The sequence below is a fragment of the Trachypithecus francoisi genome, unplaced genomic scaffold (genome assembly GCF_009764315.1).
Source record: "Trachypithecus francoisi isolate TF-2019V2 unplaced genomic scaffold, Tfra_2.0 Lachesis_group6, whole genome shotgun sequence".
In the NCBI taxonomy this organism is placed as follows: Eukaryota; Metazoa; Chordata; class Mammalia; order Primates; family Cercopithecidae; genus Trachypithecus; species Trachypithecus francoisi.
Genome location: NW_022681471.1, coordinates 98,131,157 through 98,203,245, shown reverse-complemented (window position 1 = coordinate 98,203,245; position 72,089 = coordinate 98,131,157).

The following is a 72,089-nucleotide window of genomic DNA, read 5'->3' as shown; positions in this document are numbered from 1 at the left end:
GATGAAGGCCTTGAACCTTTTTGCCAAAATGACCCTCTTTATGATAGTGTGTGAAAGTCAAGGGTGAACTGGAGGCTGTTCTGTCTCTAGATGATTTGGTCGGGAAAAGAAAAGCTTTGAACTCCCAACAAAACTTGTTAGCACTTTGTTACTGCTAAGAGTGGTGCACAGTTGCACTTAGAAACTCCATTTTCTTAAATATGAAATGACTTATTTTTTCCCCAGCTTCTGTGAAGTATGGTTCAACACAAAAATTGTATATATTTGAGCTATACAATGTTTGATGTATGTATACATTGTGAAATAATTAGGACAATCAAGCTAATTGACACATCCATCACCTCACATAGTTACCATTTTGTGTGTGGTGAGAACACTTGATATTTATTCTCTTAGCAAATTTATACAATACAGTATTATTAACTATAGTCATCATTCTGTATATTAGATCTCCAGAACTTATTCATCCTTCATAACTGAAACTGTACCCTTTGACCAACATCCCATTTACCCCATGCCCCAGTCCTTGGCAGCCACCATTCTACTCTGTTTATTTTTGAGATGAAGTCTTGCTCTGTCGCCGAGGTTGGAGTGCAGTGGTGCAATCTTGGCTCACTGCAACCTCTGCCTCCTGGGTTCAAGAGATTCTCTTGCCTCAGCCTCCTGAGTAGCTAGGATTACAGGTGCCCACCACTGGGCCCAGCTAATTTTTTTTTTTTTTTAGTAGACGTGGGAGAGATGGGGTTTCACCATGTTGGCCAGGCGGGTCTCAAACTTTTGACCTCAGGTGATCTGCCAGTCCTGGTCACTCAGAGTACTGGGATTATAGGCGTGAGCCACAGTGTCCAGCCCATTCTGTTTCTATGAGTTCGACTTTTTTAGATTCCACATATAAATGAGATCAAAAATAACTTATTTTTATGATTCAAGTGTCATTTTTGAGATCAAGTCCCAGTTCAATTTTTTCCCCCTGTATTACTTGGAAACTTTGGTCTCTATTTCAGTTGGTTCACTGTAAGTGGGCTTTCCCCATGTGGATTGACCTCAGGTGACAAGGGTCTCCAGTATTTCCAGGAGCTGGCAAGCTTGGTGGATTTGTTTCTCTTTGGTGGAGGGAGAGGATAAAGGCTCCAGAGGATGGAGTGGCATGGAATGGTAGTTGCCCTACGCAGGATAGGGGGGTACCATTTAGGGTTGGAGGCTCAGAAACAGTACATGTAAAACTGCCCAACTACCTGTTCAGCTTCCTTCACATCTCCCATACCAAGTGCTGGAGAGGTTCCTCAAACGTCTCCACTGTCTCCCTCCCTGTTGCACCTCTCCAATCCATAACCCCCTCTCCATCTCAGTATGCAGCTACTTCTTCCTGATTTGAAGGCGCAAACCCTTGCCCTCAAAATCCCCCATCACTCTCCTCCCTCCCTCCCTCCCTCCCTTCCTTCTTCCTTCCTCTTTTTTTCTTTCTCTCTCTCCTTCCTTCCTTCCTTCCTTCCTTCCTTCCTTCCTTCCTTCCTTCCTTCCTTCCTTCTTTTCTTTCTTTCTTTCTTTCTTTCTTTCTTTCTTTCTTTCTTTCTTCTCTCTTTCATTTTGAGACAGGGTCTTGCTCTGTCACCCAGGCTGGAGTGCAATGGCACATTCATAGGTCACTGCAGCCTTGACCTTCTGGGCTCAAGTGATCCTCCCTCCTCGGCCCCTCAAGTAGCTGGGACTACAGGTGTGCGCCACCACGCCCAGCTAATTTTTGTATTTTTTGGTAGAGACAGGGGGTATTAGTCTGTTCTCACATTGCTCTGAAGAAATACTCGAGACTGGGTAATTGATAAAGGAAAGAAGTTTAATTGACTCACAGTTCCGCGTGTCTGGGGAGGCCTCAGGAAACTTACAATCATGGCAGAAGGCACCTCTTCACAGAGTGGCAGGGGAGAGAATGAGTGCCCAGCAAAGGGGGAAGCCCTTTGCAAAACCGTCAGATCTCGTGAGAACTAACTCTCTATCAGGAGAACAGCATGGAGGTAACTGCCCCCATGATTCAGTGATCTCTACCTGGTCCCACCCACAACATATGGGGATTATAGGAACTACAGCTCAAGATGAGATTTAGGTGGGGACACAGCCAAACCATATCCTGGGGTTTCACCATGTTGCCCAGGCTGGTGTTGAACTCCTGAGATCAAGTGATCTGCCCACCTCGGCCTCCCAAAATGCTGGGATTAGAGGCATGAACCAATGCTCCCGGCCTCTCCCCTCTTTTATAATCGACATCTGGTTGTTAGTAATGCCTGTTGGTCTTACCATCAAAACACTCCTAGGCTGGGGTTGTTGGCTCTCGCCTGTAATCCCAGCACTTTGGGAGGCTGAGACAAGAGGATCCCTTGAGCCCAGGAGTTTCAGACCAGCCTCGGCAACATAGTGAGACCCTGTCGCTATTTTTGTACAAAACCAAACCAAACCAAACCAAAAATCCCACTCCCAGACTGTTTTCATGGTTACCTGTCACCAGTCTGGGTGAGCCTGGCTCTCTCTGTTGATGACATCTCTCTGGCCTCTCTGCTTCACTCCTGCCCCCTGAAGTTGAGTTTCAGTGAAGAAGCCAGTGTGCCCCTGTCATGTCATATCATTCCTCAGCTCAAAACCCTTGCAATTTCCCAGCTTATTCAGAGTAAAAGCAGCACTGACTGAAACACAGTGTCCTGTAAGGCCTACGTGACCTAGTTCCCATCGCCTGTCTGACCTCAACCTCTATTCCCTCCTCCTTGCTCCCTCCCCTCCAGTCACACTACCTGGAACATGGCAAGCCTGCCTCTGCCTACTTCTGCCTCAGGGCCTTTGCACTTGTTCCTCCCCTGCCTGGAATGCTCCTCCCTCTGCCTAGAAAGCTCCTCCCCCCAGGTAATGCCTTCAGCCCTTCCCTTCAGGTCTTTGTGCAGATGTCAGCTTCTGGGGAGGATTTCCTTGGCTCTGCCTTTCCCCAACCATATACTCCCTATCCTCCCCTCCTGTTTACTTGTACACCTTGGCACTCATTACCATCTGACATGCTATATAGTTTACTTGGTTGTCTTGCTTCTGGCTTTTCTTCTCCCACCAGAATGGCAGCTGCCACGAGGGCAGGGATTTTTGAATCTGTTTTGTTTGTTTCTTTCTTCTTCTTCTTTTTTTTTTTTGGACTCGTGCTGTCACGCAGGCTGGAGTGCAGTGGCACGATCTGGGCTCACTGTAACCTCTCATCTCCCCAGTTAAAGCGATTCTCCTGCCTCAGCCTCCTGACTAGCTGGGACTACAGGTGCATGACACCACGCCCGGCTAATTTTTGTATTTTTAGTCCAGATGGGGTTTCACTATGTTGGCTAGGCTGGTCTAGAACTCCTGACCTCAAGTGATGCGGCTGCCTTAGCCTCCCAAAGTGCTGGGATTACAGGCGTGAGCCACTGTGCCCTGCCAAAAGTCATTTTCTTTCTCGCCATGCTTTTAGTTCAGTGCCCATCTCTCAGTGGGACCTCAATATTTGTTGAAAACATGAATATGTGGGGCTTGGGGCGAATGCTGGAATCGTACCTTGATAATAAAGTAGAGACAAAGCAGGAAAAGCAATGATTCTCCCCACACACCCCGTCCTGAAACTCACGCGTCTCTGACCAAGGCCTTGCCACCCTGAAGGCTCTGGGTACCCCATAAACAGAGGTCTCAGGAGGCCTCCCCCAATCACCAGTGCATGGTTGGAGGGCTCAAGGTTGGGCACCTGGGGGGCCTCTCTGGGATTTCAGGTGTGGGAACCTTTGACCAGCGGCGCAACCAAGAGGTGGAATAATGCCTTTGTGGCATTTTGCTCCTGCATACTGGCAGGTGAGGCTAGACTATGCAGATCCTTTTATATCTGCCACAGCCCTTGGACCAGATGCTCTGGCCTTCGCAGATGTTTTATATATGTTTTTGTTGAGTGAAAGGGAAAAAGACGCAGCAGCAGGTGTCTACACTGGCCAACGCCAGCAAGGGCGGGGAAGGGCAGTCTTACTTCAGAGAGTCCACAGATCCAGCTTCTCATCTCCCATAGCCCTCCCCCTTTTGACCCCAGGGCTCCCCTGCAGGTTTCTGCCTTTGAGAGCCACCTTGCCCAGGGAGTGCCCTGCCCACGGCCTGCAGGATGGAAGAAAAACGTTGTTTTCCCGGCTGGCTGCTTTGGGGACTTTACCACCTGCAGTGGTCTGTAGTCCTAGCTCAGCTTTAGAATCCTCTGGGAGCTTTTAAAAAATCCTTCATACCTGGGCTCCCACTCACTTAAATTGAATCCAAATCTCTGAGGATGGAACCCAGGCATTGCTAGCTTCAAAAACCACAACAACAGGCCGGGCACAGTGGCTCACGACTGTAATCCCAGCACTTTGGGAGGCTGAGGCAGGTGGATGACTTGAGGTCAGGAGTTCAAGAGCAGACTGGCCAATATGGTGAAACCCGTCTCTACTAAAAATACAAAAATTAGCCAGGTGCGGTGGCGGGCGCCTGTAATCCCAGCTACTCAGGAGGCTGAGGTGAGAGATTCGCTTGAACCTGGGAGGTGGAGGTTGCAGTGAGCCCAGATCGTGCCATTGCACTCCAGCCTGGGCAACAGAGCAAAACTCCATTTGAAAACAGCAACAACAACAACAACAACAAAATAACAACAACAACAACTTGGTGATTCTGTTGTGCAGCCAGGTCTGAGGCCTGCGGTGGTGCTGGTTGAGAGACGTGCCCTGGAACCTGACTTACTGACCTTTGCCATCTGGCACCCTCCCCTTGGCCAGTTCATGCCTTGCCAGCTTTCAGGGCTCGTCACTAGCCCTTTTGTTTGCAAAAAGCCTTCTGGACATGGGGTCTGACTCCTCAGATCTCTCCCTCTTGCCGCAGCCTGCTTGTTTTTGGAACCGGGTGTTTGGTAATTAATCACTCCTTCCAGGGCCCATTCTCTGCCCCTCGCATTGTTATTTATCTTCTCCAGTGTTTACTGCCTTGACTCAACCTGGATTATATACTCCCTCCTCTTACTTAACCCGGGTTCCATTGGGTACAGAATCAATGAGAAAGAATTTCAAGTTGCAAATGCCCTGGCTCCAGAATGCAGGGAGTTGAGGGAGAGGAAGATATTCCTAGTAGTTTCTCTTGGGGTTTTTGCTGGCCTTCACATTCAGGAGGGGAGGCCCCTCTGCATTTGGAAGCATGGGGATTCCCGTCAGGGGTTCCAGGTTTCCCGCACAGGGTGAGCCACATGAAACATTTGTTGATTGGCTGAAGACAGCCCTGGAGCCAGTGGAGAAACTTCTGGGGACAAGTGCACAACCGGGTACTGTGAAGAGTGCTTAAGTCGGACCTCCTTTTACAGAGGAAGAGACCAGAGCCAGAGAGAGGAAGTGAGCTCTGGAAGGCCACCCAGTGAGCTCCTGCTAGAGCCAGCCCCAAACGCAGCCGAACTCAGCCCAGCTGCCCCCTCTCCTTCCATGACCTTTGGCTGCTTCCTGGAAGGCAGGATTACTAAACTGATAGACGGCAGGAGGTCCGTGAACTTGGATGGGAAGGAAAATTACATCTTCATTTTCACTAAACCTCTCACTGAAATCCTTTAATAGACGTAGGAAACAAACCACAGTGCTATTGGCAGGAGCTGTGACTTTGTCGCCAACAGAAATCACAGATATTTCCATATTATGTTACAGTTACTGCAGGTATCTCAAATACCAATTACACTCATCATTGTTTTGAAATTACAGCAGTTATTTTACCTAGTTATTTAATACATTAAATAAGCACGTATATGACTACATCACCAAATATTTTCATGCTTATTTCAATATAATTGGTTTGCTTTGCAATTCCATGGTATTTTATTGTATGCACTTAAAGTATGATTCTGAGAAGGCTCCAAGGGGCCACAGTGCAAAAACAATTACAACCCTATTGGGCTCGGAACGCAATACCCCAAAGTATGACACTTTGGCATGCTGAGTGCTTTAAACCGAAGGAGATTGGAGGGCCTCAGAAGCAAAGTTTCACTGAACTTCTCCTACTCTCCTGTCTCTGACTTCCCACCCCCGGCTCCCACCGCCAAAGGAAGTCATAAAAACCCAAATTCCTCTTCCAAAGGTGAGTCATGGAAACTAGAACCCTTCTCTCCCAAAGCAAGCCATACAATCTAGAAAGGTCACTCTCTCTCTTTTCCCTTCTCTCCTGAAGACCCTCATTTCAGAGGGGTCCTGCCTCATACCTGAAAGGAAGGAATGCTATACAGACGAGCCAAGAATCTGGGCAGGGCTGCTGGGATTCCTCCTCAGTCTATTACCATGAGATCATACCCTTTTGTCCAGTCACATTTCTACAAGGCTGCCCATTCTTCATGGAATGTAAGCATAAAAATAGACAGTTTTGGCTGGGTGGGGTGTCTCATGCCTGTAATCCCAGCACTTTGGGTGGCTGAGGCGGGAGGATCATCTGAGGTCAGGAGTTTGAGACCAGCTTGGCTAACATGGTGAAAACCCATCTTTGCTGAAAATACAAAAATTAGCCAAGCGTGCAAATCTGTAATTCCAGCTCCTTGGGAGGCTGAGGCAGGAGAATTACTTGTACCTGGAAGGCGGATGTTGCAGTGAGCCGAGATCACGCCACTGCATTCCAGCCTGGATGACAGAGCGAGACGCCATCTCAAACAAACAAATAAACAAACAAACTTAAATTAAGTAGATTTGTTATGCTTTTCTCTTGCTAACCTGTCTTTTGTCATAGGATTGTTGGCTGTGACACTTATGATGACTGAGAAAAGGTATCACACGTTCTGCCCCTACAACTCCTTCATAAGGACTGGTTTCCTTAAAACGTGCAGGACATCTTCTGCTGTAGCCTCAGTATGATGGATGGTTAGAGCTCAGCCTGGGTAACACCAGGGCTGAGTTCCCTTCTCAGTGTTACTCAATCTCTCCAATTCTGCTTCCTTGTTCATAAAATAGGGATAATAATAGTCCTTACATTTCAGAGTTGTGAGGATGAGAATGCACATACAAGGTTTGTTCCAGGGCTTGGCCAAGGGGTAAAGGGTACAAGTTCAATCCATACCAGTGGTAGTGGTCACGTGCCAATTTCTTGGGGCACTGGTTGGCAAGAACCATTTATTTGTCCAATTCAAAAAGAAGAAAAAAAAATCTTTGCTAACTGTCAAACGTTTTCAAACCTCAGTTCACAGGTATCAAAAACGATTATCTGAGACCAGATGGCCTAAAATGATGTTTTCAATTATATTAAAACATTTCTTAAAAATTGAAGTGTAACTTATATATCATAAAGTACACTAGTCTTAAGTGTACAACTCAATAAAATTTACATACTTCTAGATTCATGCAATCAGCCCCAGATCAAAACATAGAACATTCCAGCCATCTAGAAGGTTCCCTCTTGCCCCTTCTCAGTCAATACTACCCTCTGCCTCCTTAACCACGATCCTGAGTTTCTATCGTCATTGATTGGTTCTGTCTCCTCTAGAACTCATGTAAATTCAATCAGAACATACATACTCATATGTGCCTGGCCTTTTTTTCAGTCAGTGTATCTGTGAAGTCCATCTACATTGTTGTGTGTATCAGTAGTTCTTTTTTTTTTTTTTCTTATTGCTAGGTGGTATTCCATTGTATGAATACACAACAATTTACTTATCCATTCTACCTTTGATGGAAATTTGTGTTGTTTCCTTTTTTTTTTTCCTCTCTCTTATGAATAAAGTTGCTGCAAATTTATGTACATGACTCCGTGTGGCCATATGAACTCATTTCTCTTGGGTATTCCTGGGAGAGGAATTCCTGTGTTAGAACATCTGTACATGTTTGATTTTAGTTTCAATTACATTTAAAAAGATTTACCCAGGGCTGGCCCAGTGGCTTACACCTGTAATCCCAGCAGTTTGGGAGGCCAAGGCGGGCAGATCACTTGAGGTCAGGAGTTTGAGACCAGCCTGGCCAAAGTGGTGAAACCCCATCTCTTCTAAAAACATAAAAATAGCCGGGTTAGGTGATGCTTGCCTGTAATCCCAGCTACTTGGGAGGCTGAGGCATAAGAATCTTTTGAACCTGGGATGCGGAGGCTGCATGAGCCAAGGTCATGCCACTATACTCCAGCCTGGGTGGCAGAGAAAGACTCTGTAAAAAAAAAAAAAAAAAAAAAAAGATTATTCTGTAAAGAATGAGGCCTTAGATAGAGCAGTATGTGAAACAGTTGCTCAATGAACAAGAGTTCCCCCAAACTTGCCTTCCAAGGCAGCAGGAATCCCAACACTGCAGAACTTTTTTTGAGATGGGTGTCTCGCTATATTGCCCAGGCTGGCCTCAAACTCCTGGGCTCAAGAGATTCTCCTGCCTTAACCTCCCAAGTAGCTGGTATTACAGGTGCATGCCACTTCACCCAACTAAACACCAAGGTGGTTGGGTTTTTTAAAAAAAAATTGTTATTATTAACTAGATTTTGTTTGCCAATCATGGCTTCTATTTTGGTCAGAGAAAGAGGCTTCAATGCAGAAGTGTATGAGGGTAAATCAGAAGAAAAATGAGCACAGGAAAGACCCTCCTAAGAGGGTTCAGAGGCCAGGCATGGGCTGCTGATATGCTTTAGGACAGGATTAGACCAAGCCCAAGCGGCTGGCAGTTCCTGGAGAGGGAGACAGACTGGCTCCCGTTTCTCTGCCCCCTTCTTAGACTGCCCTACCCAGCAGCAAGTCCTTGAAGGTGACCACCTAGGGCTGACCAACCTGGCCTTCCTCTCCCTGTATGCATTTTTAATTAAGCAGGTGGCATTCACAGCTCACTTGCCTTTTAATGTAAACCCCAACCCTAGGGCCTCCAATTAAGTAAAAGCTTTATACCTGGCACCTTCTTAATCAGGACAGTTGGTGCCAGGCAGGTTTTTCTGGAGTTGTGGTTCTCCAAGTGCGGTGCCTGGAAGAGTAACATCAGCATCACCTGGGAACTGGTCAGAAATGCCCATTCCTGGGCCCTACTCCAGGCCTCAGAATCAGAAGTTGTGGGGTGGGGCCTAGCAATGGGTGTTTTAACAAGCCTACCCAACCCCGGGAGGATTCTGATGCACATCAAAGTTAGACAACCACCGAGCTACCCTGGTTTACAAACTGTCCTCGCATCGGAATCATTTGGGGATTACAAAAAGGAAAAAACAAGTTCTGCCTGGTCTACCCTAGAGATGCTGATGTAATTGGTCTGGGTATGTAGATTTTAATTTTATCTATCTATCTATCTATCTATCTATCTATCTATCTATCTATCTTGAGATAGAATCTCACTCTGTTATCCAGCTGGAGTGCAGTGGTATGATCATATAGCTCACTGCAGCCTTGACCTCCCGGGCTCAAGTGATCCTCCCACCTCAGCCTCCCAAGTAGCTGGGACTACAGGCATGCACCACCATGCCTAGCTAATTTGTGAATTTTTTTCAGAGACGGGGGTTTCACCATATTGGCCAGGCTGGTCTTGAACTTGTGAGTTCAAGCAATCCTCCTGCCTCGGCTTCCCAAAGTGCTAGAATTATAGGCATGAGCCACTGCACCTGGCTGGTATGTGGGTTTTTAAAGCTCCCAAGGTGATACCAGTATGGAATCAAAGTTTGCCAAGATGGAAAGCCTTCCATCTAGGAGAAGACGTTTTTGCTCTATTATCTTTCTGCCAAAGTCTCCTAACCTCTGAGGTTCCCCCTCTGTTCCTATGGTCCTGGTTTAATGCCTCAAAGATTTGGAGCCCATGTTTTGTGTTGGAACCAGCTCCTACCTGCACACCAGAGCAGAAGGTGTGCATCTCAGCAATGTCATATTAGTGGCTTGAAGTCAGCTGTGGCGGGAATCTTTACACCACAGAAACAGGCAAATGCTACCAGTCAGAGCTATTAGACCCTGGAGAACGTTTTGTCACTTGTTCACCAGCTCACCACAGGGCAGGTAACTGCTTGGGTTGCTCAGCCTAAGTCAGGTCTTACGCTGGGCTACACTTACTCCCCAGGCCAGGAGACTAATACAAATGAGAGATGTGTAAATGATGCAAATGGTGAGTTCAGGTTAGTCCTCAGGAGCAAAATATGAGTAAAATATGGTGACGGGGCTAGTTATATAATTTGGGGGACCCAGTACAAAATGAAAGTTCAGGGATCCCTGCTCAAAATGCAGGGGGAAAAACGTGCCATTAAAGGTACTAAAATATAAAACATTTTCCTTTCTTCTGCGGTCTCTCTCTCAACCAGTACTTACTACCTAATGTCATATTCCTTTGGGTATGGGATACTCCTGGTGCAAGTGAGGACCCTCAAAAGTGCTTGGGGGTCCTGCCTTATGATTCTGCACTTACCCTGCCACCTGCCGGGTCCCTCCTTTCTCCAGCCAGACCTGCAGGCCTTGATGTCGGGGCAGGAAAGTCAATTTCCCCTTCTCAGAGGAATGCTGCCTCCACCCATAGGGGATGGGTTAACCCTTAGAGATGGCAACCTCATGGCTAGGATAGGAGCAGGTGAAGGGCTTGCTCCAGGTCAAGTGGCCTGCTGGATGCCAATTCTGGGGCTGCCACCCTGACCCTCTCCCAGGGGGAGAGAGCCCCAGTGGTTGCTGGGTGGGTACACAGGGAGGGAGAGGCTGGGCAGGGTCAGGGCACCAGGGGGTGGGGAGCAGGCTGCCAAAAACCTATCCTAAGGAGGCTGGGAAGTGCGAGAGGTGGGATCTTGTATGAGCCGAGGCTCCAAGCTTCCACATAATGTTCCATTGCCCCATCAGACTTCACTTACAAAAGAGAGAATGATTCACCACAGGACATTAAACCCCAAGTACCAGGCCTTTCTGAGCATGGGAGTGCTGTGTGACTGCACTGTTGGCCTGCCCACAGAGCTGGTCCTGCATGGTCTTATGGCTAATGCTCAAAAGGTTTAGTTTTGCAAGACTTACTCCTGGCTGGGAGCAAGTCTCTCTTCTATGCCTATTTCTCCTCAGTATTTGTCCTCCAGCTTGGAGTGCCAACCCTCCTAGCTGAACACCCATCATGGGCAGCGGGGATCCAAGGGAATAGATTCAACTCACGCCTGCACAAAGTAGGACACGATGTAGCCATTATTGATTTTCCTATAAAGAGTGAACTTTCTATTAAAACAATCACATAAATTATTTAACTAAACCCCACATAGCAGTCTATGGTTGTATATAACTAAGAGAGACAAGCTCAAGTAAGCCTTTGAAAAGGGACTAAGAGCCCATACCTTGTGCCACATGACTTGAGAGCTTAAGGTCACAACTTAACTTAATAAATCTGTTCTCTCTCTCTCTCTCTCTCTTTCTCTCTAGCTTTGGGATATACATACTCCTATCCCTTCTGTCTCTGCAACTGCTTTCCTGGCAGTTTGGACATTGGAAGCCACTTTATTTGAAATTAGGGCATCCTCAATTCCATCCTAGTGATCCACTCACACCTTTGTCACCCTTTTGTTTTTTACAAAGAGCAATAGCTGCCCCTAGCGCCTAGGGGCTTTCTCAGGTGCAGGCTGTCCCCACTGTATTTTTTTCTGCCTTAGTCAGAAAGGAATTGGGCTGGGTTGGAGTGGGGGCCAAATAGCAAAATGCTAGTCATTTCCAAGATGTTGCATAAACTCGAGACAGCAGTTCCTCAGAAACTATGCTCTAAACTTCATTCAGTAACTCATTCTCCACTGTTTCCTGGCCTGGGTAGAAAAGTGATTTTTGCCTTGAATGGCTATTATTATTGGGTAAATAGCCAACGCTCCTAGCAGCTTAAAGCCGCTTCAGGTCTTTTGGATTTTTAAAGGGATTTTTACCACTTGTCCTCTAAACATTTAAAATTACAGTACATTTGAAAGAAAGAAAATGGGTTTTTATAAAACAATAAGTTATACAGCACTTCTTTTGAGTGTGTGCTTTCTTTTTTGGAGACCCTGGTATGAAAAGAAAAGCTGTTTCCTTCTGCCCAGGAGGAGGGTGAAAGCCTGACTCTATTGACCTCAGAGAGCCTGTTAGCATCTCTGCCTTTTGTCTCTGGCTGTCTTGGGTGGAGGGCGACTGTGCATGGGGTTAATTGCCCAGTCGTAACTCCAGTCGTTAAAATTCAAGAGGTGCGCTCTTGTAAGACACTTGAGGTAGATGAACTGTCCTGTAACTTTTTATATATGGCACCCCAGTCCCCCCCCCCTTCATGTTCCCACACTACTGTTGGCCTAAGCCAATTAGAACTTCCTAAGGAGGCCAGGCCATATCTCTTAGCTCTAGCTCCGCTGGGAGGCCCCAGCCATGTCCCATCTGGTCCTGAGTTAATTCTTGATCCAGCCATCAAGTGTTTGGTTTTTTTTAGTTAAAAATAAAACCACCTCCTTCTTTCCCTGTATGCACAGAACCAATTTAAATTGAGATCCTTGTTTTTTATGTTATCAATTTTTTTGTCTTTTCCAGTGTCTTTCACGCTCTTTTTTGAAGGGGGCTGGCTCCTTTTGAAGTTTATCTTTGGCTCAATAATTCACAGTGGTTGAGCTTGAGGATTTTTCCCTAACTAAATATAAACAAAAGCTCCCCTCCCCTGCAAAAAAAGGAAGGACTCGAAAGATTCTCTCCTTCACACTGATCAGCAAGTGGCCTCCTATTGACTCTTGTCACTTGGGGTCCTCCATTTCCCTGGTGTTGCCATCTTGCAAACATTTGGGGGAAAATGGAGAATGATGAAACTTAATCTGCCAGCACCTCGGAGTGCAGCGTTGGAGTCGGTTTCCCATCTGTGGGGAAGCTCTAATTTCACTGGCTGTGTTCCTTCCATAGTCAGGGCTGCAACCCACACAGATCAGTTTCTCTCTCTCTCTCTCTTTTTTTTTTTTTGGAGACGGAGTTTCGCTCTGTCACCCAGGCTGGAGTGAAGTGGCACGATCTTGGTTCACTGCAGCCTCCACCTCCTGGGTTCAAGTGATTCTCCTGGCTCAGCCTCCTGCGAAGCTGGGACTACAGGCGCGTGCCACCAGGCCCAGGCTAATTTTTTATATTTTTAGTAAAGACAGGATTTCACTGTGTTAGCCAGGATGGTCTCAATCTCCCGACCTTGTGATCCATCTGCCTGGGCCTCCCAAAGTACTGGGATTACAGGCATGAGCCACTGCGCCAGGTCTCACACAGATCAGTTTCTTAGCACTGAGAAAGAAGCCGGCATAACCCACAGAGTAAAGTGGTAAGGCAGCTGTCAACGGGGCAATGTGAAACAGGAGTGGGAAATTCTGCTTTACTTAAATTGGAACAAACAAGGCATCCTAAGTCCTTCTCTCACTTCCATCTCCTGTCCCCATTGCCTCGGACATAAACTGGATATGATCTGTTAGCGGTGGTGTGCTGGAGCTGGTTTGTACAAAATTATGAAAGCCAATTTTGCATAGCTCTTTCCAACTCTCAGTTCAGTGACATCACATTGGTAGCTTAAAATTAGCCACCATGAGAGTATTTACACCACTGAAATTGGCGACTGCTACACATCAGGGTTTTTCTTCTTTTTGAGGGGTGGGGGCGGTTCACTAGCTCACTATCGTCTGTCAGTGCTTGGCTACAACCTCCATCTGTGTGCTTTCCTGAAGAGCAGAAGCTAAAACACCACTTTCCCCAGACTCCCTCGCAACTAGGGTTCAGGATGCAGAATAGTTTCTACCAAGTAGAGGTGTGTGCTGTGACTGATAGAGATTTGGGAGATGGAAGTGAGGTGGAGGTCATATTTCTGTACCTTTGGCTAGCCTTCTGAATGCAAGCAAGGTTGCAGAGATGTGGAATTTTCTGTGGTAGTAGTCCAGTGTCCAGCTTTGTAGGTGGTGAGATGCGGTGGCAGCAGCCAGGCTCTGCACTCCAGTTTCCTGAACTGGGTACCAGCAGCTTTTTGATCCTTAGATTACGGCTCTGGCTATGTTCTTGAACTCCTTAGTCCCACTGGCAACTTCTGATTCCCAGTTTTCTGACTGTGGCTGAGGGAGTGGCTCCCCTGGAGGGTCAGTCCTGGGGGTCATTTCTGGAGGGCCAGCCTAAGTGTCTTCTCCACAACTCTTTCAATGATGTGGTTAACATTCAATTCCGTGTATTAAATTGCTTTCTGTTGAAATACCCAAAGTGGGGTCAGTTCAGTTCCCTGCAATGAACTCTGCCATTACTCTCTTTCTGGATTCGGCTCCTGACACACCCCCTGATAGAATGCTCTTTTTGGGCACGCACACAAAAAAAATCATCTCTCTTGATAGATTATGAATCTCTTGAGGGCAAGATCAGTGGTATGAGCCTTTCTCACAGTGTAACACACAAGGGATGCTCAATAAATAACTGGATGCACAAATGAGTGAATTGATAAATGGATGCATGAATGATACCAGAGTATTATCAGATCTCTGACTCCAAGTTTCTGCCCAGTTCTGCTCTGAGCCCCTCTCCTCGCATCTACCAGCCCTAGGCTCAAACTCTAACTCTGTACGCATATTGTGACATTGAAAAAGCTACTCTGTAAGCAGTTTCCTCATCTGTAAAATGGGGCCAGTGTTAATGATACCTAGTTTGTCAGGATTATTGGAAGGATTAAAACCACACAATTGGCCAGGCATGGTGGCTCACACCTGTGATCCCACCACCTTGGGAGGCTGAGGCAGGTGGATCACCTGAGGTCGGGGTTCGAGACTAGCCTGGCCAACATGGTAAAACCCTGTCTCTACTAAAAATACAAAAATTAGCTGGGTGTGATGGCACATGTCTGTAATCCCAGCTACTCAGGAGGTTGAGGCAGGAGAATCTCTTGAAGGTTGCAGTGAGTCAAGATTATGTCACTGCACTCCAGCCAGGACGACAGAGTGAGACTTCCCCCGCCCCCCGCCACCACACAAAACAAAACAAAACAAAACAAAACAAAACAAAACAAAACACAATTTGAGGTTCTTGCTCCAGCCACTTTTCATTTGCCCAGCTCAGGGCCAGGTACTGGAGTGTACTGCCTGAAGTTAGGTGGCCACCTGTGTGAATCCTGCCTCTTTTCCCCACCTGCTTGGGTCCTGGGGCAAGTTAAGTTACCTATCTGAATCTCAATTTCCTCATCTTTAAAAGGAGTGAAAACATATCCCTTCCTCACTCAGATGCTGTAGGATTCAAAATGTTCATGTGTATATAGTATTTTTTTATTTTTACTCGTGGTAAAGAGGGAGTCTTGCTGTGTTGCCCAGGCTGGTCTCGATCTCCTGGACTCAAGTGATCCTCCTGCCTTGGCCTCCCAAAGTGCTAGGATTATAGGTGAGAGCCACTACACCCGGCCTTATGTATATATAGTATTTTGTGTGTTTGTGTCATCACTATCATGTAGTCTCTGACACCTACTAGCTGCTCAATGAAAGTGAATTCCAATGACCAAAGTCCTTCCTATCTTGGGGAGATAGAGAATCTAGTTATTTAGAGATGAGGTTTCAGGACCCCAAGAGTCCCTGCTGTTTTATGTTGTTTAAAGACACCCCTCTCCCGCAGAGCTGTCAATGCCCATAGGTACTGGCAGAGCTGTAGCACCAGGCTATAGTTCCACAAGAACTTTTTTCCTGACAAAGTCCTGGAAAAGTGAATGGGCAGGTAATTGAAAGACATGAGAAAGTTCCAGAAAGGGCAGGTGACAATGAGTTAGGCCAAGCACATTGCTTTTTCTCTTGTTAACCTTTGAATCAGCCTGGCTATTCACCTGAAGAGGTTAGAAAAATTAGGGGGTCAGGCTTCACAAAGCTATTGGAGACCTGATGCTCTCTAGGAGTTATTTGGGAGAAATTTTCCTGCTGTTGGATTACCAGTAACCTAGCACAGGTTCACACCTGCATTTTTGTAAATGAGAGACTCATCTGGTACTTGTTTGACATTGTCTACCAAGTTTGACATCATCTACCAAGAGCCAGATGTGCTGCACACAGGTTAGTGATATCACCTCTTGTATCAGTTAAGAATGTTTCGGCCGGGCGCGGTGGCTCAAGCCTGTAATCCCAGCACTTTGGGAGGCCGAGGCGGGCGGATCACAAGGTCTGGAGATCGAGACCATCCTGGCTAACACGGTGAAACCCCGTCTCTACTAAAAAATACAAAAAACTAGCCAGGCGAGGTGGCGGGCACCTGTGGTCCCAGCTACTCGGGAGGCTGAGGCAGGAGAATGGCGTGAACCCGGGAGGCGGAGCTTGCAGTGAGCTGAGATCTGGCCACTGCACTCCAGCTTGGGTGACAGAGCGAGACTCTGTCTCAAAAAAAAAAAAAAAAAGAATGTTTCAGGTGGTTTCCGGTGCAGGAACTGAGAGACCCTTTGGTGTTCTACCTGGAGGCATGGCTGGCAGATGAGATCTTTGGCCCGGATCGAGCCATAATTCCAGAAATGGAGTGGATGATCCAGGTCCTGCTGACAGTGGGCATAGTGGACTCCGGGAACCTAGCAGAAATCACCGTTTTTGGTCGGTCTTGTGTATAAAATCGGGTGAAGAGGATGCTCCTGTGCCTGGCATGGTTTCACCGAGAACATTGTGCCTGAACTGAGAAGATGAAACACCTTGAGAACTTGAAGTCCCGTGCATCAGGCCCCCATACTCTCCAACATCCTATTGCTTAGGATAACATAATTATTGTCAGGAGCATCTTGAGAACATTCCTACTTTTGCTGCTAAAGTTGAAGAGAAGCAAGTATAGCATTCCTAAATCCCTGCATTCCTTTTTCCTGTGTCTTGATGGATAGTGGTTTATTTTGTTGCAAGAGTGAGTTTGAGGAACTATTCCCTTTTTTTTTTTTTTTTTTTTGAGACGGAGTCTCGCTCTGTCACCCAGGCTGGAGTGCAGTGGCCAGATCTCAGCTCACTGCAAGCTCCGCCTCCCGGGTTCACGCCATTCTCCTGCCTCAGCCTCCCGAGTAGCTGGGACCACAGGCGCCGCCACCTTGCCCGGCTAGTTTTTTGTATTTTTAGTAGAGACGGGGTTTCACCGTGTTAGCCAGGATGGTCTCGATCTCCTGACCTCGTGATCCGCCCGTCTCGGCCTCCCAAAGTGCTGGGGATTACAGGCTTGAGCCACCGCGTCCGGCCGAGGAACTATTCTCATAAAGAAATGGCTATTTTGCCCAATGCATAAAGATCTTCGCACACTTACAATAAAACAAATATATATATATGAATGTTTCAGTTGCAGATGTGCAGATGATAGGAAAAACCTACCAAAGCTTCTTAGGCATGAGGGGATTGCACAACACCTTTCCACCTCATCCTGTCCCCAGTGAATTACAAGTAAACAAGTAGAGTAGGGTCCTGGAGTAGCCTGAGTTAGCCCTGTGATGACATTACCAACCCAGTTTTCGGCTTTGCTCCCTTGGGCAGGCTCCCTGTCAAGCTCTCTGTGGCTGTCCCTGCTAGCTTCCAGCCCAGCCATCATGGTCTTCAGATGGTGGTGCCTCCAGACCTATATCCAGGTAGTGCCCAATCCTGTGGAAGAGAAAACGTTCTTTCCCTCAATCCTGGGCAAACATGTTCTTCCATCTCATTGACTCTGATTGGATAATGTGCCAATCCCTACACCAGTCACCACTGGCTTCAGGTGGACATCAGAAGCATCCATTGGGTTAAGACTCTCAGGGCCTACCCCTAGGTCTGGGGGTATGGCAGGCAGAATTTCTAAGAATGGCCCCTAAGGTCCCATGTTGTAGTTTGGATATGGATATATTTTGGATATAGATATAGTTTAATTGGCCCCTCTAAATCTCATGTGGAAATGTGACCCCGAGTGTTGGAGGTGGGGCCTGGTTGGGGGTGTCTGGGTCATGGGGCTGGATCTCTCATGAATGGTTGTGTTAGTGTTGTCCTCACTGTAATGAGTGAGTTCTTGCTCTCTGAGTTACCATGAGAGCTGGTTGTTAAATAAAGCCTGGCACTTCTACCCCGCCCCCCTTGCTCCCTCTTTTGTCACATGGTCTTGGCATACCTTGGCTCCCCTTCATCTTCAGCCATGAGTGGAAGCAGCCTGAGGCCTCACCAGAAGCAGCTGCTGGAGCCACGCTTCTTGTACAGCCTTCAGAACTGCGAGCCAAACAAACCTCTTTTCTTTATAAACTACCCAGCTTCAGGAATCCCTTTACGGCAATGCAAAAGAACTAAGATGCCCCTTACTCCTTGGAAGCTGTAAATGTGATGAGATCTCACTCCTATGGTTGTGTTATGCTATATAGCACAGCTGATCTTAAAAAAGGGAGATTATCTGAGTGGACCTAATCTAATCACAGGAACCCTTAAAAGCAGAGAACTTTATCTGGCTGGTGGCAGAAGAGAAAAGAGAAGAAGAAATCATAAAAAATAAAAGCACAAGAAGAACTCCAAGTGCCCTTGTTGACTTTAAGATGGAGGGGACCACGTGGAAAATGTGAGGAGAAACTGTATTCTTTCAACAACCTGAGTGAGTTTGGAAGTGCATTCTTTCCCAGATTTTCCAGAAAGGAACACAGCCCTGTTGACACCTGGATTCTAAGTAGAGAATCCGGCTGAGCCACTTCTGACCCATAAAACTGTGAGCTGGCCACTGTTTCTGTTAATTTGTTACATAGCAAGAGAAAACGAATACAGAGGTTAAGGCCAACTCCATGCAAACTATGAATAGTTGAGAATGGTAGAAAAATGGTCTCCTAGGTAGGGTTACCAGATAAAGAAAAATATAAGACTCTTAGTTAATTTGAATTTCAGATAAATTATAGGTTTTTAAAGTATAAATATGTACCCAGTTCCCCAGTTTGAATTGCAGATAAACCATGATTTTTTGTTTTTTAAGTATGGGTATGTCCTGTGCAATATTTGGGACAAACTTCTTTTTCTTTTTCTTTTTCCTTTTTTTTGAGAGAGAGTCTCATTTTGTCACCCAGGATGGAGTGCAGTGATGCGACCTCGGCTCACTGCAGCTTCGACCTTCTGGGCTCAAGCAATCCCCCCACCGCAGCTTCCCCAGTGGCTGGGACTCCAGGCATGTGTCACCACACCCAGCTAATTTTTGTATTTTTGTAGAAATGAGGTTTCCTCATGTTGCCCAGGCTGGTCTCGAACTCCTGAGCTCAAGTAATCTGCCTACCTTGGCTTCCTAAAGTGCTGTGATTGCAGGTGTGAGCCACCGTGCATGGCCAGGACAATTTATACTAAAAAAATTATTAATTGTTTATCTGAAATTCAAATTTCACAGCCCAAGTCACATGGAAAGTCCAGGTGTTGGCACTCTGGTAGACAGCTGACCTCCCAGATGACAGCTGTTGTCAACTGCCAGTGCTGTGCAGGCACCATCTTGGATGTCCAGCCCAGTTGAATCTCCAGAGGAATCCAACCCTGGCCATTTCCCGATTGCAACTGCACGAGAGACCCCAAGCAAGAGCCACCCACCTGAGCCCAGTCAATCCACAGAACTATGAGAGGCTATCACAAATTTTTGTTTTATGGGATGGGGTTCAGGACCCACTACTCCAAAATATGGCACCTTGGCATTTGAGAAAGCCACAGAAGCAGGTAGGACTTTCTGATCTTCTCCCACCCTTTCCCCCGAAGCAGGCCATAAAACCTGGAAAAGAATTTTTGACTTTTCCCTGAAGCAGGTCATAAAACCCTCATGTGAGAGGTGCCCTTTCAATAGCCAGTAGAAAGGAACTTCTTTATCTCTGAAGACACAGGGACACAGAGAGGAACCTGAATAAACAGTTCCTCTCCCGACCCCAGTTTACTACCATTGCATCACACATTCTTTGTGCAATCATACTTCTCCACGACCAGCCACCTTGTCATTAAACTAAGCATAAAAATAAGCAAGTTTACCATTTCTTTGGGTTTTCATTTCTGAGTACTCTCATATCACGTAAAACGTATATGAAACACATTTGTATGCTTTTCTCTTGTTAATCTATCTTGTTTTAGATGCCTCATCCATGAACCAGTGATGAATGAGAAAAGAAATCTTTTCTCCCCTACATATGCCTCCACGTTTTAGGGTGGTTTGCTATACAGCAATTGACCATTGAAACAGGGAGAACGGCCTTCTAATGGATATGACAAGTATTTTCAGGGGCAGAAAGCAAGACTTTCTTCTCCCCTATCACCGCCTCTTCCCATCTTTTAAACTCATTTCTTAACCTTTTGATACCACTGCTGGTGAGCTGAAAGTATCATATTAATAAATGTCACAGTGTGGTGGTTAAGGGCAAAGACAGGTAAGTCAGAAAAATCTTGGCTTACATTTTGACTTTGTGCAAATTACTTTACCTCTCTAAATCTAGAATTGCCCATCTGTAAAATGGCAATGATGGGTCAGACACAGTGGTGCATGCCTGTGGTCCCAGCTACTTCAGAGGCTGAGGTGGGGGGATCACTTGAGCCAAGGACTTCTGGGCTGTAGCACGCTATGCTGACCAAGTGTCCACACTAAGTTCAGCATCAATATGGTGACCTTCCAGGGGTGGGGTACCACGAGGTTGCCTAAGAAAGAGTGAACTGGCCCAGATCAGAAATGGAGCAGGTCAAAACTCCCGTGCTGATCGGTAGTGGAATCTCGCCTGTGAATAGTCACTGTGCTCCAGCCTGGGCAACACAGTGAGACCCCCATCTCTTAAAAAGAAAAAAAAGACTTTAAAAAAATGGGAATGATGAGCTAGTCAGCCACCCAGTCACAGCACTGTTCTGAGGATCATATAAGAAAATATAGTGCCTGGCATGTAATACATGCTTAATAAATACTAACTGTTGTTAGTATCAGTAATGACATCCAGTAATGGCTTTAATAAACAACTTCCATCTAATTATTGGCAGAAAGGAGAACTATAGTTTAGTTGTTTTGGATCAGAAGCCATTGTTGGTGCTAGAGATATCCCAGTTTGTACCTGGTTCTCGGCTTATAACCCCAGCAGCTAATCTCCTGGGTCACCTTGGAACACATTTTATACTAGTCGAGCTTGGAGAATTCATTAGGAAGTCACACGATCAAAGATTAATGACTTTTAAAAAATGATTTAGGTGGGTGTTTAGTTATCATTGTCTCAAATTGGAAGAAAAATTCTCGCAGTAGAGATTATTGTAACCCTGCTTGATGGCCTGGAACCACGGGGGCACCTCCATCACTCCGTTGCTGCAAAGTTACCCAGCCCCTGGGGGCTCCCCAGCAACTCTCTGAGCAGGGGTAGGGAGCCTTCTAGTTGGAGCCTGGCTCTGAATCAGCTCATCCTCACAGGAGGAGAATCCTACCCCAGCTTCACTGAATGTCAAACCTTCATTTTCACGCCTCACTGGTAACTCCGAGAAGTCGTGTGCCAGAAGTCAGGGAGAAGAAGTTTATGGAGAAGTTTGGAAGCGTGTGCTGCTGCTTTTCCTCCATGTGGGTAATTCTTCACTTTTCTTGGACTCACTGACACCTTTGAGAATATAATGAAACCTATGGACCCAGTCCTGGAAAAAGTGCACAGATGCTTACTGTGCCAAGGATTCCTGGACCCCTGAATCCTGGTGCATGGTTTCCAGGTTAAGAAATTTTGCACGAGATATTTCAGAGTCTGTCTCTTGTGAAGCCACCTTAGTGTAAGACCTTGTTAGTCCCCGCAGGACAGTTTTCCCTGAACAGCATCATTGCTTTTGTTGCAGTATATTAATACGGTGGTGTGAGGTTAAGACAGTCTTGTGTGTTCTCTTGCCCTGTGTAATGTGAGGATGTTGTTTGTGATACTATATTTACGATAATCTATGACAAAAACTTGCCTCCCTGATCTCCATGTTAGGAATAACTGTGCTTCTCCCAACTGTGCTTTGTTTTTATGTCACTGACTCAGTGATATAAGTCACAGTGCAACCCAGCTTCCTTTTTCCCCTGGGTTGCTGGGGAACTCAGCCTCAAACTTGTGTTCTGTCTCCAGTGAGTGCAGTAGGTTTCATGGCAGGTGTTTTGTGTAATCACCTCATTCTTGGCTCCATCTTATTTTCCTCTCCTTGTTTTCCCTTTATGTCATTTGTTCTTATTTACTGCTGATTTATTTTATGCTGTTTTATTGTATGCATCTCTGTAAACCTTAAATACATCTTTGGAACAAGGCAGATATAAATCAATAAAAACACATAGTAGCTAATGGAAGCTCTGGACAACTTTCTTCTTGTGAAAACAATTGTTCCTGAATGTATAGGCCAGTTTCCTGGGGATGTGGAGGGCAACTGAGGAGAGAGGTGACAGAAAGATTGAAGGGTCTTTAAATGGAGAAGTGAGCCTAGCTGGGGAATCTACCCTTGCTAGTATAGAAAAAAGTACTGGGCATTGCATTTGGATATTATCTCCCCATCTTCCAACTAAAAACAATAATCGCAATCCTTCCCCACCCCCATGGGGAAAATATGTATTTTTAAAATAAGGTCACCTAAGAAAATTTCTTTTATTATGGAGAATTTCAAAACACCTGAAAGTAGACTAAACACTGTAATAAGCCCCCATGTACCCTTCATCCAACCCTAGTAACCATGAACCCACAGCCAAACTTGTTCTATTCATATATCCCTTCTATATATTGTGATTTTCAGTTTTTTTGTTTGTTTGTTTGTTTTTTTGTGACAGTGTCTCGCTCTGTCTCCCAGGCTGGAGTGCAGTGGCATGATCATGGCTCACTGCAACCTCTGCCTTCTGGGCTCAAGTAATTGTCCTACTTCACTCTCTTGAGTAGCTGTGACTACAGGCACTCACCACCACACCCGGCTAACTTTAAAAAAAAGAAAATTGTAGAGACGAGGTCTCACTATATTGCCCAGATTGGTCTCAAACTCCCAGGCTCCCAAAGTGCTGGGATTACAGGTGTGAGCCACTGCCCCCAGCTTAATTTTTAAATCAAAGCAAAATATACATACATAAATGCGTACATATAAGTAGACACCGAGTATATTTTACACATTGGGCACACCTGTGTAACCAGCACTCAGGACAAGAAATTGAATATAATCAGGTCCCCAGAATCCCACCTCATGCCCCTTCCCAGTTACTATTTTCCCCCTCCCCCAAGGGTGACCACTACAAAGACTTCTAATATCACAGATTAATTTTGCCTGTGTTTGACCTTTCTCTAAATGGAATCATACAGTACGGACTCTCAAGTCTGGCTTCTCATGTGCAACACTGTATTGGTGAGATTCATTTAGGTTGTGTGTATAGCCTGTAGTTCATTTATTTTATTTGCTGAATAGTATTCTGTTGTGTGAATGTACCACAGTTTATCCACTTTCTTTTCTTTTCTTTTTAGAGACAGGGTCTTGCTCTTTTGCCCAGGCTGGAGTACAGTGGCATAGTCACGGCTCACTACAGCCTCGACCTCCTGGGCTCAGGTGATCCTCCCACCTCAGCCTCCTGAGTAGCTGAGACCATAGGTGTCTACCCCCATACCCAGCTAATTTTAAAATTTTTTGTAGAGACAGGATCTCGCTATGTTGTCCAGGCTGGTCTGGAACTCTAATCTCAAGTGATCCTCCCCTCTTAACCTCCTAAAGCACTGGGATTACAGGCATGAACCACCATGCCTGGCCTTATTTTTTATTTATAATTGATTTTTTATTATTTAATCAGTTATTTAAGAAAGTTGCTACTGTTTAATAAGCCACCTAGTCTACAGTATTTTGTCATAGCAGCTCGAACTAAGACAGTACCTAAACATTTAAAAGGAAAAGTGGCTTGATCCAAGCCGTTCTTCACCAAAACAGCAATGAGTTTGGGCTGTCATAACCATCTCTTGCTTTTGCTGTCATGAGAACAGGAATTTTTCACTGGAGTATAGAAAATACACAGCAGCCTCCACTCTTAGATAAGCCTGGACCTTCATCTATAACAGGAACAGAGAGTAAAGAGTTATCAAACATATTTGAGGAAAACTAACATCGTGAAAGAGAGGCACCAAACTAAACAAACAAAAGAACTAATCCCCACAGAATTCTCCCAGGATCTAGAGAGATATTTGAATGAAATAAAAGTACTATCCATAAATAGAGAGCTGATTGCTGTCAAAAGAATACGTCAGAGTTCTTGAAATTACAAAAAGTGCAATTGCTAACATAATAAGCTCATTGGAAAGACTGAGTAGCCAAGTGACCATGACTGAAGACTGAATAGACGACAGGGCTGAGAGATTCTCTCAAAGAATGCACAACAGATAAGAAGACTTTTTTTAAGTGTAAGAAAAAAATTAAGAGACATGGGCAGGACCTGAAATTTAACTCTCATCTAATAGGAATTCTCAGAAGGCAAGAACAGAGAGACTGTAGGAGAGGAGATAATCAAAGTAGTGACAGAATAAACAATTTCCCTGAGCTGGGGAAAAACTTCCATCTTTAGATTTAAAGAATAGACCAAATGCCAAACAAGAAGAATTATAAAAGGCCTGTCCCTAAAGGCATCAAGATTTCTGAACTCCAAGGGTAATGAAACAAAAAAAGTCTAAATCCTCCAGAAAGATGAAATGTAGTAACCAGGTGTTAAAGACCTCAGCGGAAATGCTAGAAGACAATGGAGCGAGGTCTTCAAACTTCTGAGGACAATCATCTTGAGATTTGAGCAACGACACCCTGTTGGAACCAAAAGCTGAAAGCTTTTCCATTCCTCCTGCTTTTCCATCTCCTCCCAGTGCCTCCTCTTGGCCGACCCTAACAGGAAGGCAGCTGGGAAATGTAGTTTGCAGGCTCCTAGCCCCAGAGCTATGGAGCTGAGTTTAAAAGAGCAGGTATAGTGTGGAGTGATAACGAGTAAATACCGGCACACTAGCCAATTAATATTCAAGTGGGAGGGCAAATTAAATATGTTTTTGGACATGAAAAGACTTGGGACCAGGCATGGTGGCACATGCCTGTAATCCCAGCACTTTGGGGGGCCGAGAATGTTGGGAGTATGAGACCAGCCTGAACAACACGGCAAAACCTGTCTGTACTAAAAATACAAAAAAAAAAAAAAAAAAAATTAGCCGGGTTTGGTGGTGCGCGCCTGTAATCCCAGCTACATGGAGGCTGAGGCAGGATAATTGCTTGAACCCAGGAGGCGGGGGTTGTGGTTAGCCAAGATCATGCTACTGCACTCCAGCCTGGGCGACAGAGTGAGACTCCGTCTCAAAAAAAAAAAAAAAAAAAAAAGACAAGACAAGACTTGGGACCAGGCACAGTGGCTTTTATGCCTGTAATCCCAGCACTTTGGGAGGCGGCGGCAGACAGATCCCTGAGGCCAGGAGTTCGAGAGCAGCCTGGGCAACATAGAGAGACCTTGTCTCTACAGAAAAATACAAAATTAGCCGGGTGTGGTGGTGTGTGTTTGTAGTCCTAGCTACTCACGTGGGAGGTGGAGGTGAGGTGGGAGCTGAGGTGGGAGGATCACCTGAGCACGGGAGGTTGATGCTGCAAGTGAGAAGTGATAGTGCCACTGCACTCCAGCCTGGGTGACAGAGTGTGAAACCCTGTTTCAAAAAAGAAAATAAATAAATGAGTAAATAAAAGACTTGAGGCCGGGTGTGGTGGCTCATGCCTGCAATCCCAGAGGATCACTTGAGCCCAGGAGTTAGAGACCAGCCTGGGCAACACAGTGAGACCCCATCTCTATATTAAAAAAAAAAAAAAAAAAGACTTGGGAAGTATAACATTTTCTGAAAGAATTCTTCGAGATATTCTGTCAGACTCAGCAAAGACAGAGGCTCAAGTCTGTGACATCCCACATGAGGGAAACAGTGTCATGGGCACCCAAGGGGAGGCAGGACATCCCAATTCAACTCTCTAAGGGTTTCCTGTGGAGAAGCTTGGAGCACAAGTGAGGGAACACAGAGGAGTGAATGTGTAGAAAGGTGGTGTCTAAATGTAGTTTCATTAAAGGTTGGGATGAGGCAGAGGTACAGCGTCTTCTGTACCTCTTTTTGGATCCTGACCCCAGCACCTTCCCATGTTCCTTTTAGCAAAGCAGGACATGCCCACAGTGTTTGAGAGACCCCTTTGCTGGTAGCAGCCTCACCTGGGCCTTCTGTGCCCTCCTGACCTCTGGTTTTTTGATTCTTCCTTCCCACCCCTGACCCTGTCCCGTGCTCTCTCCCTCCATCCAAACCTGCTCTGGGCTCATAAGACCTAGATCATTTGCCAGTTAATTTGCACTTTCATAGGGATAATGGATTAACCAAAGGAACGAAGCACCAACTTTAGTCTTTCAGGCTATTTATGGCCAATGGAAGGGAGGGAGGGCTATTTCAGTACTTCTCAAATCATTCCAGAGAGGCCGTAATTTTTACACAAGCATTTCTAGGGAGGAAAGAAATACAGGCTGGGGAGCCGGGAAGGGTGGGAATGGTGCAGGCCCTCGGGACACCACCTGATAAACAATATCTTAAAAAGGATCTTGAAAAAGTATGCTGAGGTACTTTAAAGATATCTTTAAAAGGCCAGGTAATAAAGACCTGGCCTTCCCAAATGCGCCAGGTCTTGCTAATTGCCCACCTACAGCCGGTCTTCTCTCCTTCCTACTATCTGGATTAGTCTGCTCTGGCTGCCATAACAAAGGACCACACACCCGGGGGCTTAAACAACAGAGATGGATTTTCTCACAGTCTGGAGGCTGGAAATCTGAGATCAAGGTCTCTGCAGGGTTGATTCCTTCTGAGGCCTCTCTCCTTGGCTTGCACATGGCCGTCTTCTCGCTGTGTCTTCACGTGGTCTTTCCTGTATGCATGTGTCTGTGTCCTAATTTCCTCTTTTCATAACGACACCACTCATAGTGAATACGTGCCCAACCTAATGACCTCTTTTTACCTTAATCACCTCTATAAAGGCCCTATCTCCACATATAGTCACATTTTGAGGTGTGGGTGGTTAGGAGTTTAACGTATGGATTGGGAGGGAAAGCAACTTAGCCCACAACACTAACAGAACTGAAATTGCATGCCTGATGGCAGTGTGCCTAGTTAAAAGCTTAGATTTCCCAGCCTCCCTTGCAGCTAGGGATGGTCATGTGACACAGACCTGCCAACAAGGTATGGCTGGAGTTCTTGGGTGGGATTTCTGGGAAAGCTCTTTATAAGAGAGGCTCGTGCAGCTTGGGACCTCTCTTCTGCCCTTCTTTTTATCCTGTGAGGAATTTGGATGTGATGGCTGGAGTTTCAGTGGCCATCTTATTGATAAGAGCATGGGCTGATGGTCATATCCTAAGAATGAAGGAGAAAAGGCTGAGTCTTTGGTGGCCTCATAGATTGGCCATACCAGCCCTGGCTGGCCCACTTCTGGAATGATATTACTGGAGAAAAAGAAGAAGAAGAAGAAAAAACCCTCCCTTGTTTAAGCCATTGGTTTTCAGGTTTGTGTTACTGCAGTTGAACATAATATCTAATTGTCAGGGCAATAAGTACTTTGATTTTCCAGTCCTAGAAACGTGTTCCCTGCAGCCTGACATGGCAATCTGCAGATTGGGGCCTGGCTGGAGGAGGAGCAGGCTGGGGGAGTCTCTGGCACTGATGGAAAGGAGGCAGAGAGAAAGGCTGCGCGCTGATGACTCTAGCTGAGAAATTGGCAGGCGGCGTTAGCCCCTCTGAGGATCTCAAAACAGACGGCGTTTGAAGTGGGGTGGGGATGCCATCCTGCGTCTTCTAAGAAGCACCTGAGGATAAAAGCTCTGGAAGCTGAGGTGTCTGTAAAAGTGACATGCCGAGAATCACTAAATGGCTGTGAAGGCTCCTCAGGTCCTTTATGTTCCCTCTGCATGGAGCAGAAGGCCCCTCCGTTTAGGCAGACGGTGTCCTACCCTTGAGGGTCACTGTGAGTGGCGTTTGTCTGGTGGGGTGTCACCAGTGGGGAGGGAGGGCTGTCGCGCGGCACGGAGCACGTGGGCAAGCCTTTGAGCGCATCCTCTCTCCAGGCACTCACTCAACATACCAAATGAACCTGAAGCCGGGATTCGTACATGACAGCAGGGAGATAAGCAGGGAAGAAAAGGCACGCGAGGGGGATGATGAATATTCTATTTGTGACATTTTTCCTGTATTCAGTCAAATAGAAGTAAGTGTTTAAATAATGAGCAGTCACTTTGGTGGCTACTGTGGCAGTTCCTTGGTAACACGACACTTAACTCACTCCCCTCTGAGGAGGAGCAGCCTCTCGTGGGGTGCTGGGGGCAGATCACGGGGCGTGGCAGTGGGAATGAGATAGAGATTGTGGGAGAATGTTCCATGCCCAAGTCTGCCCTTGACTGCTACTGTTGGGTGTCCCTGAGCCTCTCTCATTCTGCTCTTCCTCTCTTGAAAGGGAAGAAAGGAAAGATGTTCTGTGATGGGTGGGAGGAGCCAAATAGGCCGGAGGGTTGTGAATCCCAGGGAGGGACACAGGGAGGCCCAGTCCTAGCCTGCCTCCTCTGGCCTTGGGGGCTGATTCACTGCCGCCACTCTGGTTCTGGGCTGCTGCGGGACATGCTGGCAACAAGGCATGAATGCTGGCTGTGAGTTGAATTGGGGTGTTTGTCTTAGACTGGCTTCTCCTAGGGTTAGGCCCTGGACGGACCCATGCAAGGAGTTTATTTGGAATGGGGGTGCGTGTGAAAAGGAAGGAGAGGAAGTCAACGCAGAATGTTGACTAATGAACAGATAGCACTGTGAGTAGCTGGGACCCAGTCCCACTGAGGACCTGGAGGGGTGAGAAAGCTACTGTAAGTAGCCACCAACTCCTGTTCACTCTTGATGAAGGGTTACTCCCAGAACGCCAACTCCCTAGACCTTCAGCCTGCCCAGCGGGTAGACCAAGCAGGCTCCTGTGGCCAGAAGACACCCTCAGGCAGAGCTACAAGCCTCTCCAGTAACATGCTTCTTCCTGGGCTCAGTCAGTGCCAAGGGGATAGGGGTGCAGCACTGACAGTGACCGCTAAAGTGCTTGGGCACTGCCTTGCCTGGATATGCAGACAGGTATGGGCGAGTGAATGCTGCTGCAGTCACCTGTTTGCTCCCAGATCCATGCCTGCCCTTTCGCACTCTGCTTTGCCTCAACAGAGAAATCCATTTCCCCAGCACCCATGTCCTCTGCTTTCTTGGTATGCCTGGCCAATGGGAGACACTGATGGAAGTCAGGGGCCAGATGCAGGAGGACACCAGGGTACCTCTTCCCCATTTTCTGCACTGAGTGGCATCTGTGCAGCAGCTGGGGCTCCTCTATGGTGCCAGCTTTTGCCAGGTGGCCTCAGCTTCTGGGCTGTATTTCTACCATCTCCTCCTTTTGTCCTTCTAGCTTGAAATGTGGTTGCGTGGTTGGGTTTGCCCTTTTGCACTTCTGTCATTGCCAGGAGAAGCATTTCCCTCTGAAGAACTGAAACCCAGTGACATTTTGGGGCCACCCATGTCTCTTTTGGCAATGATGACAGAAAGGAAGAGACTGGCGCAGACGGAAGACCGGTAGTCTCTCTTTCTCTCAACTCCCATGCGTGTTTCTATGAGTGGTACACTTACTCTGACTGAATAAGATTCTGTTCAACGTCTGTATTTTGCTTTCTCTGTTGTTTTTCAAATGTCTGATGAGGAAAGTTCTGTGATGGGCAGGCCATCTTTATTCCAGTTAACCTACCTGGGCCATCATCAACTTCTAAAATTTGATGTGGGGCAGCTATAGGAGTCTTCTGACACTGAAAACAATATCCCATTGCCACCATGGACTAGTTAGTACTCCCTGAAACAGTGTTCTGAAAACTGTGGTTCACCAAAGGCCTGTCTTAGGATCATGTGGGGGCTTGTAAACATACAGATTCCTGGCCATACCCCCAGATTTCTGACTCTGAATCTGGGGGTCTGAAGTCAGAGGAGGTGCATTTCTTTTTTTTTTTTTTTTTGAGACGGGGTCTCTCTCTGTCATCCAGGCTGGAGTGCAGTAGTGCAATCTTGGCTTACTGCAACCTCTGCCTCCTGGGTTCAAGCAATTCTCCTGCCTCAGCCTCCTGAGTAGCTGGGACTACAGGTGCCTACCACCACGCCCAGCTAATTTTTGTGTTATGAGTAGAGATGGGGTTTCACCATGTTGGCCAGGCTGGTCTTGAACTCCTAACCTCAAATGATCTGCCTGCCTTGGCCTCCCAAAGTGCTGGGATTATAGGCATGAACCACTTAGCCCGGCTGGAGCTGCACTTTTAATGCATCCCCCTATCCCCCCGCCCCTGCCCAATAAATCTCAGGTACACTACACTTTGAGATCTACTCTTAATGTCATATTTGCTACCTAGCATTATGATTTCCTGGAAGAAATCAATCTAGAATTTTCTTTTTGAAATCTGAAAACCAGGTTATAAAAGGGGAGGGACACTGTTCTAGTTATCTCTTACTGCTGAACAAGTCATCTCAAAGCTTAATGGCATTACATAATTGCTATTTATTATTATCTCTCATGAGTCTGTTGGTCAACAGAGCTTGGCTGGGTGGTTTTTGCCTGGGATCTCTCAGGTGGTTGCAGTTAGAAGGCAGCTAGGGCTGAGTTGTGTGAGGTGGCTTCTTCCCTCACACGTCTGACACCCTTATGTTCCTCTCTCCAGCAGAGTAGCCTAGACTTTATTCATGCTGGCTCAGGGCTCCAAGAGGCAGGAAGTGAAAACCTTCAGTCCTCTTCAAGGTGAAGTGTGCAACTGACATAGCCCTTTTCTATGGCATTCTACTGGTCAAAGTAGTCATAGGCCAGACTAGATTCAAGAGGTAGAGGAATAGATGCTGTCTTTCATGGGGGAAGTGGCATGGTCATAGCTGGCTTCACAATTTGAGAGGCCCACTGCAAAATAAAAATGAATGGTCCCATGATAAAACCAAAACCAAATAGGAATAAATGCCATTCAAGGCACCATCTTGGTTTTTGCTGCTATAACAAAGTATCTGAGACTGGGTCATTTTTAAAGAACAGAAATTTGGCCAGGCGCAGTGGCTCATGCCTGTAATCCCAGTACTTTGGGAGGCCGAGGTGGGCGGATCACCTTAAGTCTGGAGTTCTAGACCAGCATGGCCAACATGGTGAAACCCCATCTCTATTAAAAATACAAAAATTAGCCAGACATGGTGGTGCACGCCTGTAGTCCCAGCTACTCAGGAGGCTGAAGCATGAGACTCACTTGAACCTGGGAGACGGAGGTTGCAGTGAGCCAAGATCCTAGACGGCGCCACTGCACTCCAGCCTGGGTGACAGAGCAAGACTCCATTTCAAAAAAAAAAAGAACAGAAATTTATTTCTTACAGTTCTGGAAGCTGAGAAGTTAAAGATCAAGGTGTCAGCAAGTTTGATGTCTGGTGACAGCCCTGTCTCTTCTTCCATGATGATGCTTTATTGCTGCACCCTCACGCTGTGTCCTCATATGGTAGAAGGGACAGAAGGGGTGAAAAGGGACAAACTCCCTCCATCAGGCCCCTCCCCCCTGCTTTTTTTTGAGATGGAGTCTTGCTCTGTCACCCAGGCTGGAGTGCAATGGTGGGATCTCTGCTCACTGCAACCTCTGCCTCCTGGGTACAGGGGATTCTCATGCCTCAGCCTCCCAAGTAGCTGGGATTACAGGCGCACACCACCACACCCGGCTATTTTTTGTATTTTTAGTAGAGACAGGGTTTCACCAGGTTGGCCAGGCTGGTCTCAAACTCCTGGCTTCAGGTGATCCGCAAGCCCTTTTATAAGGGCACTTGACCCCATTCATGAGGGCAGAGCCCTCATGACTCAATCACCTCCCAAAGGCCCCACCCACCAATACTGTTGCATTGAGGGTTAAGTTTCAACATGAATTTTGGAGGGAACAAAAACATTCAAACCACAGCAGGCACTGGAATATAAAGCTTTTTCCTTTCTCCCATGTGCTCTCTCTGACTTATGGTGTTTATTTGCTATTTAATGTGCTTCTAAGTAAAGAAAAATTAAAATTGTAATTATTAACATGAATGTACCATTTATCTATATATTGTGCAATGTCAGTTTTAAATGCAAATATAAGAGCATTTAACTAGTATGCAGAATCACTGAAATTACACAATTTGTGTTTCGGAGTTCATACATGCATATGTATTTTGTTCTTACCCGAACAGTGGAAACTGTTTTATTTGACTTCTTGCTATGCTTGCATTCTACCAAGACTCTGCCTTCAGCTTACCGATGAGTTAGAAAGGACTGGAAGGAAAAGAGATTATGGGCTGCCTTATCTTTCCCTTTCCTTCCATGTCACTGTTTTTAGTGTAAGTGGTTGTCTAAGACATGGAAGTAACACAAGAAAAAATATGAGAGGGTGCCTTGGTCATTTGTGTTTTTTTCAAATGCCATCATCGCCTTCTGTTTTTTTTTGCATCTGAATCAAGTACTGTTTCAAATGGAAAGTGTGGCCTCTCAGGGCTGTCAGCTCCCCACTTCCTCCGGCGTAGATATAAAATGCTTACCTTGTACTGACACTGAATCTCGCTGAACTCCCATGCATTGTGGGTTCACCAGAATTCTGTGCTCAGGTGGCATCATCAACACCATATGCTAATGGAGCCACAAAAAACTCAGACACACGTATCGTCTGTATCTCCTCTACTCACGCGCATGCTCCATTGTTCCATCAGACTTCACTTACAAAGCACGGGCTCAAACATTTTTAAATTATTAAGAATTTTAAGATGAAGACAGCAGAGCATTAAACCCAAGTGAGGCCATTCTGATCACAGGGTCCTGTGTGACTGCTCGGGTTGTGTGCCCACGAAGGTGGCCTTGGGCATCTATCGACAAAGCAGTATGCTGGTAAATGTTTAACAACAGCATGACTTGGAAAAAAAAAAAAAAACAAACGAAGCAAAAACAAAACCCTGATTGGTAGCATTTTCTAGCATGGTTGATCTCAAGCTATCAACAGGATGTCACCGAATGCAGAGTTGGAAAGAATGCATACAGTTGGCTCTGGAGGGCAGACCCAATGCTGCTCCAGAACGCGGTGGGTGGGAAGGCTTCCAGTACAAGGGGGAAGGAATTGATGGTGGCCACTTTGGGTGACAACCTGGCACATACAACGACACTAAAAGAGAGACAGAGCTGTCCATGTAAGTGTGTATATGTATAGAATGAAAGAAGACTGAAATGATATATACTAAAATGTTAACAGTGATTTTCTTAGTCATAGGATTAAAGGTGACAATAATAAAATAATTATTTTTGCTTATCTGTAGTATCCACATTTTCTAAAATAGATACATATTACTTCCTTAATAAAAAATAATAAAAAGCCTTTATAGAATGTCTTGAAAAAGTTAGTACAATCTTTAAAGCACAGGTTTTGGTAGTGCAAGTCTGTAATAGTTGCTACATGCCATGAATAATTTACAAATTAAATTGATTTTAAAGCACAGCTAAAATAAATTGATAAGATGGGGCACAGTTATGTTCTTTCTTATCATTCACATTTGTACATTTTATAGTCAATGAAGAGTGACAGCCACTATTTAGAATTCCAGCAAAGAGCAACCATAACTATTTGTCACCTGCTCAGCATCTAAACAATGGCCTGATTGTTCACCTGCCTGGCCTCGGCAGGAGCGAGGGGAACCAGAATCCACACTAAATAACTGAGTTTATGACCACCAAGGCAGAGAGGAGGAAAGGATGGTCTCTTCAGAGAACTGATGAGAACAGTAGGAGGGAGTTGAAATATGTCAGCAAGACATAAGGGGAGGAGAGAATGAAGAGGAAGGGGGTGTCAGCATGTATCAGAATCTCAGCATCAGGGCCATGAAATGGAGTTTCATAAAGATGAGGAGATGGGAAACATTCCAGACCGAAAAGGAGAAACAAATCAGTGAGGGTGGGAGGGAAGAACCCAAAGGACAATTCCCAGAGAGACCCCTTGGAGTAACGAGCCCTTTAATGAGTTTGCACCCTGCATCCGTGTGAATGTTGGATGATCATAAGATGGGTCAGAAATTCCTAATGATCCTGGGGTGGGTGGGAAATGCAATATTCTCACAAAATGAACTGCACTCCACAAGAGACCTAACTGATGCCTCTAGCTTCCTCTATTCAAAGTTCTCCAAGTAAGGCCCTCAGTGGGGGAGGAGCTCACTTCTTGTTTGTTTGCAGAGAGAAGTATTAAGAGGCTGTTTGACTCATCTATGCTGCATTCGGTGAAACACCAGGGACCTGGCCTCGGCTTCTCGAACTAATGCACATACGAATCACCCAGGGATCTTGTTAAGATGCAGATTCGGGTTCTGCAGGTCGAGGGTGGGGCTGGAAAATTTGCATTTCTAACAAGCCCCCAGGTGACACTGAGGCAGCTGATCAGCCCAGTCTATAGACCACAGTTAGTAGCAGGGTCACAGAGGGCAAAATGGCTAGATAGGCCTGCAGTCCTCCTGCAGGACTGGGTTCTAATAAACCCCAGGCCCTGGCGGCTGCGTCCTCCTGGTGCTGCTGGCTCTTGCAACGGGGCCGGCTGTTGGTCGGGAGGAAGGAGCCAGGGCCATTTCCCTATGTCCCTTCTTCCTGTTTGGGTATTCGGTTTCTCTCCTGCCTGCTCTCAGCTTTGCCTCCCTCCGTCTTCCCTTCCCTGCATGCCTTCCTCTTTGCAACAGCCTCGTCATTATTGCAGGAGATTTATTTTTAGAGTCAAGGCCACAGAGTTGCAGATTCTGCAAGGCCTAAAACAAATCGACAAACGGAAAGTGTTTGTCTTTGAAGCGGTGTGAATGAAGGGCCTGCTAGCCTGGCCTGTCAATAAGCTCTTATCTCGGCTTGTTTTCTGAGTCACCCACGTGGGCTGTCTTTTTCTCCCCATCCCAGATCAGAAAGGACGTTGAAACACAAGAAGCAACTGAAATCTCATAATCTTTCCCCTGTGAGATCTTGCCAAATCCCACTTTTAGCTTGACCACCACGACAAAGTGGCAGGTCCCAGAAAAGGGGCAAATAAAAGACAAAGTTGGGCCATGTCTTGGCCCCAAATTTCCCGTCGAGGGGTCTGGGTCAAAGAGCAATGTTTACAAAAATGAGTGAGTATGAGGTTCTAAGGTTGCACATGGAAATGATGGAGGTTGTAAGAATTGTCTTCCTTTTTCATAGAGTTTCTAAGTGGGGCCTTGGTGAAGTACGTGTAAGAAATCACCCTGCTGGGTGATGGTAATTGTGTAAGAACCTTTCCAAGCCTTCTCCTTGGGAACTGCAGTGTGAGCATGCCAGAATAGCGGCTCGGCCAACTCGCATTCATCCTCCCGAAGGCCTGAGCAGTAAACTTAGCACTGATTCTTTCCTTGGGCTTCAGGGGCAGGGTCTCCCCACCTCTCTCACTGTGCTCATCTTAGGTGGTAACTACCTCTTCACTGTTGGGTTCTTCCAAACCTGACAGACCCCAGGGACCAGGTCAAACCACCTTTCCATTGCTGGAGTGTCCTCTGTGCCAGGCCCTGTGCCATGTGCACTCTAGCAAGAGGAAAAAGAATCCTAAGATAGCATTTATTGACCACTTGCCATGCACCAAATACTATGCTAAGCATTTCCATGTGAATTTAACGAACTCCCTTACTTCTTGCAACAATGTTCACAGGTAAGTACTGTACCCGTTTTACAGATGAGGAAACAGAAGCCGAGCTGGGGTTAGAATGGGTTCATTCTAATTTATGGACTCCTGATTGCGGGTGCTTTGGACAGGGGATACAGAGTTAAATCAGTGTGCTTCTTCCACCCCTTCTCCCCGGCCATGCCCAATTTCCCAGCTCAAGATCCTGGGTTCCTGGTTTTCACATTGTCTCTCCTCGTGGGCCTGACCGAGAGTCCCAGAGGTCAGTGGCTAGTTAGGTGTGGTTTCTTTGGGGGCTGGTAGGGTGTGTAAGGTGGAGTTGGAAGTGGTTTTAAAGGCTTTCCTTTTTAGAGTCTGAGACTGCTGCCTTGGAAAAGCCACCCCTGCCCCTTGTGTCCAATTTCCTTCTCATGTATGAGGAGGTGACCACTCCTAAAGTTAAGTCGTGAAGCTGGTGGAGGTACCCAGGTATTCCACCCACATAGAATTAATAGAAATCTGTTTGTTCCCCCAATATTTCCTGGGCATCTTACAATGTACCAAGCTCAGTTCTGGGCAAGAGAATTGAGTAGTGAACAAAGCAGCAAAGGTCCCGGGCCTTAGGATGCTTCCACTCTAGTGGGGAAACCAGGCAGCAAACAAATAAGTGAATGAATGTCTCCTATAACTGGCAGAGAGAAATGTCAAATTGAATAAGGAGAGTGTGTGGGAGGCCATTTAAGACAAGGTAGTCAGGGAAGGGCTTTTGAGTAGAGAACCAGACAAGGTGAGGCAGATGAGGAAAAGAGGTGCATAGGATGGTGGGAAAAGCCAATGCTAGGGTCCTGAGGCTGGACCATGCTTGGAGGGCTCAGCAAAAAGGCCAATGTGGCTGGATCAGAGGGTGCCAAGTATGGAGAGAGGAAGAGGTGGATACAGGGTCTAATTGATAGGCAGGGCCAGGTCAGGAAGGTCTTGTGGGCCATGGTGGGGAATTTGGATGTTTTTGTTTTTGTTTGAAACAGGGTTTCACTCCTGTCCCCCAGACTGGAGTACAATGGTGTGATCTCGGCTCACTGCAACCTCCGCTTCCCAAGGTCAAGTGATTCTCTTGCCTCTGACTCCCAAGTAGCTGGGACTACAGGCACACACCACTGCGCCCCGCTAAGTTTTGTATTTTTTGTATTTTTTTTTGTTTTTTTTTTTTAGAGACGGAGTCTCTCTTTGTCGCCCAAATTGGAGTGCAGTGGCCGGATCTCGGCTCACTGCAAGCTCCGCCTTTTGGGTTTATGCCATTCTCCTGCCTCAGCCTCCAAGTAGCTGGGACTACAGGCGCCTGCCACCTCGCCCGGCTAGTTTTTTGTATTTTTTAGTAGAGACGGGGTTTCACCGGGTTAGCCAGGATGGTCTCGATCTCCTGACCTTGTGATCCGCCCGTCTCGGCCTCCCAAAGTGCTGGGATTACAGGCTTGAGCCACCGCACCCGGCCTAGTTTTGTATTTTTTGTAGAGGTTGGGTTTCACCATGTTGCCCAGGTTGGTCTCAAACTCCTAGGCTCAAGCGATTCACCCGCCTCAGCTTCCTAAAGTGCTGTGATTAAAGGCATGAGCCACCGCGCCCAGCCTGGATGTTTTTCTTGAGTCACAATCTTTGATGGGCATCACTCACATAGAGAATGTGTAATAAGTGTCTGTTATAGTCCTCCTCAGATATTCTGAACCCAAAGGTCTGTGGAGCTGGGGAAGTATATAATGAGTTGCATTATGCACTTTATGCATGTATTATGCACTAGTGATTCCTGAGTGGAGGGTCCTGGACCACACTTGGAAGAACTGAGCTTTGGTCTCTGGATATCAGTGACTGTTAGTTTCCCCACTCTTAGCTTCCTAAGTCTTTCTGCTCGAGGGCATTCTGTGATTGGCTGCCTGTGGGGCAGGCCTGGAGCTGTAGGGGAGTTAACCTCCCTCAAGCAATGACCATCAAAGAGTTGATGGAGAAATAGTGAGCTTCTTTGCCCTTGGTGGGCCAGTTTAGAAATATGTTCCATGCTGTCTCTCAGAAGTGTGCGGTAGCATTGTGCTCCAGTTGCCCACAGTAGTAACCAGCTCAAACACTCACCCTTTATTGGCCTTTCTCCTCTCCCCATCTCACTTTCTCCTTTCCTTACTGGTGCTTCCTGGGCTCACTTCCAAATAAACTACTGACACCCAAATCCTGTCTCTGGGTCTGCTTTTAAGTAAGGCACTTGGTTTGAATGATGGACAGGAATCCTCTCTCTCACAAGCGACTGCGTAAACCAGTTGTCCAGGCATCTTGTAGATAGAAGATGGGATCACTTGCTGGGAAGAGGGTCAGAAATAGCAATTGGAGAAGCCACAGGACAACACGGCCCCTCCACAGCCCTGCAAGAGGAGGACTGGCAGTGCCAGCACCATTATATCCAGCACAAGGACAAAGCGATCCTCGCGACCACAGACACAAAGAAGAAATAAAGCAGTTTGCAGAGAGAGAATTGAGTGTAATGTCAGCTCCAGGAGCACTGGGAGTTGGTCTGTTTGGTTCACTGCTGTGAAGCCAGGCCTGGCATATGGTAGGTGCTCAATAATATTTGCTGAATGAATGAAGAAAGCAAAGGAAAACAGTCAAAAACCGTGGGATCCCATAGAATGAGAAGCGATTGATGGCCTCCACTCCTCATCCGGCCCTCCTGAATCTGCTTGGTCAGCTTTCCTTTGGATTCTGTGAGGTATCCAGCATCTTTTTGGTCATCTCCATCCAATATTCTCCTGCCCCACATAAACTAGTTTGTCCCGTGCAACCAAAATAACTTATTTTTATTTATTTACTTTTTTTGAGACGGAGTCTTGCTCTGTCGCCCAGGCTGGAGTGCAGTGGCGTGATCTTGGCTCACTGTAACCTCTGCTTCCTGGGTTCAAGCAATTCTCCTGCCTCAGCCTCCTGAGTAGCTGGGATTACAGGCATGGTCTAGCTTATGGAAAGTAGGTAGAAGTGATGTGCCTGAACCAAAAATCTTCCACTCAGGATCCTCCATTTTCCATTTCTGTTCTACTTTGACTTTGGAAGCCACGTATTGAAGTTGGTAGCGCTCTTTGCCACGGGATGGAAGAAGCCTGAAGCCTGGGTCCCCGAATCACCCTATGGAAGGTTGTTGCTGGAATGCCCGATTGGGATGTGAAATGAGCAGGAAATAAGCCTTTTGCACATTCCATTAAGCCATGGAGATGTAGGGGATGTTTGTTCCAGCTCCTTGCCTGTCCCAAGTAACTGAAGGACCTTGATCTCAAGCACAGTTTGTTGACGTGAAAAGCAGTGGGAGAGATTCCTTGGGCAAAGGAGCAGCCTCCATCCAGCAAGCATCTTTGAGGCATTGTCTGTGATGCTGATGGAAAATGGGAGGCTTCCACTCTTTACCCCACACTCAATCCAGAAGTATCTAGGATTTCTCAAGGAGTCTTTGAAAACAAAAACAAACAAGAATTCTGCCACAGATCATTGGGTTGTGCCAGTTCCAGGAATCCAGTGTGAACCAAGCCCCTGGAAGTGGCAGCTGCGGTGGCCTCAATCCCTTCACTTAATCAACTTTGGAATAGAAAAGAATTTGCAATTTTATTTTTCACTGGTCCTTACCCTGAGACAGATGGTTATGATGCCAAAATCTTACATTATGAGGCTGTGCAATGTTGGAGAAAGGACTGGCTTGGTGGTTTGGAGCCCTGAATGCTAGTTCCAGGTCTGTGCCACATGGGCAGGTCCTGTTCTCTCTCTCAGCCTGTTCCTTGGTTTATAAAATGAACACTGTGGTGCGGTGGGTGTGTGTGTGTGCAGGGGGGCAAGGGGAAATGTGTGGAACAGATAATTTTTAAGGTGCCTTCCAGGGTAATAGCCTATAATTCAGTATCTGCATGCCTGAAAGAAGGAGGGTAGATGCATTTTTAAAATGAAGTGGAAACAGAGCTCATGTGGCCTGTGCTCCTGGACTGAAATCTCTGGTTGTCTCTCTTCTCCTCCCCATCCCGCCCCCACCCCCGCCCCAGAGCTGAAAGCAGCCACCCAGACACAGCAGTAACTATCCGTTAAGTCTGTCTTGCAGATTCCTGGGGGACGCCCAGCACACTGGAAGGGAAGGGTTGCCATAGGAGAGGGAAGAAGGCGAGAGCCAAACATGGAGCTGCTGTGTCTGTGACCTGGACTGACCATCGCTGCGGAAGGCCAAACCGGAGAGGCCTGGTGCAGGGCCAGAGCTGTCACCGTCTGGGCATCTGAGCCCAGGGAGCCCCCGAGGTCAGCTGTCTCCCCAGAGTGGAGAGCAGCCAATTCTTACTGCCTCAGCTGCCAGCTGCAGCCAAATCACAGCAAAGAATACAAGGTACCAAATAACGTCCATATTGCCCACTCCCGCTTCTCTGACTGAAGCCAAGGCCAGGAGGGGCCCTGGCACACTGCACTGCTATCAGCAAACCTTGGCAGCGGTTTTTAACCATTTCTGGGCTGTGTACCCCTCTGGCATCTGGTGAAGCCTATGGACCCCTTCTCAGGATGATGAATTTAATTGCATAAAATAGTATGACAGAGGAAACCAATTCTCTACTGAAATGCAGTTATGCAAATATTAAGAAGCAACTTTGGGATGCAGTAATATGTGTGGTTTTTTAAATTAATGCATTAGGTAACAAGATTTAGTGGTGCATCTAAAAACTATGATCCTTTCATACAAAGACCACAATGACTAGCGAGGAGTGTAAGTGATCTTTAGAGACAGCAGCAGCAGCTCTGATGTGCTAGGAAGATAGCTGTGGTTTCTATTGGTGACAGTCACAGGTGCTGCTGTTGCTACCACAGTTTGCTGCCTACATTCATCATGGAAAGAAGTGCTTGATCTCAGAGGTTAGTGAAACGAAGATGTAAATAAATGTTTTCTTCCATCCAAGTTCATAGACCCTTGAATACTACGCACAGACCCCTGGAAGGGGATGGCTGCTAGGGGACAAGAATGTGCTGGGGTGTGGGTGGGGACACAGAGCTCCTTAGCAGTTCTTTCCTCATCTGTCAGCGGGACAGGTTGGACTAGATCGGGGTTAGCTAATCTGAGCAAAGTGTGGCCTCCTTGCCACTCCCCTGGCCATAGTAAACATCGCTAATTGATCATGGCCTGCTCCTCAAGGAGCCCAGAGACCCGCAGAACACTCCTCAGCCCAGTGCTTCAGGCAGCCACCACTAAACGATTGTAGCTGGCACCAAAATGAAACCGATTTGCCATTCCAGGGCTGGAAGCTCTCTAAGGCCCATTTCAGCCCTGACATGATATGATTACCCGTGATTAAAATATGCTCCCTGCCCTCAAGGAACTTCTGAACTGGTGAACGTCTTAAAGGTCGGTGTGGAGTGAGGGGTGGGGGGGGGCGGTGCAACTCGACACAGTTCCTCACCAGGCATTCAGTCATTTCACAGTCAGGGCATCGATTTTAGTTTTCAACTTGTAATTTCCACCTCCTGGATTCCATTATCACTCGCTCAATATATGACGATTCGCCATTTCTCTGGCCACCGCTCTGAGACTCATGCATTGCTGAGCATAAGCAGAAGACATTGCCTAAAATGCATCACTACCTGGAAGTAATGATTGGGTTTTAACACAGTCAAGACCTTGATGGTTCTGTATATAAGCAATCATTCCACCTTCCTCTTTCCCAGTCACATGGGCTGCCCAGAAGGGATTCAGAATTAACCCCATGCGCTCAAGCCAAAACCTTGGGTTACCCCAGCCTCTCTCGTCCAGGCTCCTTCCCTTCTGTGGGAAATACCCAGCAGCTGGAGGCTGCTGCTCCTGCCTTATGTTTCAGATATGTGCTGCTATTAGCAGATTCTTTGGAAAAGACCCAAATCTGTCCATCCATAGCTGCTGAAAATGCTTCTTTATTAACACAATGAGGAGGTACGATGTAGTGGCAAAAGTTTTAGGCCACAGATTCTCAGAGCGTGGACCCCCACCCCACAGCATCAGCATCACTTGGACATTTGTTAGAAAAGCAAATTCTTTTAACCAAGCCCTCCAGGGGATTCCAGTGTGCTAAAGCTTGAGAACCACCACTTTAGTCTAAGACATAGAACCCTGGCTTGAGACTCAACTTGACCACGCCTATACCCATATGTTCGCCTTTTGCAGCCTCAGTCACTTCCTCTGTAAAATGGGAGTGATAATGCCTGCCTCCCTGGCCTCATAGAGGATTGCTTGATTCACTGGAGCAGTGAATGTGAGAACAGTTTGCAAAACCCAACACAAGGCCGGTGCATGGCAGTTGCAGGACATTTGTGGGTGGTGGGGGAGAGTTAGGAACAAAGGGAGATTTGATTTTAAGCTGAGGGACTTGAACTCCACTCTGGCCAGGGGGCACATGGAGATCATTGTTTTCCGGTCTCCACAGCTGGGAGACTCCCTAGTCTCTCTGGAGGGCTTGCGTGACTGACATGATGTCATCACCCCCCACAGATTGGCTTCCTGAGGGCTTGACTCCCCCACCTGAAAGTCACAGGCATTTGAATCCCCCCTCTGGCCTTTCTCCAGCCACTGGTGTTAACAAAGTTTCTAATTCCAGGTTGATTAAAATTCCTGGGTCTGAGCCGCCCTGGGGGAGGGGGATTACAGGGCAGCAGTCATGGCAGGGGAGACCAAGTGACAAAACAAGCAGGGCTGTTTTCACCTCCAGCTGCCCCCTTCAGGGTATAAACACAAAGACCACAATGATGGACTCTTGGCAGGTGAGTGGGCAGATGGGATGAGCTTACCTCCCAGTTTAGCAGGCCAGGTGGTCTGTCAACCTCAGATCAAAGCAAACAGAAGGTGGAAGAGGGAACAGCTGGCAGAGAAGCCCAGCGAGTCCAGCAGGCCGATCCTTAGAGCAGAACCAGGAACCAACCCGTCTGTAGCCTGCTTTGGGCAAGAGCAGAGAGATACCCATCTCATCTTCCTGCTTCACTACAAGAGCTTAAACTCAGATACACTTAGGCGACCATTTAACCTTCTCAACAACCCGACCAAGTGGGGACTATTATTATCTCCATTTTACAGGTGAGGAAGTTGAGATAGAGAATTAAATGACTTGCCCATGTGACAGAGCTGGGATAGAAACCCAGGAGTCTGACTCCAGAGCCCATGTTCTTAACAGTGACACTAAATGACCTCTCCCCTAACCCATCAGAGGGATTCTGTGATTTCTTAGGAGCTGGAATATTTTCCTCTGAAGAATTGCATCTTAAATCCATGTTCTGCCCCCAGGGAAGGACTTGTAAAGTTTGGTCGTGATGAAAGGAATCAGAAAATAGAAAATAAAGGTTAATCGTGCAGATAATAAAAAATGCCTAATACAAAGGAAAAAAAAAAATCGAACCAGACTCCAGCCAAATTATAAAGAGAACCAGACTGAGGACAACAATATGGTTGGGGGCCAGGTGCAATGGCTCACGACTGTAATCCCAGCACTTTAGGAGGCTGAGGCAGGCAGGTTGCTTGGGGCCTGGAGTTCGAGACAAGCCTGGACAACATGGTGAAACTCCATCTCTACTAAAAATACAAAAATTAGTCAGGTATGGTGGTGCACGCCTGTAGCTTCAGCTACTTGGGAGGCTGAGGCATGAGCATCTCTTGAGCCCAGGAGGCTGAGGCTGCAGTGAGCCGAGGTCGTGCCACTGCACTCCAACCTGGGCAACAGAGTGAGACCCTGTCTAAAATATATATATTTATATTATAAAATACATATTTATGTATATTAGGCCGGGTACGGTGGCTCACACCTGTAATCCCAGCAATTTGGGAGGTCGAGGCTGGTGGATCACCTGAGGTCAGGAGTTCAAGACCAGCCTGACCAACATGGTGAAACCCCCATCTCTACTAGATATAAAAAATTAGCTGGACTTGGTGGCACATGCCTGTAATCCCAGCTACTCGGGAGGCTGAGGCAGGAGAATTGCTTGAACCTGGGAAGTGGAGGTTGCAGTGAGCTGAGATTGTGCCATAGCACTCCAACCTGGGCAACAAGAGTAAAACTCCGTCTCAAAAAAAATATGTATGTGTATAAATATATTTATGTATATTATATATTTATATGTTATATTTGTGTATGTATGTTATATATACATATTATATTATATATTTATGTACATTATATATTTGTATATTATATATTTATTTATGTATGTTATATATTACATATTATGTTATATATTAAAATATACTTGTGTATATATATACATGCTATATATATATATAGCCAGGCATAGTGGCACACACCTGTAGTCCCAGCTACTTGGGAGGCTGAGGTGGAGAGATCACTTGTGCCCAGGATGTCAAGGCTGCAGTGAGCCATGACCATGCCAACGTACTCCTGCCTGGGCAACAGAGTGAGGCCTTGTCTCAAAAAAAAAAAAAAAAAAAGAACAGAAAAGAAAAATACATCCAAACAAAACTTTATACAAACACACATAGCAGCACTATTCATAATAGCCAAACGTGGAAACTAATGTCCATCAATGGTTAAGCAAAATGTGGCCTAGCCATACAATGGAATGTGATTCAGCCATAAGAAGGAATGAGGTACTGACACATGCTACCACGCGGATGAACTGGAAAACATCATGCTGAGTGAAAGAAGCCAGACACAAAAGGCCACATATTGTATGAGTCATGAGTCCATTGATATGAAACGTCCAGAATGGGAAATCCACAGAGACAGAAAGTAGACTGGTGGTTGCCAGGGCCTGGGGGAAGGGAGAGTAGAGAGTGGTTGCTTAATGGATATAGGGTTTCTTTTTGGGTGAAAAAATGTTCTGGAATTAGATAGTGGTGAAGGTTGCAAAATATTGTAAATGTACTTAATGCCACTGAGTTGTACACTTTATAAAGTATTTACAATGGTGAATTTCATGATATGTAAATTTTTTCTCAATAAAAAAAATTTGGCCAGCTACTCCTGCCCTGGACCAGACACTATGGTCAGAAGGATGACTTCTAACTCTTAGAACAAACCTTAGAGGATTGAGATAGTACTAACCTCATTTTACGGGCACTGGGGCAATCCACAACCTGTCCCCTGACCAATGTTGCACAGTGATAAATGTGGGAATTGGATTCAGGTCTTCACTCCCAAGATGTGGGGCCCTTCTGAGAGGATCCCACCTACCTATAGGGTTGCAGTACACAGGTCTCAAGGGAATCCCCATTGGGAGGCCAACACCAAAGCCCAATCCCATTCAAGTGGTACACACTGGTTCCTAGAGGGAGGCTGTTTGTACCTCTGCCTCCTCCCACTCCTATCACCTTCCCCCACCCCTACCAGCACAGCTACTGGCAGGCCGACTCCACAGACTAGGTGGAGGGCCTTGGACACTCCACTCTCAGGTACCAGGCAAAGGGCAGCCTGGTGCAGGGAACCCAACAAGACTCTGGTTTCACCTCAAACTGTGATCAGTTTCTGCAGCAGATGTTCTTGGTGGCCTGCCCCAATTCCTTTGACACTCAACAGTCCAGAACATTCTCTGAGAGCATGAGAACTCCACCTGAGGGCTTGGCAGCAATGCCCTTGGGAACATGTCCCAGGCAATGATGCATGGGAACTAGAGGATAAATACCCCAGCCCCCTCACTCCCCAAGTGGGGTAACATTGAGGTATCTTTTATGGAGTCTCTCTGAGAAGCTCAGTGGGGTTGGCCTCCAGTGTCTCACTCTGGTGACTTGCTCTGGTCTGGTGACCTCCTTTCCTAGTTGCTTCCCTTCTCTGCCTCACTTCCTAACCCTCAGATAAATCCCTTGGCCCCAAATCTTTGCTTCATGGGCTTCTTCTGGGACAGCCCAGCTGAAGACACCTTCTCTTGGTCACTTTTGCTTTCTGACCTCAGGCAAGTCCTCGAACCTCCTAGAGCCTTTCAGAGGTGTTGTATATGAAGAGGCTGACTCAGGGGAGGTGCTGAACAGCATCTTGATGAGTAATCTGACTAGGAAAGATTGAGGGAGGACTAGTTATTATATATTCTACTCCCACACACCTGAGGGATTCAACACATGCCAGATTGCAATTGCAGTGGGGAACTTTCCAAATCAAATCTGACCACTTAGGGGTGGCAGCCTGATGTAATCTAGAAAATTTGAGCAGAAGCTTCGCCTCCCTTCCATCCCTGTTCCAGATCACAGGGCAACTTCTTGGTCAGCGCAGAGGGTTGGTGAGGGGGTATGGGTGGAAGTAGGTATCAAGAGTGGCTGGTGTGGCTGAGTGTGACGGCTCACAACTGCAATCCCAGCACTTTGGGAGACCGAGGAAGGCGGATTGCTTGAGTCCAAGAGTTCGAGACTAGCCTGGGCAACAGGGCAAAACCCTATCTCTACAAAAAAACAAAACAAAACAAAGGCAAATATTAGTTGGGCATGGAGGTGCATCTGTGGTCCCAGCTACTGGGAAGGTTGAGGTGGGAAAATTGCTTGAGCCCAGGTTTTGCAGTGAGCCGAGATCGCACTGCTGCACTCCAACTAAAAGAGTGCAGAGTCCTTCTTTTGGGATCCCAGGTCTCCCCATGGCCCAAAAGGCCAAAAGGAGAATGCCCTTTGGACTGGCTCTGCCTAGGCTCCTGCTTGACTGCCCAGAATGCTCCAAAACTAGGATGACAGGCGCGAAGGGGCTGTGGCTGGTCCTCTGGTTTGGCAAATGCCTTCACCCCACCTGGGCCCAGCTCTTCCTCTTCTGGTTAGAATGGGACTAGGCTGGCCTGGGGCTGGGCCAAGGGTAGGGGGCCTAGGGCGTACTTGCGGAGAGGCAGAAAGCCCCTCTGCTTGCTCGTCTCCACGCTCACGGCAGGCCTGGCTGCAGACTTGTTTGCTTTCAGTCCTGTGAGCTTTTTCCTCGTACACACAGCTGACTGATTTTCTTCTCAGAGCGTGTGTGTGTGTGTGTGTGTGTGTGTGTGTGTGTGTGTGGTGGGGGTGGTGGGGAGTTGTCTGTGAATGAGAAAGAAGTAAATAAAATACTTCAGGTGGGTGGGTCTCTGTCCTGTGTGCCCAGGCTGCCAGCCTGGCACCTGCCCGAGGTCTCTGGGCAAAGCCCTGGTCCACGGAGGAGCGGGGCCGTCTGGAGGATGCCGGTGGAGGTGAAGGTGTCTCTGAGCCTGTGTCCTTAGCATCTAGGCTCTTGGGTGACTCCCCGAGGTGGCTGGCTGGTTTTGGTGAGCTATGAAGCTGAGGACGCTGCTGGGGCTGCCTGGGGCTGCCTCCCGCCTCTCTGCCACATTCTTTTTCTCAGACAAACAGATTCCTTTGCTCGCTGGAACAGCCGAGCTGGAGGAGCAGCTGTGAAAACAAACACGCGGCAGCTGACTGGAGGGCTGCGGGCTGTTTTCTGGGGGCTGCCTGGGCCCACAACTCCCTTTCTCCCTTCCAGCCACAGTGGGTGCCCTGGCTCCAACCCAGGAAGGGGAGGGTGGCCCCGTTCTTTTGCTGCCTGGGAGTGGGCCAGCCCCGCTCCCTGGGTTTGCCTCACAAACGCCGTCCTCAGGTGGTTCTTGGCAGGCCTGGAGCCTCTTCGAGCCCCCTGACCGGCTGTGACTGTCTCCAGCCAAACCTGGAGAGAAAATATTTAGAGAAGGGGCCCCTCTCCCCTACTGAACACAGTCAGCTTTCAGGGCATTGGGAGTGGTTCTGGGTCTCCCTCCTGAGACACCCTGGGGTGCCTTGGGTGGGCTGGGGCTCCTCTGAAAGGAGCACAGCAGGCCGTGGCAGAGTTTTGGACCCTCCCTGAGTCTGTGGACCACGTGGACAATGTATCATAGCTCTGATTTTATTCTACAGTGAGTGACGAACCGTTTGCATATTGGAACTGGGAAAGACCCCTCAGAGGTGAGGAAACCGAGATCCAGATGGCGGTGGTGGCCCACAGCCTGTTAGAATATTCTCTCTTCTCCCCTTCTTGGTGTAGCACACCCAGCCCAGGGTTACACAGTGTGGGATTGTCAGCCAGGGCACCAAGGCCCCAGCCAACAGCTTGCAGCTCTGCAACTGGCACACGTCTTCCGTCTGGGTGCAGCTCTTCCAGCACCCAGCCACGTGATGAGCAGGAGCCCAGCCAGGGATGACCTGCCCTGAACCTGAGCACAGCCAGCCAGGGATGCTGAGTTGTCCCAAAGTGATCCCCTTGCAGTCATCAGTCCTTGGGGCTGGGCTGCCCCTGGAGGCCATGGCTTCAGCCAGGTGGCTCTCAGCAGCTGAGACAGACCCTGATGGGGTTGAGAGCTGAGAGGCTGGGTGGCAGATCACAGCATCACCACAGGTAATGGGGATGATGTCATTACTCTAAGCTTGTGAGTACTTTGAAAGTAGGACTATGACTGTGTGGCTCACCTGTCTCCCTGGTCCCCTACTGGTGCCTGACACCCACTAGGTGCTTACAGATTGTCTGTGGGAAGATAGGGTCATTCAAGCCCTCAGCCCCAGGCCTCCTTAGGAAATGTGCTCTGCTTCTAAGTTGGCAAGAGGATGGCTCTTTCATAGATTCTCAGGGCTAGAGAGAGAGGCTTGAGAATTTCACAGGGAGCAGGAGTCATTTTTGGCAGTAGTTTTTAAAAAAATTAATGGACTTGCTATGTTGCCCAGGCTAGTCTTAGATTCCTGGCCTCAAGTGATCCTCCAACCTCAGCCTCCCCAAATCTTGGGATTACAAGCGTGAGCCACCACGCCTGGCTCTTGGCAGTATTTTTATTGGACTTCAGTATTTCCAATGGATGTCAGAGCTTCAATAAACAGCAGCCAGTGCTCACGAATGAAGACATTGCTCAGCTTTGCTCAAATTAGATTGTGTTTGAATCCACAAAGAGGAAACAGGGTTGCAAACCAGGCATTGCGTGGAGAGAAAGGGGTTTCCTACATTCCTTTAATTCCTACTCAGTGTATCATGAGGGCTGGGAAGAGAGATCAGGAGAGGCTGTTCCTCTAGTCTGGGAGGGCTGTGGAAAGATGGAGCTGGAGCTGGGGGAGGCAATGTGATCTACTCTGGGATCTGCCCAGAGGGAGGGAAGTATTTTGGAGAGGAGAGGGGGCATGCTTCAGGCAGCGGTATGTTTGCTCCTGGTTTTAGGGAGGGTTCGGAGAGGACACAGTATGAAGGCAGCACCCCACATTCATCCGGTGGACTTTGCTTAAGAAAAACTCAGTGAGTGGCATGGCGTGGTAAGCAGAGCCGCCCTTAGTTCCTTGGGTTTGGTGACGGTGCCCCTGTGTGGGGATGGTGGAAAATAGGTGTGTCGAGGCCCAGGGAGCCTGGGTCACCGTCCAGATGGCGGACATCAGAGTCTTCAAGGGGAAGCACAGCTGGCCTGTCTGGGTGATGGGGCTGAGAGTACATGCACCCAGAGAGTTGGGCCAGGAGTTGTCTAGCCTCAGACTTTAGTCAGGGAGAGTCGTCTGCACCTCAACAGTTACCATTCAGGGGCAGCCTAGACCAGCCACTCCACTGCAGTGAGAAACTTCCAGGGGCCTCCTTGTGCTTGGGTCGGGGGCGGGGATGGTGAGGGTGTCCAAGGACCTGATTTCTCTGCCTGTATAAGGTCTCATGCCCTCTCGTTGTTCAAAGTGTGCTCTGAGGCCCAGGAGCCTTGGCATCACCCAAGAGCTTGGTAGGAGTAAAGAATCTCAGGCCTGCCCCCAGACCTGCTAAATTAGCATCTGCACTTTTCACAAGCTCCCCGGGGGACTTGCTTGCACATTAAAGTTTGAGAAGCACTGACATAAGTTCTATTCCCTTCCTCCATACACCTAAGCTCCTTGTAGAAGAGAGGAGTGGTGGGGTGGGAATCTGGGAGAGCCTGGGCATTTGCCTAAAGGGACCATTTAAACAATTGTACTGCACTTAGTCTACTCTATACAACTAAAATGTCATCTCCCCACCCTGCCTTGCTATGCTCGACCAAGAATGGATCCGCCATAGACAAAGGAAAGAAATGGCATCTTCTTTTGCTCATGACTGTAGTGTGAGTAGATTTGTGAGTCGGCTATGTGCAAGCGAAGAGAGTGCGGCTAAGGGCAAAGGCATGCAGCCAGTTAGTGATAGAGGTGGCATTAGAACTCATATGCTTTTTTTTTTTTTTTGAGACAGAGTTTCACTCTTGTTGCCCAGGCTGGAGTGCAATGGCACGGCCTTGATTCACTATAACCTCTTCCTCCCAGGTTCAAGTGATTCTCCTGCCTCAGCCTCCTGAGTAGCTGAGACTACAGGCATCCGCCACCACGCCTGAACAATTTCTGTAGTTTTAGTAGAGACAGGGTTTCACTATGTTGATCAGGCTGGTCTCGAACTCCTGACCTCAGGTAATCCACCCCCCCTCGGCCTCCTAGAGTGCTAGGATTACAGGCGTGAGCCATCGTGCCCGGCGAGAACCCATGTGCTTTGACCTTGACTTTTTGCTGCCGCTACTTGAAGTGTGCTCGGTGGGTGAGTGCCAGTCCACAGCTGTCTGGCACCTGTCCTCAGTGAGTTAAGTACAGAAACTGGGAGCAAGTGTTTAGAAACTTTTGTGGCAAGTCAACAGAGTATGTGTGTGTTTGTTAAATCTAACCGTGGAGGTTTGGGCTTGTGTTTTATGTTGTGTTTTTTTCTGCTTCATTTTTCCAGCAAATCATTTTTATTATACTTTACAGAAGTATCTGTCCGTGACGGATTGGAATTAATTAACAAACAAACACAAACAAGATTGGTCCTACATCCGTAGCTTCTTTGAGAAACAGTGCTTTTGGCCGTGCCATTTCAAGTCAAGAAGAGAGATTCTGAAAAATATGAAAACATCTAAGGCTTGCCCCCGCCTGGGCAAAACGCATGAGCACTCACGCCTGAGCGGCCGGACTAACTTGGAAGGCATGGGTTATCATTTCTTTGGGTCTTCAGGTTTCCCAGAGTCCATCCTGCCATAGGGAAGTCAGAGGCAGGCATTCGTGGGGACCTGGGGCTAAGTCATCCCATCTCCTGGCGCCCCAGTTTCCTCGCCTGCAACTGGGTCACCGACAAGTGGGTCAGAGGCGCAGTTCTTCCCTGATGTGGCTGCCGCCTGCCCGGAAGAAGCAGATCTTCGCCAGCCTCCAGAGCTGCAGAAGGACACTATCTTGGGCGTGAACATCTCCACAGCAGCAGTGCCTTTCTTCTCTCCCCGCCGGACCTGGCTCATTCTTGTCTGGCAGAGGAACAAGCGATTTCTTTTTATGAGCCTGCAAACCTCCAGCCTCCCAGCCTCCCAGCTGGCTGAGTGCCAGGGCTGGGCCTGATACACAGGCTGACTTCCCCACCCAGACCCATGGTCCTGGCTGCTCCGAATTCTGGAGTGTCTGAGTCACCATGCCTGAGCTGGCGGTGTCTCCATGAAAGAGTTCAGAAGAATAAAGGAGCAGGCTCTCCTACGGGCCTGCTGATAGCAATCTATCAGCACGACTGCATTTTGGCCTCCTTTTTCTGCTGCCTCTAATCCAGCAAAGCAGGCTGTGGATGTCTGATGGTGAACTGCCTAGCAGGGAAGGGAGTCCATCAGAGTTCCCTTCCCAAAGGTGATCTTTTGGGGAGTGTAAACCTCCCTCTGTCCTTCCTCACAGTACTGTTGGTTTCTGCGCATGATGGAGTAGGGTGAGAGAAGGAGGCTTTTCTGGCATGTTTGTCCAGGATCCTGAGACCACCTGGCTTCCACCGAGATGTGTGCAGGCCAGAGGGGTACCATCCATCTACAAGACTAGGGTGTCTGGAGGTGCTTGGCCGATTAGCTGTGCGATTGGTCCCCGGTTTAATGAGCGTGGCGCCTGGTGTGCAGCTCAACCCCTGCTTGTTTAGACAGCCTTGTTGGCTGCGCCACGTGTCCCCTGCACCTGGCCGAGGAGGGGCAGCCCCCTGAGAAAGCCTGTTCCTTTATTCTTTCAGAACTGAGCCCCGGCTGTCCCAGCTCAGGTCAAAAAGCCTGCTGGGGCCTGGAGAGTCTTATTTCCTGAGGGGATGAGGCTGGCCAAGGGGGCAACAGACAGTGGGGGACACTCGAAGATGCAGGTGACAGAGCAGCAGGAGCCGCAGTCAATCTCTCCCTTCCCTGACCAGCCTCCCGGAGCTGAGTGCTGGCCACATTGCTCTGGCCTCTCTGGGATTTCACATTTGATCGCTTTTCAGCATGGCTGCAAAGGAAGGTTGCAGGAGCCATTTGGTGGGCACTGGCTGGGTCTGTTGTTAGCAGCATGGTGGGGGACAGAGTGGCTTTCCTAAGATGGAAAGCCTGTTAGTTCTGAATTTTGTATGCTCTAAGGTCTTGGCCCTGTCTCCTCTTAGCATGGCACCCTAGGCCATCCTTGGTCCTACCTCTTCTGATGCTGCCCCTCCCCCAACATTTATACTCCACCCCGCAGACAGAGTGGATTTTAAATTTTTTTTTTTTTTTTTGAGAAGGTGTCTGGCTTGGTAGTGCAGGCTGGAGTGTAGTGGCATGATCTCGGGTCGCTGCAACCTCTGCCTTCCGGGTTCAAGAGATTCTCCTGCCTCAGCCTCCCGAGTAGCTGGGATTACAGACATCCACCATCACATCTGGCTAATTTTTTATATTTTTAATAGAGACAGGGTTTCACCATGTTGGCCAGGCTGGTCTCGAACTCCTGATCTCAGGTGATCCACCCTCCTTGGCCTCCCAAAGTGCTGGGATTACAGGTGTGAACCACTGTGCCCAGCCTTAATTTTTATTTTGTAAACTTTTTTTTTGAGACGGAGTCTTGCTCTGTCGCCAAGGCTGGAGTGCGGTGGCCCGATCTCAGCTCACTGCAAGCTCCGCCTCCCGGGTTCACGCTATTCTCCTGCCTCAGCCTCCGGAGTAGCTGGGACTACAGGCGCCCACCACCTCCCCCGGCTAGTTTTTTTGTATTTTTTAGTAGAGACGGGGTTTCACCGTGTTAGCCAGGATGGTCTCGATCTCCTGACCTCGTGATCTGCCCCTCTCGGCCTCCCAAAGTGCTGGGATTACAGGCTTGAGCCACCGCGCCCGGCCTATATTTTGTAAATTTTTGATTTTGAAATAATTACAGACTTGAAAACTTGCAAAAGAAGTGCCAAGACTTCCTGAATCTACTTTCGTCAGATTCCCCCAATGTTAACATTTTTACCAATTTGTGTGCACTTTCTCCACACACACACACATTTATGTTTTCCCTGAAGCTTTTGAGATTAAATTGTAGACATGACGCTCCTTGAACCCCTGAATATTTCGGAGTGCATTTCCTAAAAACAATAACAACAAAGATGTTCTCTTAATAACCATAGTACGGTTTATCAAATTGGGAAATATACACAGATATTTACACTGATGTTACCTGATCTCCAGATCTTATTCAAATCTTGTCAGTTGCTCCACTAACGTCCTTCAAAACAAAAGAAAAGAAATTTTTCTCTGGTTCAGGATCCAATCCAAAATTGCACACTAATCTGTTGTTGTGTGCCTGTTGTGTAATCTGTTGTTGTGTGTCCTATAATCTGGCATAGTTCCTTAGTCTTTCCTTGTCTTTCATGACATGAACACTTCTGAAGAATAAGGGCTGGCGATTTCATAGACTGACCCTTAGTTGAGCTTTGTCTGATGTCTCTCGTGATCAGATTCAGATACTGCATGTTTTGCAGGAATGCCACTCAAGTGATGGGTGTCCTCCATAAATCGTATCAGGAGGCACATGATGCCCATTTGTTCCATTACTGGCAATGTTAACATTGATCACTTGGCTAAGGTGGTGTTGGCCTGCTGTCTTCACTATGTTACTATTTTTCCCTTTAAAACTAATAGTATCTTATGGCCAGAGCATTTTTTTCTTTTAATGGCAATCTGATGAGGTCACCTCCTTTCCTAACCCCAGCTGAAATCCTAACTCCTTATCTTGGTGTGCCCAGCCCTATGTGATCTGGCACCTGCTGAGCTCTGTGATGTCATCTTCTATCACATTCTTCACCCCCCCTCCTCCCAGCCGGTTGGGGAACTCCAGGCACAACAGCCTTCCTGGTCTTTCTAGAACATACCTCTCTCATTCCAGCCTCAGGGCCTTTGTACTAGCTCTTCTCTTGGCCTTGAATGCTCTTCCTCCAATAATCACATGCTGGCTTCTTTGTGTCCTCCCAATCTCGGCTTACATTTCACCTGAGGGATCTCCCAGGCACTCCACCACAGCACCCTGTTTTGGTTCTTAGCATAGGACTTTCTACCAATTACCATTTGTTCAATTATTTGTTCTTTGTTCATCTCCCACAGAAGAAAGCAGGGACCCCATGTATGTTGCTCAGTGCTGCGACTGTGTCCACAGTTGTGGAATGAATATTGATCAAAATTTTGCCGATGAAGATGGCAAAGATGAAGGATTGCTCAGTAACGCGTTGCAAGCCGGGGTCCTAACCCGGAAGTCTTGGAGTCTTGCCAGATTGTCTATGTTGGCTGCAGTGCAGCTCTGCTGGGCTCGTACTCAACAGGGCAGATGGCAGCAGAGTAGCTAAGGGCTTCCTGCATGACGCTATTAAGGGGAGATGGGGAAACAAGAAGAAGGAATGATGAGATGGGGTAGGAAAGTGGAGGTGTCTTTGAGCCCTAAAGTACAGATCCTTCCCACTGTATCTTCCTCCTTTCTTTCTTTCCTTTCTTCCTCCCTCCCTCCTTTCATCTCCCATCCCTCTTCCATTCTCCTCCTCCTTTCTTCTTTCCTCCTCCTCCTTTCTTCTTCTTCCTCTTCCTCCTTCTCCTTCCCCTTCCCCCTTCCACTTCCTCCTCTCCTCCTCCTCCTCCTCCTCCTCCTCCTCCTCCTTCCTCTTATTCTTCTTCTTCCCCTTCCTTCTCCTTCTCCTTCTTCTTCTTCCTCCTTCTCCTTCTTCTTCTTCCTCCTCTTCTTCTTCTTTTACAGATGGGGTCTCACTATATTGCCCAGGCTGGATTTGAACTCCTGGGCTGAAGCAATCCTCCCATCTCAGTCTCTTGTATAGCTGGGGCTATAGGTGCAGGCCACTATGCCCAGCTTCCTCCTTCCTTCTTTCTTTCCTTCTTCCTTCCCACTCTTTTCCTCCTTTCTTCCCCACTGCCTCTCTCCTTTCCTTACTTCTTTCCGTCTTTTCCCTGATAGAGTTGGAGGCAGGGAGTGGGGTGGGGCATTGGACATAAATATCTTTAGGCTTAAAGCACAAATGTAGTGCAGAGAGAAGGTCTGCAGATGTTGGCAGCTGCAGAGCAGCAGGAACTATCAGTCCTGTCTGGCTGCTAGAATGGAGGCAGGTGGGCTCATTCGGAGCTGAGGACAGGCTGCCAAGTTACTGTTCAGGTAAACAGGTGTGGGAGAAGTCAGGTCATTGTCTTCAGATGTCATATTCTCTGTGCCTTGGCCAGAGGGTTCTCCCGGGCACCCCTTATTTCTGCTGCCTGGCAGGTAAACACACACATAGGCCCCTCTGGGAGACTGCGTGTCAGACCACAGGGCTGCAAAGAGAGTGCAGCGCTTAATACTGGTGGGGTTGGGGCAGTGGGGTGGTGGGGTGTATTTCAGGGTAGAGATGCAGGATGAGGCTTTTCTGGAAAATGTCCCCTTCCCCGCTTAATGATGCCTGCAGAGCAACCCTGCATGGGACTGTGCTGTGTGCTGGCAAAGATGCACCAGGATAAAGCTCTGCCCTGTGTCACTGACAGTGAAGTGAAGATGGCCTGGGGTCTTCTTTCTCCTCCACTCCCTCTGTCTTTGTTTCTTTCAGGGAATGTGTTAGTCAGCTCTGGTTGCTATAACAAAAAATGGCAGACTGGGTGACTTAAACAACAGTAATTTATTGTCTCACAGTTCTGGAGGCTGGAAGTCCAATACCAAGGTGCCAGCAGGGTTGGTTTCTGGTGAGGCCTCGCTCCTTGGCTTGCAGGTGGCCGCCTTCTCTCTGTGTCCTCACATGGCCTTTCCTATGTGCAAGTACAGAGAAAGGGTAGGGTAAGCTCTCTGGTGTCGCTTTCTCTTCATAAGGACACGAATCCTTTTGGATTAGGGCCTTACTCTCATGACCTCATTTCACCTTAATTACCTCCTTAAAGGCCCTTTCTCCAAATGCACTGGGAGCTCAGTTTTCAATGTATAAATTTTTTGGGAACACACTTCAGCTCACAACAGGGAGAGAGCTTTGATTCTTGGCAGAAAATCACAGAGATTCTCCTAGCAGTTAGGTCTCCCAGGAGGTGTCTTCTCCCTCTCTTAATGCTACTGAACCTCAGGCTTTATTTTCAGAAATCCTCCTGTCCGGGCTTGGCGGCTCATGCCTGTAATACCAGCACTTTGGGATGCTGAGGCAGGTGGATCACTTGAGGCGAGGAGTTCGGGACCAGCCTGGACAACATGGTGAAACCCTGTCTCTACTAAAAATACGAAAATTAGCTGGGCTTGGTGGGCACATGCCTGTACTCCCAGCTACTCAGGAAGTTGAAGCGGGAGAATCGTTTGAACCCGGGAGGCAGAGGTTGCAGTGAGCTGAGATCATGCCACTGCACTCCAGCCTGGGTGACAGAGTGAGACCTTGTCTCAACAACAGCAACAAAAAAGACAGAGAAATCCTCCTGGACATGTCAAGATCCACCTATATAATATCCATCTTCATGGAATGAAATCAGCTCCTCTCAGGTGGGCCCTACCGAGAGAATCTTTAGGTGGCAAGATAGCGAGTGAGTAGTGCTGCACAAGGACCTTGGGGCGCTGGGATTCTGTTCTGAGGTTCATCTTCGTGTGTGTTTGTGTGTGTGTGTATGTGTGCGCGTGTGTGTTTGTGCATGTGTGTGTACACCAACATGCACATACTCTCTGGTTAGAATTGCTAGGCAGAGAGGGGCAGTTGTTTCCTTCTGCCTTGACCTCTCCCACTTTGGACACTTGATTCCGCCAACCTGTGCCCCCTTTAGCCCTCCCAGCCCAGGTGTGGCCCAAGTCCCCTGCCTTTTTCTCAGGAACCCACAGAAATGAGGTAGGAACTTTCTAGAGGGCTTTGTGGTAGCTGGGGGACCTACATATGCTAGCATAAAGGATGTGGGCAGAGCAGGTGGCTGTTGCAATGATCTTTTGCTATATAACAAACCATTGCAAAATTTAGTGACTTAAAATAGTGACAACATTAATTTTGCTCACGAGTATACATACACTTTGGGCAGGACTCAGCAGGGATGGGTCTTCTCTGCTCCACTTGGTGGCAGCTGGGGTGGTTGGAAGCTGGGGCCTGGATTATCTGAAGGCCTGCTCACTACCATGTCTGGTAGTTGATGCTAGCTGTCAGCTGGCATGTTAGCTGGACTTTTGGATCAGAACACCTATATGTGGCCTCTCCAAATGGCTGCTTGGTTTCCTCATACCATGGCAGCTGGGTTCCAAGAGTAAGTGTCCCAAGAGAGAGCCAGGTGGAAGCCATTGCATCTTTTCTGACCCAGCCTTGGAAGTCACCCAGGATCACTTCCACCATATTTTATTCATTAGAAGCCAGTCACTAAGGCCGGCCTGTGTTCCAGGAGAAGGGAGTTAGACTCCAGCTCTTAGTGGGAAAGAAAAATGTCAAAGAATTTGCAACCATGTTTCAAAATCTACCACAGTGGCTCACTGCTTCCTTCCCATTCATGCAAGACTTGGACTTGGGACTCTTCCGTTTCCAAAGCCCTGACTCTGTCTTTACAATGTCACCATTGTGTCACCTACCACCCAGTGGCGCCTTCATGGAAGCCAGAGCAGGAGAAAGAGCCATCCTTTCCTGGATCAAGGCCAGAACAAGACTCGGCACTCCTCTGTGCAGAGGAATGATTTGGTGCCCCTTCATACAGGCAAAACCAGATTTCCTGTCAGAACAGCATTTGGCTGCAAGTGACAAAGAGATCTAAAAGAAGGCTGCAGTGTATTCTTCTCTTGCATAGCAGTCTGGAGGTGGCAGTCTATGGCTGACATGGCTGTTCTGCTTATGAAGTCCATGGGGATCCAGGCTCCCTTTATTGTGCTGCTCTGCCATGCATGGCCTCGTCTCCAGGTCACCTTACGGTCAAAGACAACTACTGTAGCTACGGTCAGTACACCCATGCTGTGGCCAGCAGAAGGGAGGAAAAGATCAAGAAGTAGAAGCAGAGCGTGCCCACAGCTATTTTGTAAGGGAAGTTCCCAGGCCTATCACGCGATACTTCTGATTGTATTCCATTGGCCACAACTTTTCCATATGGTCACTCCTAGCAGTGAGAAGCTGGGAAATGTAGTCTTTATTCTGGATGACTATGTGTCCAGCTAAATTGCTGATTCTCTCAGCATGGGAAAAAGAGAGAAAAGATGCTGTGGGTTAAGAAGCAGACTATGCCAAACTTATTAATTAAAAAATTTTATGTGAGGACAGATTTAGTTACTAATTTGCTTCCCCTGGCTAGAGAAAAATTAATGGTATAAAACAATAGCAAAACATCTTACCCTTTTGTAGTTCTTTCCCTCACATCAGTTTTCTTTGGCAATTTCTCAAGTCAGACAACTGGGCGGGGGTATGTCGAAGAGTTTACAAATTATTTAATACAATGAATCCTTGTTTGTAGTAAATAAGAAAGCTACACCACGCTTTACTTATTTCAGAATTTTAGCTGATGGCAGCTATACATGTGTATTACAAAACTACCCAAAGAGAGGGGTCAGTGCCAGCCAGGGGTGTTTTTAAAATTTCCATATAAGGCTGCTGTTTACTTTGGTAGGAGCTTGTGGAAACTTGCGTCAACCAGCACGGGTATTTCTATTTATTCCAGTGGTATTTTGGACCCTTTAACAGGCTGGTGCCTTGGGCAGCTGCCCAGCTGGTCTGCTCAGCTAGCTCTGTGTCTGAGGACACTCAGTAGGACTTTATTATACATGTGTATATGAGACAGGGTTTCACTCTGTCACACACAGGCTGGAGTGCAGTGGCATGATCACGGCTCACTATAGCCTTAAGTTCCTAGGCTCCAGTGATCCTCTTGCCTCACTTCTCCAGTAGTTAAGACCACAGGCATGCACTACCATGTTTGGCTAATTTTAAATAATTTTTTTTTTTTTTGTAGAGACAGGGATCTTGCTATGTTGCCCAGGATGGTCTTGAACTCCTGGCCTCCAGACGATCCTTCCACCTCAGACTTCCAAGGTGCCAGGATTAAAGGCATGAACCACCATGCCTGGCTGGGACTTTACAATTTAGAGAAGACCTAATCTCTACCCAAACGGTATGACTTTGGCTTTATGGTCCTCAATAGATGAACTGTGCCTCCGTGTACTATAATGACCTGGATATTTGTATAAGAGACTGGATTAGTTTTCCAGGGGTACTGTACCAAAGTACCACAGACTGGATGCCTTGAACAACAGAAATGTATCATCTTATACTTCTGGAAGCCAAAAGTCTAAGGAGGCCTAAGGTCAAGGGGTCACCAGGCCACGCTCCCTCAGGAGGATCTGTTCCAGGCCTCTCTCTTATCTGCTGGTAGTTCCGTGGCTTGTGGCCACGTGACTCTAATATCCACATGGTGTGCTCCCTGTGTGTGTCTGTCTGTGTCCAAGTTTCCCCCCCCTTTTTTTTTAATAAGGACAACAATCATATCAGATTAGGGATCCACCCTATGGAATGACCTCATCTTAATTAATTACATCTGCAATGACCTTATTTCCAAATAAGGTCACATACTGAGATACTGCAGATTAAGAGTTTAACAGTTTGGGGAAAACACAATTTGGGGGAAACACAATTCAACCCATATTAGAAACATCCACATATATGGAGATGTTGTGTGTGTTGGAGTATGTGTGTGTATTGTCTTTTGTATGCTTTGGCCTGAAGCTTCCTGATTGGGGAGAGGTGGTTTCCACCAGTGATAGCAAGATGCTGATGGAGGCCGGGTGCGGTGGCTCACGCCTGTAATCCCAACACTTTGGGAGGCCGAGGCAGGTGGATCACCTGAGGTTGGGCATTTGAGACCAGCCTGACCAACATGGAGAAACCCTGTCTCTACTAAAAATACAAAATTAGCCAGGTGTGGTGGCACATGCCTGTAATCCCAGCTACTCGAGAGGCTGAGACAGGGGAATCACTTGAACTTGGGAGGCGGAGGTTGTGGTAAGCCGAGATTGTGCCATTGCACTCCAGCCTAGGCAACAAGAGCGAAACTCTGTCTAAAAAAAAAAAAAAAAAAAAAAGATGCTGATGGAAAAGAAGTTCAAGTGAAGGTCTTTGATTCTTTCCCAGTAAAGACAGGGCAACTGGAGCTGAGGTGGGGTCTGAAATCGGCCAACCACATGCAATATCTAGAGTAGGGGCATTGCCACCCATCAGAATGGGCATTTGGAGGCAATTTTAGTTTTAGTTGGTTGTAATATAGCAGGATGCTCGCAGATATAGCCAGTGACTTCAGTTCTAATAACAAAAAGCCCACTCCAAATGGTGCAGGCAATGGGGAGATTATTATCCTCTCCCATCAAGAAGCCCAGAGGAGGATGATTCCTGGTTGGTGAATTCAGTGCTCATTGATGTCATCGGAGCCCCAGGTTTGTTCCACCTTTTGCTCTACCATCCTCAGCATGTTAACATTGGTCCTCTGCCTTGCCTCTTATCTACAAGATGGCTTCATTGGCTCCAGGTGTCACATTCCAGCACAAGTCCAAAGGCTTGAGGAAAGAAACGTCTTCCTCAAGTTCTTTTCAAAGAGCCCTAGCCGACTTCTTCTCATACCTCTTTGGGCAGAATTGTGTCATTGGGACAGGAAATGGAGTTGCTGGGACTGGCTTTGACTCATCAGACTCTACTCTCCGAGTCTGGAGGGGCCAGTCGCCCTTGACGCATACAACTGCCCTTTCCCTGAACAAAATCAGGATGAGGTGGTCAGGGAAGAAGGGGTGGAGGCAGGCTTACTGGGAAGGCAACTCACAAAATCCACCACACAGATCTTGATTAAAGTGGAGGAACAGGGGGCTTTCTCTGACCCTGGTGGGGGTGGGGTGGGACAGCAGAGATGGGAGAGAGGGAGTGCCATGAACAGCCATCAGTCAATACCTTCTTAGAATAACACTTCTCATCAGCACTGGGTCTGACTTTAAGCTGACAAATGATTTTCCTTCACAATAAAAGTACAAACAGAATCCTAATTAATGAATTTGCCAATAGCTGTTGCCTATTTTATGGGCCTTAGCCTAGATTCAGTCTGTGGACAGGATGAGCGAGTGTGTGTGTATGGACATGGCCATAAATCACCCAGGGTCCAGGACAAGGGCTGTCTGGTTGGGATCTTCCTAGGCAGCCCTTCCTGAGGGAGCCTGGGCTTGCCACAGCAGCCATGATAGCCATGAAAGCCATATAGCTATGACAGCCATGATCCTCATGGGACACTCAGCAGCCCAGGCAGCTCCGTGACAGTGTAGACTGATTCTAGCTCACTGCTGCTGCTTTTTGTGGCTGAGAGAATTAACATTTTTCTCAGAGGTCATTGGCCCAATCTCCTGAAGCCCCTGAGTAGGTATTTTTCCTTTCACCATTTCCACCTACAGAGAGGCCATGGGCCCTTCAGTAACCTACCTGGTGTTGAGGAAATGCCTGGGAATGGCTATTCCATTTGGAGGTGGGGCTGTGCCTGCATCATGCATTCCACAGCCAGGAGTCTGACTATGTGCTGGGCACTGTGCCTCGACAGGAGGGACAAGGACAGATGAGGCTGTCCAGGTTCGCATTCTCAGGGGCTCAACTGTCTCGGGTGCTGTTCAGAAGTACCACCGGGAGGAAGAACTCTCCATGAGCTCTTTGCTTCCTAGGGAAGCCAGCAGAAGGGGGAGGCGTGGTGAGGCCCACTCTCAGGACATGAAAATGGCAGCTTTGGCAAGACTATGGGACAACAGACTTCAGATACCAAAGTGAGTATGAGGTAGACATTCTGAAAGATTTGGTAAAGTTCAAGGTAGCATGGCCACTTGCCTTTTGAGAAAGTTCCCAGGTAATTCTGATATACTGGCCCTTCCCTCTTCACTTCCCTCTGCCCACACTGTCTTGGTAATAATCATCAAGTTACAAGAAAATAACTAATAACCTCTCACATGCTTGAAGATAGTTGATCATCTACCTGTTCTATAGCCTTTGTGCCCCTATTTCCTTTCATCTGCCTGCACAGGCCTGTTTCCCAACTATTGTTAATGATTAATAATTTGTTTAGCATTAACTGAGCTTTCCATTTTTTTTTTTTGGTTTACATTTTCCCAGCCATTTGTTACAATTCTTCAAAACCAACTCTTTGCCTTCACACAGCATCAATAAATTAATTTCCTTTATATTTTGACCTTGATGTGACTGAGAAAGCCTGGTGTTGCGTTTGCAATGCCTGGCCCTTCAGTATTTATCTGGTCTTCCCAGGAGTGAGATAAACTGTGCATGTTGGTGTTCAGTGGAGCAATCCCTAGGTGAACCCCCAAAGTGGGGAACATCCCCCCCTCAGGGGGATGTTCTCATCCTCACGATCAGACAGTATTGAGTAGATTTCCCATCTGTCCATGTCAGTGCCATGTAAATGTTTCATTTCCCTCAGAATCTTAGAATTACTATCACTCAGTCCTGCTGACTTACAATCATGTGGTTTTCCATGTCTTTTTCTCACTTTGTCTTTTGTGACAAGTTATTTCTGTGGTCATCATCAGTATGGCTCTTCCAAGAATTCTCTCTCTCTTCATTTCCCTTTGCTACAGTGGGCTCTTGGGGTTGGAAGTTTCTGAGTGCTACAATGCCCTGCAGACACCATAATCCCATCTCTTCTGGGCTGGTACCTCTGGCAAAGTGAGTCTCAGTGACCTGTCACTTTTGGCACTGAGGCTGTTTCCTCATCTTTAAAATGGCTCTTTGCCCGGGTGTGGTGACTCAAGTCTATAATCCCAGAACTTTGGGAAGCCTGAGGTCGGGAGTTCCAGACCAGCCTGACCAATATGGAGAAATCCCGTCTCTACTAAAAATACAAAATTAGCCGGGCCTGGTGGCGCATGCCTGTAATCCCAGCTACTCAGGAGGCTGAGGCAGGAGAATCGCTTGAACCTGGGAGGCGGAGGTTGTGGTGAGCCAAAATTGTGCCATTGCACTCCAGCCTAGGAAACAAGAGCGAAACTCTGTCTTTAAAAAGGCTCTTCTGAGGTTGGAACATGATAATACTTCTTTTTCTTTTCTGTTTTTTTGAGACAAGATCTCGCTCTGTTTCCCGGGTTGGCCTCAAACTCCTGGGCTCAAGTGATCCTCCTGCCTTGGCCTTCCTAGTAGCTGGGATGGCAGGCATGAGTCATCATACCCTGCTGGAACATGATAATACTTGTAAGTATATAGGGGTGTGCCCAACACATAACTGGGATGACAATATAACCATTTCCATTTGATTTCCATGCATGGCTACCCATTTCGAGCTGCTGCAACCTGCTTTTCCTTGCTTGAAGGCTTTCTTTGGCCACCAGAGCCCTTTCTTTTTGTGTGCATGGCAACCTACAAGTGCCAAGGAATAAGTGGTTTCTAGGAAGAGTTTTCAAACAAGGACTGATAGGAGTGAGCTGGTAAGCATCCCAGCACCCTGCCCCTCAGGTGGGCTAATGCTGACGTGTGCGTTCTGTGCTGTCTCCTAGAGCTCCCCAGCTGGCTTAAGCTCCAGTTGCCCGTAGTGTTAATTTGCTTGCAAAGTCCCCCTTTATTGACTTCCTTCTCTCCCTGTCTCACCTCCCCACTCTCCTATCAGTGTTTCAGGAGATCACCTCCCCATAAAACACTAGCACACAAGTCCTTGTCTTAGAGTCTGCTTCTGACACCCTAGTTTGGGTCTCCCCAAATTTCTCCAGCTGTTCTCCCAAATTCCGATATCCATCTCCAAACTGCCTCCTGGACAACATGTGCTCACATCAAACTTGACATGTATAAAATACACTTACTCTCTTCCCCATCAGACTAGCTCATTCCCCTGTCTTCCTGTATCTCTTAGCAGTCATACCATTGCCCCCCAGGTCATTCAAGTTCATTCACAGCAAATATTTACAGAGCTCCTTTAGTGGGAGCACAACTCCGTGTTGCTCTCAGCCATAACTGGTTTTTGCTTAGTATTTTTTTTTTCTCTTATCCCCTATGTCCCCTGACTTCACATCCAGTCTACTGGCCTCCTTGCCACTAGTGTCTTCCAGAAGAGACTTCTGACCCATTATCACTTCCTGTCTTTGCCGAAAACCCATCCATGGCTGTCCACTGGCTGCTGGAGAGAGTTGGAGCTCCACACCTGGCCGGGGAAGGCCCCTGTATGTCCCTGATCTTGGTATTGACCCTCTGGTCTAGCCCATCTGCTCCATCCCTAACCACTCCCTAGAGTCATGGAGCTTCCTGTGGCCATGGCTTTGGTTGTATTAGATTCTACCATACCGCAGGGTTCAGATGAAATCCCACTTCCTTTGTTGCAGCCTTGCTCTTACTGGGGAGGAGCTATCCTTTGATTCCTGTAGCAGGATGGGAAACACTCAGCCATACTCAGCCATCTTCATTTATTTGTCAAATCACTGTGTCCTAGGCACTGCCACCATTAAGAACACTTTTTTTGTTGTTGCTGGGACAGACTCTTGCCTCTGTTGCTTAGGCTGGAGTGCAGTGGCACCATCTTGGCTCACTGCAACCTCCGTCTCCTGGGTTCAAGTATTCTCCCGCCTCAGCCTCCCGAGTAGCATGCCACCACACCCAGCTAAGTTTTGCTTTTTTTTTTGCGAAGGAGTTTCGCTCTTGTTGCCCAGGCTGGAGTGCAGTGGCATGATCTCCGCTCACCACAACCTCTGCTTCCCAGGTTCAAGCGATTATCCTGCCTCAGCCTCCCAAGTAGCTGGGATTATAGGCATTTGCCATCACGCCTGGCTAATTTTTTGTATTTTTAGTAGAGACGGGGTTTCTCCATGTTGGTCAGGCTGGTCTCAATCTCCTGACCTCAGGTGATCTGCCTGCCTCAGCCTCCCAAAGTGCTGGGATTACAGGCATGAGCCACCGCTCCTGGCCAGTTTTGCATTTTTAGTAGACACGGGGTTTCACCACATTGGCCAGGCTGGTCTCAAACTCCTTACCTCAGGTGATCCATGCGCCCTGGCCTCCCAAAGTGCTGGGATTACAGGTGTGAGCCACCACACCTGGCTGAGAACATACTGATGAACAAAATAAGCATGGTGGTCCCTGCCCTCATGTAGGTCACAGTTTAGGGAGGGAGGAGACAGAAATCCAAAAATTACATGTAAATTATCTATTGTGTTAAGGAATAGTAACAGTATGAAGGGTGAACAAGATGCTATCAGAAAGTCAAACACGGAGGAAACTAACCTAGATGAGAGGTTGTGAATGTTCAGATGAAGTTTTCCTGAGATGAATTATGAGTAGGAGTTTGCTGAAATCAAGGTAAGAAATAGTCCACTTAGAATGAATTGCTCATGGGAAAGCTATAAACCTTTGAGACACTAAAACTGGCCACTGGGACTAGAATTTGGTGAACAAAAGAGCAGTGTGAAGAGAGATGGGGCCGGAATTGTGGTCAAGGCCAGATCACACAGGGTCTTAGAGGCTGCAGTAGTCAGGTTTCTGCTGGGATAATGTTCCTTAACAAACAGCTCCAATCTCAGTCGTTTGCAACAAGCGTTTATTTCTTCCTCATAGATCTTTCTATTGCTGATAGTTCAGGGCTCAGCTACGGCTCTATATGCCAAGGCTAGGCCTCTGGCTTTGGGATGGGCTAAGGATAGCACCACATTTCTGTCATTCTGGGACCCAGGCTGAAGGAAAAACAGCTACCTGGGGTGAGCTCTTCTCATGGCTAAGGTAAATGCAAGAGGGCAATTGGAAACAATGTCTGTTAAGGCCAAGGTTTGGAGCCAGCACAGTTATCTCTGTCCACATTCCACTGGTCAAAGCCAGTCATAAGGCCAAATCCTAAGCCAGTGGGACAAGAAAATAGCTTCTACCCTGTCTGCTAGGAGGCATACAGTCAGATAGCAAAGGGTGTGCGAGTGATTCCATCTTACGTAGAGGGGAAAGTTGGGCATAGTAATCCAATCTACTGCATGGACCATATTAATGATTTTTCTTTTTACTCTAACAACTGGAAACCATTGTATCTTTCTTTCTTCCCTCCCTTTCTTATTTTTTCCTTCTATTTTTAATTATCCACCTAAACATGAGTATATTTCCACTGTAAAGTACTTGAATTATGTGAATAAAGCCATAGTCTTCTTTGTTTCTCCTGGTGGTCCCTAATCCAATCCCTTTCCCAGACATAATCACTGTTAGTGTCTTGGATGCTTCTTCTCTAAGATTTTTTAAAAATTGCATTCCTGGCCAGGCGTGGTGGCTCACACCTGTAATCCCAGCACTTTGGGAGGCTGAAGCAGGCGGATCACCTGAGGTCAGGAGCTCAAGACCAGCCTGGCTAACATGGTGAAAACCCGTCCCGACAAAAATACAAAAATTAGCCAGGCATGGTGGCGGGTGCCTGTAAATCCCAGTTACTTGGGAGACTGAGGAGGGAGAATCACTTCAACCCGGGAGGCAGAGGTTGCTGTGAGCTGAGATTGTGCCATTGCACTTCAGCTTGGGCGATGGAGTGAGACTGCGCCTCAAAAAAAAAAGCTTTCCCATACACATATATGTATACAGATATGTATAATTTGTATGGATGTGCTTTAACATGAAAGACATCATATACAATATATTGTTTTGCAGTTGCCTTGGATTTTGTTTTTTAACAAATAATTTCCTGAGCTTTAAGTAAGTACCTGGGAAAGTAATGCCATGGCTTTTCAATGACAAGGGTCTCCAAAGGTCTTACTTAGGCCTTGGTTGGAAGCTGTGGGGGTGTGGTCCCAAATAACAAGCCCTGTAAAGCCACAGTAATATTTCCAGTATCATGTGCTCTTCCAGAAAGTTCACGCTCTACTATCAAGAGATAAAGTTTCTACTCCTCCCCTTGAAACTGTGCGGGTCTTTGTGATTGCTTCACCTAGAAGCGTATGATAGAAGTGACACTATGTGACTCTTGAGACTGGACCATAAAAGTTGATTCAGTTTCCACCTGGCTCTCCTTTGGGGTACTCACCCTTGAGACCCTGCTGCCATGCTGTGAGGAAGCCCTGGTTAGATGTAGTGCAACCAAGGCCCCTGGTTTTCAGCTTTGACTGAGCTCCCAGTTAACCATCAGCTCCAACTTGCCAGCTGTCTGTGAGCCATCTGGGAGGTGAATCCTCTAGTCCCCATCCACGCCTGCCCAAAATGCAGAGTCATGAGCAACATCAATGGTTGTCATTGGCGTAAGCATCTAAATTTAGGGGTGGCTTATTGTGCGGCAAGAGATGAATGGAGCACCTAGTGGCTGAGACAAGAGTTCCCAGTGGAAGAGGAAGCTGTGGCAAAGCTGTCACCATGCCATGAATTCAGGAGCCCCTGGGTTTCCCCTGAGGAAGGGTTCATGCTCCCAAAGCCTAGAGCTGGGCTGAACTTGTGGACATTGTTGGGGGATCTTAGTATGGCAAGCCTGGCTTAGTAGCATACAAAACATATGACATGCAGTCCCTGCCCTTATGGAGTTTGCAATCTTATTGGGGTGAGAAGACTTACCAGTTCTAAAGTCAGCCAGGGTCCCCAAGGCACCATGTGTTGTAGGTCACCTGCTGGTGGACAGAAAGGGCTAGAGGACTTCAGAGAGAATGATGGCAGTTGGTCACGTGATGTGGTGACATTGGCAGCCACCAGGACTTGGGAAGGCTGCTGGTTTGGGGAAAGTGAGGGGTTTGGTTGTAAACACACAGAGTGGGAGGTGGTTTGGGGAGGAGTTGCAGCTGGCTAGCTGAAAGAGCATCACATGAAGAGGTAGGGGCCTGGGGCCGTGGGCTCAGACCTCCAACTCTGACAAACTGCCAGTGTCACTTTGTATGTCACTTGACTTCTGTGGGCCCCAGTGGTAGGGGCACCAAATAAAATACAGGCCACCCAGTTCAAGTTGGATATCAGATCAACAAATGAATACTTTTTAGTATAAGTGTGTCCCAAATATTGCATGGGACATACTAATGCCAAAAAGATCTATTGCTTATCTGAAATTCAATTTGAACTGGGTAGCCTGTACTTTTATTTGCTAAATTCGGCAGTCATGGCCAGTGGCCCTATTTGCAAAGATGGAGTCTTAGACGGCATCGCTTCCAAGGCCGTGAAGCCTAGAGGCAAAGTAGGCTCTGGATCAAACGCTCTGCCTGGGTGGGATCCCAGCTCTGCCATGGGTCATGGTGTGATCTCTAGCAAGCTACTGTCTTACCTCCTTCAAGCCTTACCTGTAAAATGGGAACAACTATGGCTCTTCCCTCACAGGGTGGTTGTGTGGCGTCGATGAGGCAATGTGTATGAAGCGCTTCATATGGCCAGGCACATGGCACCTCCATACTTAAAGTGAGATATTATTACTCTTTCTAGTGCCAAAATGCTGTGGTCCAAAGGAAACCATTTATTAAGCAACAGACATCTTCATGCCTTCATGGGTAAGGCCATGTGTGTTTGTTGGGGGGCAGGCATGTAGAGATAAAGAAGCCACCGGCCTCACCCCCTAGGAACAGAAACCTGGTGTCTAGCCAGCAGTTGCAGATGAATCCACTACCCACTGTGCTCAACTCCCACAGTTAATAACATTGCAAAATGAGGGTTGTGGATGCATTCTCCCTTCCTCGGCATCTTTGCGGGCAGGTTTTTAATTTTAAGCAGGAGAAAAACCATCAGGTGTTGAGGCTCCTGGGGCAGCTAATGCTTCCTGTCAAATGCTCACCCTGGGGTGCTTTGTTACCCTAACACCTCCAGAACTTGGAGTCAGCAGCAAATTGCAGGACAAAATTCTTATGCTGCAAGTTTATTGCATATTCATAGAATTTAGGCCATTAGGCAACATTAGCTTTTTTTTTTTTAACCTTTTATTGAAGTATAACCTACATTCAGAGAAGCCTGAGCGTAGAGCTTGATACATCTTACAAGCTGAAAGTACCCGTGTATAGAACACCCAGGGAGAGACACAGAACATCAACAACCCCCAAGGAAGTCCCCCTCATGTCCTCTCCCAGTTGCTGCTTCTCCAAGGGAGGTGTCCCCACCTTACATAGAGAGTAGTTTTGTCTATCTTTGAACCTTATGTAAATGGAATCATACAGTTTGTCTTCTTTTGGGTCTGGCTTCTTTTGCTCACATTATGATGGTCAAATTTACCTGACTTGTGGAGTGTAGCAGTAGTTTCTTCCTTCTCATTGCTGTGTAGTATTCCATGTGTGACATTTCCACCATTATTGCTGTCAATTGGCTTTTGGGTAGGGTTAGCTTTGCTATGGACATTCTAGTACATGCCTTTTGGTGGATCCTGGCAACTCCTTTCTGTGAAGTGGAGCTAAGGGTATTTGTATGTTCGGCTTTAGTCGAACAGCCAAATGGTTTTCTATAACATCAACTTTTCATTCCTAAGGCTGAACATATCGGAGAAAGGAAAACATATGTAGTTGAGTATCTTTTGATACCTTTTATGTTCTAAGAAATTAGCAAAATCAAAGTGGAACCAGAAAGGAAATGTTCACTTTCAACCTGTGTGGTGAAAAGCTTTGGAAGTGTTTTTTAAAAAGCGACCTGTTCCATCAACTCTGCCAGCTCTTTCTACCAGAAACTTCTTCTTGTTTGTCCTCATGGAAACAGGCGCGTAAATAGAGACGTTAACATGCACGGGAATGCCTTGGGGATCTTGTTAAAAATGCTGATTTTAATTCAGTAGGTCTCAGTGGGACCTGAGATTCCATAAAGCTCCCAAGTGATGGTTATACTGCTGGTCTGAGGACCACACTTCAAGCAAGGGCCACCCACTGGCAGTCAGTATCAGACTGTTGGTGGTCACGTTTTCTGGCTCTCACCTGGTTCATCTACTTCTTGAGCATGGATAGTGCATCTGTTGGCAGGCCCTGGGGCTAGAAATAAGGAAGGCCTTACAGCAGGACAAGAAAACAAAAAATGCCGGGCTTTGGAATCTAAAAGAACAATGATCATGTCCTGGCTTAGCTTTACTGGTTGTGTGACCTCAGCAGGATACCTAACCTTCCTGAGCCTTAGTTTCCCTCATGGTGAAATGGGGTAATAGTACCCACACTGCAGGGGTGTTGTGGGAAATGCCTGTTGGGTGCTGTGCACATGCTGGGCTGCTGACAAATACTGGCTATTATTGTTTGATGCACTGTCCAATATTTTTTGTAAGTAGGTAGGACAAAAATACATACAAATCATGCAAGTCTCAGTGCATACAAAAACATATGGTAAGGAGCTCAGAGTCCAGCAACACAGTCCAAAACAAATTCTTCCAATAAAGCTGATAATTGTCATAAGCTACTGTGTGGCAATTACTATCTTTATTTGTGTGTGTGTGTGTGTTTGTGTGTGTGTGTAAGACACTGTAAGGAGACAGAGGAGAAGGTGAGAATCTCTGGAGGGAATCAGAGATGGCCTTACAGAAGGGAAACTGGGTTTTGAAGGGTGAATAGGAGCCTGCCAGGCAGACAAGGCTGGAGGTAGGTGAGGGGAGAAGGGGAGCTCATTCCATTCAGCAAATAGCATGTGCATACGCACAGAGGCACAGAGAGGCCCAATGGTTCATGTGGTGGGGAAAGACTGGATGCAGGGTCGGGGGGCTTTAACTCCTACCCCAAGGGGCTTAGATGGGCACCCCAGTTAAAATGTATAGCAAACCACGGGCTTCCTGGTTGTCCTTTTTGGGCCCCTTTTCCTCCTTCAAGGAAATCCGATCCCTATTCCTAGATTTGGCAAGCCTAGCATGCGAACACTCTTCCTCAGCAGTGACAAAGTGTGCTGCGAGAAAACCATCTGTGGCTTGGTGCAGTGGTTCACGCCTGTCATCCCAGCACTTTGGGGGGCCGAGACGGGTGAATCGTTTTAGGCCAGAGTTCCAGACCAGCCTGGGCAACATAGTGAGATCCCGTCTCTACCAAAAACAAAATAAGAAATGAACTGAGCACGGTGGCGCGAGCCTATGGTCTCAGCTACTCGGGAGGGAGGCTGAGGTGGGAAGATTGCTTGAGGCCAGGACTTTGAGGCAGCAGTGAGCCGTGATAGTGTCATTGCACTCCAGTCTGACGGAGCGAGATTCTGACTCAAAAAAGAAAGAAAAAGAAAACCATCTGTGACATACCCCTGTGACTCAACCAGGAGTTCCTGCTTTCTGGTCAGGAATCCAAGGCTGTATTTAGAATTGGAGGCTCAGAGAGTGGGTGGGGGGTGCAGTTGTTCACACCACCTCCTAAAGGTAAGTCCTGGGCTCTGGCAGGCCCTACGTCACACACTCTCTGCCACCCACCCAGCCCAGTGGGACATGTTGCCCATTGAGACACTCCAGGCCTGAGCTCAGAAAGCAACTCCCAGCTGCCCCTTGGGGACCAGCGAGACACCCTTCTGGTGTGCCGGAGCTCCTTCTGTCTGCTGATCACCTCCTCTACTGCCAAACAGTGTGCTGGCACAAGCCAGGAAGCTGAGGAGACTGTTGGGTTTGGCTCCTGAAGGTGGGCCTGGGGCCAAGGCATTGTGTCCAGCCAGCCCTTGCCGGAGGATAAACTGTGACGCGCGGGCCAGGCGGCCGCTCAGGAAGGAGATTCAGCAAGGCCTCTGGACGCAGGGCTCTTTCTTGATCCAGAGCCAGGGCCAAGCCAGCTTCCCCGCCTGTCCTTGGTGCTTCCTAAAACAGGTGACATGGCAGGGGAGGAGTGACTAGAGACCCTCTACTCGGGCTTTCTACATTCTTGATTTTGAAGTAGCAGAACCCCTTTTGCTAATCAAAATCATGTTAATCTGTAGCCATAGTGTCAAATGGGCTGAAGGTGGGCTGTGAGCTGGCTCTGGGAGGGGCAGGGTGGAGACCCACACCCAACCTTGGTCTCTATCAGGCTCCGACTCATCTTTGTGCCGCCTCAACACAGCTTTCAAAACCACAACCTCAGCCAAACCCCTCGCTTTTCAGTGGAGGAAATTCATGCCAGAAAAGGGTGGGGGAGGTTGGGGGAGGCAGAGAGGTAGCTCGAACCCCGTCTGCTGTCTCTTGGGGCCAGCCTCATGGACAGCAAAGCGCTTCAAGCCGCTGTACTGTGGAGAATAGAGGCAGGTTCAGGTTTCTGAAGCCTGAGAAGCCTCCTGATCTTAAATGCATCTGAGCCGGAGACTGGCTGGACACTGCCCACATTTGGGGGTTCCTTCAGGGAGGGCTTCTGGGCCAGGACCCAGGCCTCACAGGGGTCCATGGGGCTACCTTCTCCCAGAGCTCATTTGGGTTCCGTCCCTCTCCTCACTGGGCACAGAGACCCCTTCACCTCCTGGGGGCCCCTGATTGCCAGACCCTTTCTCCCCTACAGCAGAGCCAGCCAGCAACCTCTCCCTTCAGCAGTCTCCCCCTCCTCCTCCCTCTTCCCCAGCCATTAGATGGGAAGCTGCTATATTAATGTCCCTTCTTCGTTCTGGCCAGTGGTATCACTGCCAGGTCCCCCCCTCCCACCTCC